Below are 72,089 nucleotides of genomic sequence, written 5' to 3' on the forward strand. Positions count from 1 at the left end.
ATGCTTTTCTTACCATAATACGTCTAGAAAGAACTAGGCAGATCATTAATTATATAAGTTATATCCATTCTTTCTGATATTGGTTTCATTATCGGTACTGGTTAAAGTGCGTAATATATTACATGTGTTAGGAACCGTGGTGTTTATCCGAGTGTTCGGGCTACGTTTCAAAACCGCACACAGACAAAGCTCAACATTGAATTTTGATATGACAAAAGAACAAGCATAAATAATTTTAATGCTAAATTTAATTTCACAAGCAAGATATTATATTCTAAACTGTTAGGACTTAATCACATTGTTATTCACATTTCAAATTGTGACTCAACTTAAAGAATCAAAATATAGATTTAACATATGTTATTGCGAGCCGCTCTTAGCATAATTGAAATGCTAAACAATTACTTTCGTGGTTGGCGGTATAAATAGTTCAGAGCTTTAACTCTAGGATTGTTGTTGTTATTGTTTTGAAGTAAGCACAAAGCTACAAAATGGGCTATCTGTGCTTTGCCCACTACGGATATCGAAACCCGGTTTTTAGCGTTGTAAGTCCGGAGACATACTGCTGAGCCACTGGAAGGCTTAATTACCTCTAGGAAAAACCAAGATTGTAACATAATTAACTCTTTAAAGTCCATGAAATAATTTAGATTGATAGATTAACTTAAACTTTCCCCACACTGGGAACTGGTACTTTTGCATGGCTGTAATATATTTAGCTTTATTATTTTTCATTTTTCATTATATATCTTTATTATAAGGATGTTTTCACTGTGAAACTAGTGTATTGGTTTAGGACTAAAAATTTCGTAGTCTCCAAAACTCTTAAAATACTAAAGGGATTACGTCCGAAAACACTGCCAACAAGCAGACGAATGAACGCATTCTAATCATTTAAGTAAAAACTGTATATTAAATTAGCTATATCAATTACTAGGTTAATTTTTACTTCTAATCAATACAATTAGCTTAATTTTATTAACACTTCATGCTGATTACCCAAACATTTTAAATGTTAAAGTACACAAACAAAAGGCTTATTGGTACATATTACCTTATTTAACGCAACAATATGACAATAAATGTGTTGTATAATTCATCCTGGATAATTCGATTTCGTGATACATCATTTATAAGATGAACGTACCCGATATCTGAACTTGTGTAACATCCCATAAACAGGATCAGAACACCTTTCCTGTATAAATTCCGACATTTTTTTCATTTGATCTCAAAACTGAAGAAAGTTATCAGGACAAAATCTATTCGATTAAGTACGAAGTTTAGGGAAGATATGACCACACTACTCACACAAAGATATGTGTGTGTATGTGAAATTTAACAAGCAGATTTGGCTACCTCATATTTTAATTACATTTTCCACGCACTGTCTTTTCTCGAAGTTTCAAAATTCGGTTTAATCTCCAAACATGTTTCAGTTTGTACGTTTTTGTTTTTGTTGTTGTTGCTGTCAATTCCAGATGTACTATTTTAGATTTACTTATAACGATAAAAATATTATCTTCCAGAAATTTTCAGGTATTAGAAATGTTTCTCAGAATAAACTAATAACCAAACACTATATATATTATATAAGATAAGTACAGAAATAAACTCGTATTCAAAGCCAAGCACTATCTATAGAAAATAAGTACATAAACATACTGATACTGAGAAGTGAATTTTAGATTTTTCAGGTGGTTAGGGTAGCTTGACTCGCAATTTAAAGGTCGCAAATTCGAATCTCCATCAACGAAAATGTTCGCCCTTCTAGGCGTGAAGTCGTTGTAATATAGTGGCCAATTCCACTATTCATTGTTAAAAGAGTATACCATAAGTTGGTGGTGGGTGCTGTTGACTAACTACCTTGTATCTAGTCTGTCACTGATAAATTAGGAACGGCTAGCGCAGATAACACTTTTTATAGCTTTAAATGAATTTCAAACCAAATGTTATTTTTGTTTAACAAAGACAATTAATGAAAGAAATAAGAAAGATATCTCTGTGGTATAAATTCCGGTACACGAATTTCTCGTTGAACCTTTATTTGTTTATTTTGTTTTTGAATTTCGCACAAAGCTACTCGAGGGCTATCTGTGCTAGCCGTCCCTAATTTAGCAATGTAAAAAAACTAGAGGGAAGGCAGTTAGTCATCACCACCCTCCGCCAACTCTTGGGCTACTCTTTTACTAATGAATAATAGAATTGACCGTCACATTATAACACACCCACGGCTGAAAGGGCGAGCATGTTTAGCGCGACCGGGATTCGAACCCGCGATCCTCAGATTACGAGTCAAACGCCTTAACCCACCTGGCCATGCCGGGCCGCGTTGAACCTATAACGGATATGATATGGATGTGTTAAACCATTGAGAGACGTGGAGATGTGTTTCTCTCAGTTGTCATATAAAATATAGAGAAATTAAATTTAATAAGATATAGCCTTTTAATTTTAATTAAAAGCTAAACATTTGCAGAAAAGCAATCTTGACAAGCTTTTACAAATTGCATGAGCGCTCACGCGAAAATCATTATATCCAAATCTCTACGAAAACGTCTTAACAAAATCTCTCTCTACGAAAAACCTGAATCTCAGTGAAAATCTTTTAAACTACGGTAATCGCTTTCTAAGTCCTCTAACATGGGAATGCTTAGCTATAAATGCAAAAATACAATAAAAATAACAAAGCCAGACTGTTCAGACCGCACTCCTCAAGCACGTGACTAAAAGAACTACAGGCGTTCGAGCATAGTAACATGAAAGTTGTCTATCTGAAGACGTCACAATGAAGTAGCTGCTATCTTACCTTTAAGATTGATTGACTAATTTGGAATCAAGCCCAAAGCTACACAATGGGCTATCTGTGTTCTGCCCACAAATGGTATCGAAACCTGATTTCTATGGGTGTGAGTCCACAGATATACTGCTGTGTCACTCACTTGGTGGCTATCTGTAAGAGCACATACTTAATGACCAATTAGTGGATCCAAGTCTCTTGTGCAGCTAAAACAAGGAAAATCCATCTTATTTACTTGAACGAGTTTCTGCTTCCAAACTTAACTGAAAGAAAATAGAAATAATAATGATTCCGAAATTAATATGAAACAATTACATTTTACAATACGCTTTCTCTGAAAAAATGTGCGTTGTTGTGTAAGCAAAGCCACATGGGACTATCTGCTGTGTCCACAGAAGGAAATCGAGCCCCTAATTTTAGCGTAGTAAATCCGTTAACTTACCGTTGTCCTAGCGAGAAACTTCTCTATAAAGATCTGGCTGCGTTGAAAATATCAGCCTCTGATTCTTTGTTTATGGTCGCTTGTCAACCATTGCTGAAATGTTTTCATGGTTGGTTGCAGTTGGAATAAATTTTTCATATTTTGATTACAGTATTTCCTGTATTAAAAGTAAACTTAGTGTTTATTTGTTTTGAATTTCGCGCAAAGCTTCAGGAAGGTTATCTGTGCTAGCTGTCACTAAATTAGCAGTGTAATATTAGAGGGAAGGCCGCTAGTCATCACCACCCCCTGCCACCACATAGGCTTCTGTTTTACCAACAAATAGTGCGATTGACCATGACATATAAACGACTCCATGGCTGAAAAGGGGTGCATGTTTGGTGTGAGGGGGACTCAAACCCAAGACCCTCAGACTACGAGACGAGTACCCTAACCGAACGGCCATGCTGGGCTATAAACTTGATGATTGATGAGTTTATATTAAAACTAACGTGTAAAGTCAAAGACAAGCGTATTAGTAAACAGACGCATTACAATTTTGAGTATGCTTCAGTGTTGTTAGAACTATTAGTAAATATGTGCAATCCAACGCATGAGATAACACCAATGTTGTTAAGCCTCTTATTACGCAGGTGTATTATTATGCTTGGATTAATATCGATGGACAAAGGTCAGATCATAATAGACATTTCAGCTCAAAACATTGTGAATGCAGAAAAAAACGAGTAACTTGTGCACTGCAATAAGACAATGTTTTAAAAACACCTGATTATAGTATGGTGAGGTTTACTTTCTTTTTATAATTAAAATGAAAAATTATACACTGTCTTTAAATTATTTTATTTTGTTTCCTTATTTCCTTGTTATTGACTATTGTCTAGTTAGACCATTACTTAAAAATATAAATCTAGTTGGGTAAATATGGAAACTAACAAAATACAGAATGAAAAAAAATCCATTAAGATGAAGCAATGGATTAGGGTTGCAAGAACATGATTTTCTGTTCTGTAGCTTAAGCCGTACTTTACGTAGTTCAGTCACCTTTTAGTTTTTGTCTACGACATCGTTCTATTCTTGGTAATGTAATGTCTTTTAGCATATCCACTCGCTGACATTACGCCATTCTTTTACCCAGGATTGCATCATGTTACAAAACTTTAAATTCAATAGTATATACTGAAGTGGTGAGCACAATGAATAGTAGTTCGAAAACTTTCATGCTTGGTGGGATAAAAAGTTTACTCTCCTAGAGAATACATAAAGAACATTAACTTAACCACCAAGAGGTTTGTGTTTATTTCAACCTGCTTTTAAGTGAGGTCTGGAGAACTAGATTACAAATACGTAGTAGTCTTGTAAAAATTACATTACGTCGATAAACACTGAAAAAAAAACTGGCTCCGATTACTTGATTTTACCAAACAGATTTCTTATCTTATAGATCCTAAAATAATATATTTTTTGCACTTTTTATTAAAAACAACCAAACCAGTTTTCACAAGTATGACACACAAAATACAAACATTACACTATAAAGTAATACCATTATACACTCATATAAGTAAATATCTCATACACACACGTATTTCATATAGCTGTCAGATTATGCTGTTTTTTGTTGTCGTTGGCTTTAGAAAATAAAGTCACGATTCCTTTCAGTCATAATCAACAGCCTCAAACCTATAATGAGAAAATAATGTATAAATAATTTTAAAAACTTATCTTGAAAAAGTCTTACGTTAAAAGTTTTATTCAGATCATCAGTTTATTCATTGGTTATATGGAACTTAAGAATCATTAATTCAGAAAACAGCCTAAATATTATAAGATAAATGTCACATGAAAACAATTCTAAATGCAGAACATTCACAATAGCTTGATCTTTAAGAATCTGTATGTGTTGTTGATTCCAGTTTTATTTTAAAATAGTTCTAATTCACCATTTCCATTTCATTTAGCCCATATGTGTTTTAATATAATTTGTGATTCTGGTCTATCAATGAAATTATATAACACTGTCTCTTAAACTGTTTTAAGCAGCGAATTATGTTGTTTTTCGTATTTTACACCAATATCTAGATAATCATTCGATTCACATACTCTTCCGACAATAGTTAAAGTAATTTGAAAATCATGTTTAAAAAGAGTTAATTTGCAACACAAGGAAAATAACATTCACTTTCAGTCACGTTTATTTGCCTTAAGCATAATGGAAAATGTACAGCATCGTGCAGCAGTCTCCCCACTACGTCTGTGTCACATTTTTCAACTATTCTTCTCTATATTGATTTCCATATGCTTTTTTGGTAACTTAAAGTGATAATTGCTCAAAAGATCGACTTACTTTTATTTCTATCCAACAGCTAGCTCTACATGGTTTATTTGTTTGTAATTAAGCTACACAATGAGCTAGCGGAGCACTAACCACCACAGTCACTTCCTCTCGCTTGACCACAGCAAATCATCTAAGCATGGCCAAAATTTCGCTGTAGAAATAGATTTTACTACACCAACCACTAGAATTATCAAGAGACAAAGAGAAATAACTTTAAATTCTGATCACCCTGCGTTTTATTAAACCTAAATACCTACTAAAATTGGATCGGATAGGATCACTAATTGAATTAAAAAGATTCTGTAAGCCTGGCAGCAAGATTAACCCTAGTACACACACTCAAAAAAATTACGTTGCACACACTGGGGGTCATTTTTGACCCCCACCAAAAATATTAACAAAAAATTTATTTTCATATAAGCAAAGTATAAATTTGGACAAAATATTTATTCTATACAATGTATGCATACACTCTGGGTAACTTTATGGTCATTGCAAGCCATTTTACTACATTTGATACACTTTGAAGAAGTTTTTTTCCTTGAATCATGTGCGCATATTTGACACCATTTCCTAACGTTCTCTTTAGCAACTTTTTGTCTTTTTGGAGGGATCACTTCATTTGTATCTTCTTCAGGCAGTAATTCATCAGTAAGCAACTTCAGAAATTCACGTCTTGCTCTTTTTTGGTACTTTGATGCGAATTCTGGATGGCGCTGGCGATAGAGAAGGTAAGCATTGTATGCGGCACCATCAAGAATGTTATAAAATTGTGCCATTGGCCACCTTCTGGTCTTTCTTTTTGTGGAAAAGAATCTAACTATTTGGTCTAGTGTATCGAGTCCTCCTTTGGTGGAGTTATAGTATGATATTATTTCAGGTTTTCCTGATTCATCATCGATTGAGGGCTCTCTATGCAACGTAGATAAGAATATTCTGGAATGCTTGAGAACATTTATAGAGTGTTCTAGAATGTTCTAGAACACAAAATTTCATATCAATATATTATTTGGTTGTTTACCAGACATGTAATTGAGTTTTTTTTAAACGGGGGTCAAAAATGACCCCCAATGTGGAAAACGTGAATTTCGACATTAGACAAGGGGTGTAATATCCCATTTGCATAAAATACATGTTAAACGTATTAGTATAGTATGTTATTAGTATAGATTAAATTAGGTACATTTTTAGGCCCGAAAGTCACACCTTTGATATTTCTATAACAACTTAAACACAAGTGGGCCCATTTTTGACCCCCACCGTGTGTATGAGGGTTAATTAATATTTTTCATTCGTTTACTTTTTGCTTGTCTACAATATCTGAAACTGTCACCACATCATTCATCAATCAAAAAAATACTAAAATGCATGTCCTTCTTTTTTTAGCTTATAAACAAAATTTGAAGAAAATTGGTTCGTTAAGAAGTGTTTCACGGAATAGTTTTCGATGTTTCTTCTTATACTGACATTAGATCACATTTTTACAGTAAAGTTATAAATAAATTCCTAACTTTTCTTTTTCTTCCATATAATCTATATATATTAAAAGAACATTAAGGAAATTAATGTGCTGATAGTTCGGTTAAAAAAAATAGTTTCATTTATAATTCGATTTCATAACTCCTAAAAAATGGTTAATTTAGCATTCAAAGATATCATATTTAATTTCCATTCTTTGGAAAGTAAAATAAACTTTTTTCCCAAACAAACTGAGTAAAACAATTTTGAAAAATATCTATCAAAATTTTGGAAAGCTGTCAGATATAAAATCTATGCTGATAACTTCATTGAGAATTATTATTTTTTCTTTATAATGGTAAAGATAGTTAAAAATATTTAACTTACAATATAATCTTACAATATTTCACTTTCAACTCATTTTCTTTGAATCCATATTAGAGAATTTACCAAACACTTTTATTTCGTGATTTATTTATTTTATGTTAATGGTTTTCCACAGATGTCTCTTCACTGAACTTTATGTTTTGTTTTTGTTTGTTTGTTTCTTAATTTCACGCAAAGCTACTCGAGGGCTATCTGCGCTAGCCGTCCCTAATTTAGCAGTGTAAGACTAGCGGGAAGGCAGCTAGTCATCACCACCCACCGCCAACTCTTGGGCTACTCTTTTACCAATAAATAGTGAGATTGGTGTGTTTTTATAAATAGTGGAATTGATCGTCACATTATAACGCCCCCACGGCTGAAAGGGCAAGCATATTTGGTGCGACTGAGATTCGAACCCGAGACCCTCGGATTACGAGTCGAACGCCTTAACTCACTTAGCCATGCCGGGCCTTTATGTTTTCAATAACATTAAATTTCCTCTTCAATCTAATGTGTATATATATCATAACCGTAAGAAACGAAAATTATATTGGTGTCAAATAACTTATTTTCTCTTTTTCCTAAATGACAAAAAAGGTGCTATAGTTGAATAAAATCAAATCATACTTATTAGATATTCTCGTCTTAAAAGAAAGAGTTAGAGCTGAAACTGGACCAATGAACAACATAAACGACGGTATTTTTAATACATTGTGTCAAACATCAAAACCACATTTTTGAGTACCTTTCTTAATTAATCATGGTTTCTTGAGATATGTATTTATAATGATTAATTACACATTCGTTATTTAGCTTTACGAGTTTCTTCATTATTCCACACATAACACGTATAGCCTTAGCCAAAATGTTTGCATGTTTTGTATCAAATCAGATCATTACTATTAACATGGAATACAAATACACTTAGGACTGTGAAGCTAAGAAATGTAAGTTATATTAAACAACTGCACGTGTAATTTGTATAACGAGACAAGTCTATACACAAAATGAACGATTTATTAGAACAGCAACTAATGTTATCAGACACCTGTAGAAAGATGTGTAATTCAGTATTTCACCTATCACAACAAAACCGTACCAAAACAGATATAATAACAAAATATAACATTAAATTATTATAAATAACACCTGTAGCTTTATATCTGTTCATCTTAAACATTCCGTACTCGGTTGGTCATTCTCGCACTCTAACAACCTCTGTAAGGCTAGGTGGCATGCTGGCAATGATGTTATTGATGTAATACACCGTAATTTCGTCCCAACTTATCGCTAGAAGTCGCTGCAACAATAACTGGTTTAGAATCGTGATTAGCTCTTTTAGGGGTCAGTTCTACCCAATAGTTCTTAGGGAAATTTCAAACTAAAATATCATATCTATGTGATGCCTCTTTGAGGCGCCATTGACGTTTTCCTGAAGGATATGAATAGCAACTTTTCCACCATGATGAATAGGTACCCAAACATGTACTGCAACACCTCATGTGGGAAAGACAGTCTTCCCTCATCTGCTCTCCAGACATACGACGAGCACAAATTCTGCCATCAGCTTTAACAAGTTAGAAACTGGACTCATCTGAAAACATGACAGGTTGCCAGTGCCCTAACTGTAAGTTGGCATGCTGTCTTGCCAAAATAACACAGTGACAGCAGTGAATTCCAGCTAAAATCGTTTGGAGACGACCCTTCTTGCAAAATAACCTTGTCTCGTCAGTCTCCTATACACTGTTCTTTTGTATATCTTGGAATTAATGTATTTATTCCATTCTTGTCGTAAAGCATTGCAAAACTTTTTTCAACCAGGTACATATAAATTATCTGAACAAACCATTGATCTGTTTTGAAAAACGTTATACCAAAAGCACAATATTTTATACAAAATAGGTGTGTACGTGTGTTTTAACGAATAAATGCTCAAAATATCCTGTACATAGCAGAATAACAGCTCGTACATGTTTGTTCGATCATACCTTCTCTGCTACTACTAGGGCATTTACTCAATAGCTAATCCATACATGTAAACAATATACATCAGTATAGAACAGCATACAAATATTTTGACCAAGACTGTATATTACAATAAAAGCATTGATCTGGAACAGAGTAAACTTGGCTCTAGTGAATTAATTGGTTCATATAATGTTTCATTCTGTTTGTAGCACCTTTAAAAATACTTTATAATCGAAATATAGAAGTCATACTGATCGTCAATTTTTAAGTCTGTCAAATCATCCGTTTTAGCTTTTAACTTTATTACTGTTTTTTTTTATATTTCTAAAACATTCACATATCTCCATGGATCAATTAAAACCTACAACAAGGAATTACCGATCTTATGCTAAAGTTTGACTAATCACTCAACCGTCACACCATCAGTTCTAAAGGACTTATTTTTTGCTGATGATTGGCAAGTACCAGTTATTCCTGTAAGAGTTAATGAAGCATCTAGAGACTCTGCACACTTTTTGGTACTATCAGTAACTCTTCAAACAAAATGTCGTTAATTTGACTTACTCCTAGTTCTGAATATCATCTGTTATAAACACCTACAGCTATTGAATTTATTTCATTTGAATCTGAGCTACTTTATTATTTTTATTCTTCAAAGCTGCTTATGCAGTTTTTTTGTGTGCTTCGTGCTTGTCCTAATTTAAAAACAATATGTAAGGTTCTTTCCTCGATTTCACATTGTTTAGCTCTATTTGTATAAATATTTTTCAGGACTTTCCTGTATATGTGATAGGTATTATCAATAACAAATAACTGAAATAACATTGTTTCTAAATTCACACTTTTTTCTAATTTCAGTTTTTCTTTGAAATAAGATATACAGGTAGATTTTAAACACTTTAGGACAATTTTAATTCATTGAACTATAACATAGTTTCGGTTTCTGGTACTGTGTTCTATTTTGGAACCCATAATAATCCTTTCACTAATACACACTATCAGTAAAATATCATTAATGTATCCTACCATTAATATGTTTTCTTCTTCATGTATCCTGTCATTTATATCCCCTTTCACTAGTATAGTCTATCATTAACACATCTTACTACAAATATATACTATCATTAATATGTCCTATCATAAATATATACCCTCAATAATATATTCTTTTACTAATATATACCTTATTAATAATGTATCTTATCGTAAGGTCCAAACCCCAAAGATTCATACTCATATTTGTTTCAATGTTTAACATCATACTAGAGTACGGTAATATGTTACAAACGTTTGATGGAGATTCTGTTTTTGTTTGAGTTTCGTTCAAAACTACACCATGGCTGTCTATGCTAGCCATCCCTAATTTAGCAGTGTAAGACTAAAGGAAAGGCAGCTAGTCATCACCACCCACAGCTAACTCTTGGGCTTCCCTTTTACCAACGAATAGTGGGATTGACCGTCACATTATATTGCCCCCACAGCTGAAAGGGCAAGCATGTTTGATGTGACGGGGATTCGAACCTACGACCCTCATATTACGAGTTGAGCTCCTTAACCATCCGACCATACATTTAATGAAGAACAAACTTTAATGTGTTTCTGAAGACATCTACTCAAGGAATATTATTATCAGCATTAAAAACTTTTGTTCAAAAAGTAGATATATTTTTCGAATATCAAGTCGTAATAAACTCTGTATTAGTTCCTCCTGTTAAATTACTTAATGCGCCCAAAAACACACCTTGATCTGAACTCATTTCAACAGTGAGTTTCCTAAGACTATTTGATAGAACGAAAAGATAAGTATTTTGAAATGTTTCGTTAATGGTAGTAAGGATCGGTCAAAGTGATGATATTAACATATCAGAAATACTGTACTAAACTGTAAAGTTTTACTGCATTTTTTTACTAAAGTATTTCTAAGTTTATTTACGCAATTTATTTTAGAGATTGTTTTGCATTGTTAGCTTATTACATGGATTTAAGACTAATCTTAATCTGTTAAACTAGCTGAACCTCCTGAGACATTATTGTGTTTACGGCTGAAATCATCGTGAACAGCGATTTTTAACATTATCTTTCATCCTTTGCTCTATAAGATAGTAAAAATGTATTTGAATTCATATTAAAGATCCCTATGATTTATACTTTTATATTTGTGTATTTAATAAAAACGCAAACAAGCAGTGTAATTTATATATGCGTCTTCCATCTTAATTACCATAAAACATCTTCCATCATGATTTTATTTTCAAAACTAGTTTATATAAAGCATAAGTCCTGTTCATAAATACATACTGTAATTAAGCATGTAATTATAAATTATAATGTAAATACCTACCTCTAAGCTTCGTTTTGTAAAACGGAAGTCGACTTATTACTTTACATAAAGATCAACACACGGGCTAAAATTATGTTAGGCCTACTAGTAAATGGGCACATCACAGGTCTTGGCTTAATACCTAGATTGTAAACACATACATCATAATCTTTGGGTTAATATCAATTTACTTTTAACTCATAAGAACTTTTTGACAGGCAAAACGCTAAAACACACAAGAACCCGAAATGAAACTTGTGAAATGATAAAGTGAACACACAAATATATTATAACCTGAATTATAACTTATGGAATAATTAAAAATACACATAAAAATGCTTGTCAACTTAGTTTTGTAATGTAAGCTTAAAACGTTTTATCTAGACTTTTGTAAGTATATTAGGTTTGGTTTGGTTTAAATTTTGCCCAAAGCTACACGAGGGCTATCTGTGCTAGCCGTACCTAATTTAGTAGCGTAAGACTAGAGGGAAGGCAGCTAGTCATCACGACCCACTGCCAACTTTTAGGCTACTGTTTTACCAATGAATAGTGGAATTTACTGTCACATTATAACGCCCCCACGGCTGAAAGAGCGAGCAGGTTTGATGTGACGGAGATTCGAACCCGTGACCTACAGATTATGAAGCGAGTGCCTTAGCCACCTGGCCATGCCGTGCCGTAATTACTTTAGACAAATTCTATACGAGCAATAATCTTATACACCATATAAAATTTGATAAAATACAAGTTACATTTATGTGTATGTTTCGTTTGGCATTTTTCAACAAATAAATTGTTTTCACCAACGAACATTTATTATTCCAATCGTAGAGATTTTATAAAAACCTGAAATGTTGGACAAGTTCTTTTAAATTATTTGATGAAAATAAATAAAAGTCCACGTCCTTAGCGTTTCCACACGATACCATCACTTGTACACTATTGTAACTTGTACTTTGTAGACCAAAGTTTGTTTACAAATGATGTTTAAACTTAAACATCATACCATTCACATTAACTGAACTACAACTAACCTAAAATATTTACTTCTACAGTTTTATAGCTGATCGATCAAGTAACTGAATACACTCAATAATTAACGCTGATCCAAATACTTCACTGAATTAAAATTAACTGACTGGCACTATACTATCTCAGTATTGATCTATTAATCCCTGCTCAATGAGTTTCGCATTCATAATTAATCCTTTTTTAGACATTTTAGATACTGTCTGAATAATTACATCATGATTATGAGCCCAGCTCCCAATAGCAAACAAAGATATTATAACATTAGAAGTATAGCTTACAACATTGCTCCCTTCCTGAATTGTGGAGTCCCTTGAACAATCTTAATATCAAAATGAAACAGCAAGTTAAGCTGTTTATTTACCTATCTTATTTGTATATTTTCTTCTAGGGTATGCAGATGCGATGGCTTCTTTTTTCCTTTGTCGTCACTAACTGTCCTGTTGTTGGTGTATGATCGAGTGAGTCCACTGGTGGTTCCATTCTTGAAAATCCTCTGAAAAAAGTCATGACAAAAACTTTAGGTTCTTTACCAGAATAATTTCCCTTTAGTAATTTCTTCACATGAGTTGTTCAGATGGATATTATCTCACTGAAATACTTCCACAGACGATCACAGTGAATGACCTGTGATTTGGATCATTTGTCCTTTTAGATTCCATAGTCCACATCGTTGTAAACACTCATGCCAAATATCTTTCTTTATCACATCAACAAGAGCTCATGCAATTACCAATTTCTTAGGAAATACTGGAGTGTTTTGTTCCACAATAACCCATTCACTAGATGAAGATTTATTGCTAATAATTCTTGGTATGTGTATTTTACTTCTTGTTCAGCCTCCAGCATAGTAATTATCATGCAGTACACAAGAATATTTTAGCCATATTCTGCAAAGATATCTGAAGCTAGTCTGAGTTTGTATCCATGTATCAACTTGAAGTCAATTTATAATGTGTAGTCTTTCTTAATGTCCATTACCTATGGATAACCAGGCATAGAAAAGTTCCTACAGTAAGCACGATTTCTAATTTCTCTGTTGTTGTAACCTTATGCCCACTTGTTGTTTGCATCACTACCTCTTCTTTATTCATCACTGGATGCAGGTTTCTACATTTTATTATCGGATTTTGTTGAACCATTGTTGATCAATATACTGCAAGGCTTTCCTTCAGTAAACCCGCGGATTCAAGGGGTTATCTATTTAAATAATATAAGATAAATGAGTCAGCTTAAATTACAATGTGACAGATACATCTCATGTTATAGACTAGACTAATGTTAAATTGCTAAATCATGTTGACTTACAATTTGAATTAAATGTTAGGGAAACAATACAGATCGACAAAACAAAAATATTGTGCTAAACAAAGAAGATGATCTCGGTTTAGAAAAAATAATGTAATGAACATGTGTGTTTTATAAACTCTGAGTTCTTTAAACTTAGATGGCATTAAAGGAATGCAAATGATTATATAGTATATAAGTCTTGGCCAAACTTCTTGCAGATGGTGACATAGAACATTGAAACACGTAGAGTCATTTTAGGGTTGGTTCCATAGAGGGGACAGGCATGGCTGTGAAAATAACAGAGAAGACAGGCTCAGCTGTAGTGTCAACAAGCTCATACCATAGAATTTCCAGGCATCCAAAAAACTCGATAGAAATAGTTGACAGAGGAAACGGAGACAGTCATTTATGAATATCTAAGAGAACACGTGAAGTGACTCCAGGCTCAGTATAAATGGTACAGTTGGTGTAATCCAAAGCAAATGCAATGGCTTACAATTCTGCAATGAACAGAGAAACTGTAGAGGGGATCCAGTGAGCAACCACTGAGCACAAAAAACCATGGCAAAACCCATATATTCACCTGATTTTGAACCATCCATAAAACCAGGAACAGAAAAATGGTTTCATAGATGTTTGGCAAAGAGAAGATCAGTAGTATCTGCATTTCTCAGACAACCCAAAGAAATGTCGGAGGTGGGGAGGGGTAGCAAGTCATAAATTAATGAGTTGGCCATCAGATACAGCAACGCCATCAACGACAGACCTAATTTAGCCAACTATGCCTCGATTTGAAGGCCAAATGGAGAATGGCTGACCACCAATTCTGAAAGAGCAAAGCCCACTGAGGAAGAAAATCACAACCTCAGGTGGAATTCCATGGTAATGATTATAGCTTGATAGCATATAACAAAGAAAGTTGCAAATATTAAAAGTGAAAAAGAGGTTCATGAGACTCAGCATACAGATTCTGGATGTGAAGTGCAGAAAATCCCTATGCAAAGCCAAAGTTACAGATAATATACAGAGTCCAGTATTGCAAGGAAAAGGTCCTAGAATAACCATGGAACATGTGAAAGCATAACAGATCTTCAGCATACAACATTAATCCACTGATCAAGATGTGAAAGAGAAGACATGGTGGATAGTCAGTGCCCATGTACATTTGATACGAACCTGCATAATATGAGGAATAAAAGTCACCTTGTGGTCAAACAGAACTCTCAAGAACTTTATTTCAGGAACCACAGAAATAACAACAACACCGATATGGAATGGATTCCTTCTGGCTTAGACCCCTGACCAGCCTGCTGAAAAGCAGTGTGATTGTAAAAAGTGGGATACCTGTGAAAGACATCCCAAGCCTCTTTCTGAACCTTTCAAGCCTAATGACAGGGAAAACACCATCATGGACGAGGATACCATGTCAAGTTCTTTGGAATATAACAAATAGTATTTGAATAATACAAACAGTACTGCTTCAACACAGTCGTTAAAAGGTGGAATACAACATGATCAAGTTCTGAGAAAATGTTGAAGGAGATTAAGTCAACCAGGTCAAACTTCCTCCATGGCACAAAAGTGAGAATACAGCATGATCAAGTTCTGAGAAAGTGGTGAAGAGATTAAGTCAACCAGGTCAAACTTCCTCCATTGCACATGAGTGAGGTCACATCGACGACAGCCGGTTTCCCTCAAAACGATGGAAAAATTATCACATTCCCGTGGAATACTGTCAACCGTCTAGGAAAAGTAAGGAAAAAGCGAGGGTACAGTTTGTTTTCATATACAAATCTTACAAATCTTGAGTTCTATGTCAATACATTAATATGTTACACACAGTTCCGTATAGACGTTTTATAAAGTTAGATACAACACGGAGATATTTTACACAAAGTTAGTTACCTATGAATATACAGATATTATATAAGAAGTTATCCCTGAAGATATAGAGCTACATGTGAATACTTAATATTTTATACAAACCTCAAAGTGAACACATAGTTCAATGTAAACACATACGTATTTTATACAGAGACCGATGTGAATACATAAGCTCATAAACACCGAATAGAACAAAGTACAACGAAAGAGTAAAACGAAAAACATTTAAAAGATGGATTAATTCAGAATGTTTTAGCAGCCAGCGATGCTTCTATGAAGCCTTTTATCATTATTTTAATCTTATTAGATACTTCGATCATTCATTAGGAGAGGAATTACTCATTCTCTTGTCTTTCACTTAACAATCTTCGAATGTAACCAAACATTAGTAGCTTTTAAAGATAAATCTTTACCCTAGCAATAATATGTACAGTGCGTTTAATTAGGAACGTATACGTCTTTCCACTTAAATGAGTTGAGTACATAAATCTACGTCAATTCAGTCTACCTTTGCAAGTATATATACTTATGTTCATTACGGAAAGCCTGACAAATAATTTTTGCTAATGGTAACTTACGAGGATTGTTACTATTACTTAATTAAAAGTTTGAAGATTTGCTCAGTTAATCTAATAAATAAATAAATACTCTAGTTTTTACTAGCTAAATATTTCTAATTATTTTGATTAAGAAGAGTAAAGAATGTAATTACCTTTCTTGTTAACGACTATTATAACATGTATCATACCTAATTGTTAAAAATAATAACATTGTTATAACAGAAAAGATAACATCCAAATGCAAACCAGATAAATCAGAAAACCCAAATTACAACATTCGGACGGCATAATAAGACAGATACCCGACAATACAAAACCTAGACAAAATCAAATAACACAGAAGAAAACATCCAAACTTAAACCAGTAATAAAGAAAATAGCATCGATATATAAGTCAGATAACACAAAAGACAATATTCAAAATTACACCAGATAACATCCAAAACGTAATAAAGATAGCACAAATATAACATTCATACATAAGCCAAAAAAAGCTAAAATATAAAGCCAAATATAAATCTCATTGCACGAAAGCACTTTCAGAAAAAACAATATAATAAAAATATAGCATCATGAGATAAACCATACAACACAAAATAAACATTGTTTTTTTTCAAAACTACACGAGATCTATCTGCTTTGGCCTCTCTAATTGACCAGTGGGAAAGCAGCTAGTCATCACCACCCACTTGGCTCCTCTTTTAGCAAGGAATACTTTCTAATTGAGCAGTGGGAAAGCAGCTAGTCATCACCACCCCCTTGGCTCCTCTTTTAGCAAGGAATATTGGGATTGACTGTAACATTGAGTTCCCTAACCATATATAACAAAAGATATACAAATATAAAAAATATAAAAGAAAATATCACATCCATACATAATTCAGATAATAAACAATAAAGCAGCTAGACATAAACAAAGTAACACAAAAGTCTGCAAAAAAACATAAATAAAACAAAATATAACATCCGAACAAGAAATGTATAATAAAAATAATAACATCCAGATATAAACCGTATACTACAAAAGTTAAACTTCAGAATTGAAGCAAATAATACAGAATTCGACATTCACATATAAATAAGATAATACAAAAGATAACATCCAAACAAAAATCGTATATTACAAAAGATGGCACATAGACATAAACCAGGAAACACAATGAGATAGCAACCATGCATAAACCAGATAACATAAAAAGTAAAATACACATAGTCTAGATTATACGAAAGACAACTTGCAAATATAAACTAAGGAACACATATATAAAAAAACAGACGTAATTCACATAAAATAAAACATCCAAACATAAATCACATAAAATAAATGACATTAAGACCTGAATCATGCAGCTCAAAACTTGCCTTTAGCGTTATAATGTTTACTATAATAATTAATTTATTTTGTCTAAAAATATCTGGTTAATCTTTCTTTTAAAATTATGTATGCTTAAGAGCATTTACAGGATTTTAATGTATATTATTTTTCGTATTTTTATGTATATGTTGCTTATTCATGGTCTGCTTCTGATATCTTTCGGCCTTGTATTTTTTCTTCGGGTGGAAAGTCATAACACTAAATATATTTTGGAAAGGATAACAATAAATTATATGGTGTCTTAAATTGAAGAAAACACTTTACTCACCTTAATTCACTTCAAATGTTGCAGAAAAGAGAAACACAAGCTAGTAATATAAATAAAAGACGTATAATTGTGCCTGGGTAATGAGAGTGACCAATTGTTACACGTGAAAAACACAATAGCTTTCCAATAACAACTCATAGTCTTAACAGCGGAGTATATTGATACGTATTCAGGCTTGGTTCAAGTTATTTAACAGATAAAGACTCGGTATGAAGTATCTTCTCAGTGTAACTACATTTCATTGTGTTAAAACTGTTGGTTGCCCTACTGGAGTGCCACATTCTACAGCACGTAGTTGGACAGATAATTTTGTTTACTTAGCTGTAGTTGCACGTTTTTCAATTCTTATTTCTAAAGTACTCAGATTGAGTGTGTGTTTTTACAGTTATTTCGTTTTCTCACACACTCAAGTATTGTCTATATGTATAACTAACTGTCTTGGAGGTGAACCAGATTTAAAGAATATGAAACTAAAGTAGAAGAAACAGTCATCTATCCAACTACATTTTGAGGCATGAGAAACGGCAGCAGACGATCATCACTTTAAGACAATGGGATATATTTGGAATTAGGATACATTTCGGGTTAAGAAATATTTATATGTTAAACTAATTCGACTACTCTCGAACACCAAATGTTGTTTTAGAAAAGCAATTAAATTAAAGCTAATTTGCCATAACATTGTTAGAGATAGATAGATAGATAGATAGATAGATCAAAATATTCATAAGTTTAATAAATAGGCTAATTTGAATAATTTTATTTTGTTCTTAACAAATCCAAACACCATTCCAATGGTAATTTTACAGTGTAATAAAACAACACTTTGTTTAAGAATATGTAAACACTCGTGACATAAGTTAATGCCAAAATTAATAACTAACTTTCCTTACTTTAGCTTATTGAAGAGCGGGAGTAGAAGAAAAAGGAAACTCTATTAGACTTTTTTTGTTGTTGTTGCTGCTTGGGACAGTAAACGCTGAAAGCGTGTCAGACTAATGAGCCAAGCCTATGTGTTTCTTTCTAGATAAGGTACGTTCACCAAAAATAGGTAAGGAGACTCTTATGGCCACGTGATTTTGTTTTCAGTAAAAGCGCGTGACATACTGGTCTTGTCACATCCAGTGAGGCGTTTAATTACCTCGCACACCCTTCCACTTTTATCGGAAAAGCAATTAACTTTGTGCCAAATAACCTTTAAAAGGAAGGCTGTGCCTTATTGTTCAAAAGACCTGTATTTCAGAATCGTATATCTGCCCTTTCCAGGTTTTCTCATAGCCACAACTAGCAGGGAGCACATTCGCTTTTGCTTTACCATTTTTTCTTATTATTTTATTTTTACTTTTTTAAATCTCGGGGTTGTCTTTGCCGTTTACGAAGCACTCTGACCTCAAGAAGAAGTTATTTTTAGATTTTTTCTTTTCTGTTTTTTGTAGACTGCTTATGATGCAACATATTAGAAAATTTTGTACAACATAAAATGACTAACACATACCTCTAGAACTTTTCAAACATAGCACATGTATCAATTCCAACCAATGTTATTTTCAGTTACTTTTTCACATGTTTTTGATAATTATTAGAATAATTTCTAATCTCGTAATATCCAGAAAAATATAAAACCACGATATGCACATGACTCAAATAGCTCGTCTCTTAAACTTTAAGATATAATCTTTGTTAAGAACTATGCTTAATAACAAATTGGAGCACCTTTCACCCAAAAGTTATGACGTGACTTACAATCCACAAGGTGCTGAAAATTGTTCTAAGAGATTTTCCTCATTCCGTCACGACTATTGTAAACAATCCATGGAATAACGTGAACACAAACAGTAGCGTATTTATGTAGGGGTTAAAGGGTGCTCAGCCTCAAGGGCCATGGTCTTAATGGGGATCCGTTGACAATTTTATTCTATGTAAAACTACACGGGAGGTAGGGCCTACAAAATTATTACCCCGTAGGCCCACACAACGTTAAATCCGCCATTGGGCACAAGATTGTGAAGGTGAATCTCTTCCAATTTGATCCTACAAATGTTCAAATGGACTGAAAACCGGGATTTTCTGTAGTCATTGGAGATGTTTAAAATCATCAATTTCTTATACCATACACGAACAATCTAGACAGGGTGAGAGGAAGTATTATCGTCTTGAAAGTAGTCGTCCTCATAAGGATACACGTGAATAATCGCTGGATGCACTTAACCAAAAATGATGCAGAGGTACCCTGTGGTATCCATTCTATCTATTACAATACCAATTATGACCTTATTATTTAATCGAAATTTATTTATACTGATTCAAAGCAAAGTGAAGTAATGTCTCATATTATTTTATGCACGTTTGCAATATACAAAAGAGTAACTAAAGAAATAATTAATGTGAAAAGTGTAATTCTTCTTATAACGGAGTTACTAATTTATTGTAACCTTCAAATCATGGAATGCATTAGTTGCTTAGAAAATAAATGTGTTTATTTCACAATATTGGAGTCTTTTGTAACTGAAATATTTTGCTATCTAAAATAATTGGATAAGGTTGTAAGTGTGTTATTAACATTTACTAGTGATTGTAATTGTAAAACTGAACCTTGTTTATGTACTGTCAAGCATATCTTTTTTATTAAACATAATTCAGCACATATATGAAATGTAATTTATCTATTTTTTGGTTTTCGGATAATTAATTTCCCGTAAACATATAAAGTACACCATATTTACTATCGTTATTTTTCTTTCGAACATTAATTTTTACCAAAGTACATGAGTAATATTATTATTAAACCCATTTAAAAACTTGTTCTTTACCGATCTACATGAAAAGAAATAAGGGTTAAAATTAAATTTGAAAAAGAAAATATTGGCAAAGGAAGATAACGCCATTAAATGTATCTGTGTCTGTGAGTACAGAGAGTTTAATACTTATATTAAAACTGTTTTCAAAATACACATCGGAGAATTGCATGATAACCACAGCTGTGGAATGGCGTGCATCAGAACTACATTTTGACATGGTTTCATGCTACTAAATTGTATGATGCTACCGAAAATTGATCGCTTTGGGGAAAGGTACGTAACAGTACTTTCTGACAAAAAAATATCTATATACTCAGATTGAGGTTTTTGAATATCCGCGACAGAGATATACCTTCATTGTACTTAATGGCACTGAAAAACATAAAAATATTAGCCAATTTGGGGCACAGGACGTCTTACGTCTTAGAAAACAAAACCTCCGATAATCAAGAGTTTGGAAAAGCAAGATAACTTACGCGACACTAACTGCTTTCACGACATATTTGTTGAACCTTCCTACACCTCTTGAAGGCGAAGAATGAAACAGGTGTCCATGGTATTCCATACAAAGACATATTGGGCAAGTTGTCGGTCGCTGCACCAATAGATTTCTCTGCGATCATACTGTTGAAACGGGCGGTGGAAAGTCGTCGTCCTTATACAACAAATTGCTTATCGAACGCAAACAGGGTGGAAAGGTATTCTTTAGACATAAAAAAAGCCTTCCTCAGCGTTTTGCACTGGAAACTACGCTGTAGGACTACTTCAAGATAAATCATCGTCAGAGTACATAAATGGACGTGTAACAAACAATACGATGAGACTCCAAAAATTTCTGTATTATTATTCCAAAAGTTAACAGGTCTCTCACACGCTGACAGATGTCAATACAATGAAGACAATTACTGTTGTTCATATTTTAAAATACTTAATCTCCGTAAAATTACCAAAAAGAAAAAAATAGATCAGTTGTTGTGTTAAAGTTCTTTGAACATATTATTGATGTGTGATTCTGTAAATATTGTGAAAAGATTACAGGAATGTTTTGAATAACATCAAATAATGTTTTTATCAAACTCAAGGAACGAACTTAAACATCATAATATTATGTTTTTGGATGTGTAAACTATCATATAACATTTTCAACATCTGCCTCTATTCGTCTCCATCTACCCGATAATTCAAAGTAATTGACCCGTCCTCATGTGCTTTAGTGCCAAAGGTCAGTGGGCCGGTCTGTATATGTTCATAACACGGAGTAACTGAGCCGTTTCCGTTTGCCTCGTGTTACATACAATAATTAATTTCGGATGAGTATCCGATTTATTACTTTACGTACGTTACGTATTACGATTTCAAATAGACGGAAATTTTACTTTGAATTTAAAAGTTAATTGAATGTCGATATGTATCAAATTTCTAATATTTCCCACAAGCCTAATACAAACAAGTTTCTCTCTTAACATAAATATATTATGATATACAAACAACAATACAATTTTATAACAACGGTTATTAAAAATAGTTATAACAAATAATAATTTATATACAAAAGTTTTAAAAAACTTACAAACAATACCGGGTCTTCTATCTGATGTGAAAATGAATATTTCATATTTAATTGGCTGTTCACGAGGAGCAAATTAATTATACGTTGATACAGAGAAACGTTTCGCTTAATGGCTAGCCCCACACTGTCTACAAACTGACTTTTTTCCAACGACTATATATATCTAAAGTCCTCCCTTAAACTACTAACATCCAAAGTTAATTCACTGAAGTTAAACGGTTTGTAATGTTCGAAATATATAAACGTTCCTGGTCTGTACTTTTCCGATTAATAAGTGTTTATCACAATCATGGCTTCCAAGGTTTCTAGTATACTGATTGTAGCAACTCAACAATATATACTGTCTCCCTGCGTGTTTCGATGGCTATATTTCATACTCATTAGGCGATATTCAGTTGGCAATAATACTATCAATTGCTATTATTTTACACTCACACATCATGCATTGTTAATTCTTACGATGGAGAATATTCTACAGACAGGACTTTCACAATACACATTTAACGCTACATGTTACACGCATTTCTAAATATATATTAAACTGGAACAAACATGAGCGTCAGTGGGATTATAGTGTACACAGCACAACCTTTTACGAAATCCCGTTTAACGTAGTATTATGTATGTGATGTCAGATTTATGAGCAATTCATTCAACCCTACTTTAGTGATTTAGCAACAGTTCGTGGCAGAAGAGAGTGAATACCAGATACATTATACAGGAATGCAGGTAAACACCATAGATGTGGATTTCGGAAGTTATAAAGGATATGAAAATTGAATATTCATCGCCAATTCACATGTATATCTTGAAAACAAATAAGTTTGTACCACTAAACGTTTGCCACATTTCGTGTAGATGCACTTATTATGTCCGTAAAGTCGAGATTCCTTCTGCAATAAGTAGGTGGCTCATTCGACCAACCCGGTGCACACTGGATAAACCAGTGCATTAGACCTTGTTAAATTAGATGATAGCTATTTCCAAACCGAGGAAAGAAATTAAGTCTCAACGAGTTAGTTTATTAAACTAGATGCATATATAACTATTGTGATAAAGAGATGTCTCAGAACTTAAAAATCAGCCTTATTTCAGCTAAAAATTTATGCAGCTGTTCGTAAGTTGTCATTCAACTTGAATATTTTTGTTAATGTACAATTAATGATTTGTCAGACAGTCTCTCAAGAAGAGCAGCTGTAACATTGGGATTCCTGAGTAATATCTGAGTTTTCAACTGTTATTATAATTTATACTTGATAACAAAATGTCAATAATTATCAGACAATAGTGTAACAGGTCCATTATCGAACATGGACCTGTACCATAAGAAACGGTAAAAAAACATAGAACTGAACGTTGCTGACACTAAATTGATATTCAAGTCTCTTGACCTAGCAAGCTTACGTTCTTACTCACAGAAATTTAAATATATTGTTTCGTTAGCTAGATACTACCACTCTTAATGATTTTTTACCAGACTCAGGACGTTTAGCTTTGTCCTAAATTGATATATATTAAGCTAACAATGTAAACAATCTCTACAATAAAAGTACAGAGGTGAACATTAAAAATATTGTAACAATAACTCTTGATAGAAGTAACAGTACACGTTACTTACAGAGCACATAAACATTATTGTCCCCCATTGCCAGATGGTCAAGGCACTCAAATCGTAATCCGAGGGTCGCAGGTTCGAATCCTCGTCACACCAAATATACTGGCCTTTTCAGTCGTGGGAGCGTTATAATGTGAGAGGCAAACTCACTATTCGTTGGTAAAAGAGTTGGCGGTTGGTGGTGATGACTAACTGCCTTTCCTCTAGTATTACACTGCTAAATTAGGGACGGCTAGCACAGATAGCCCTCAACTAGCTTTGTGCGAAATTCGAAAACAAACAAACAAAGCACATATTACCCTCGTGTAGTTTTGCGCGAAATTCAAAAAACAAACAAATAAACACTAGTTATTACTTTGAAATACTGAAATAGATTTATGAACTTTACACAGTTTTCCCTAACGATGTACTGTGACCAGTCAAACCGGAAAAACAACATAGTATTGAAATATACGACAGTCCTAATTTTATTGTCTTCCTTGACGATGTACTGTGATCAGTCAAACCGGAATAAACAACGTAATGTTAAAAGATATGGCAGTCCTAATATTATGGTTTTGTTCTTATGAGAAGTATAATAAATAACGTATTTTGTTTATATTTAACTGTTTATCATTAGTGTAAAATCTTGTTCACATTATATTTCATATGTTCTACGTTTATTTACATTGGCACAAGAAATCGTCAGAACAAATATGTTATCGACAGCAACAACGATGTTTTCTCTACTCTTTTAGCTGCATTTTTGTTGTTGTTGTCTTTTTCACTTGAAAGGAAACAGCATTAGTATTGATAATCAAAACCAAAACAATACGTTATTCAGATATTACAATAGAAGAACATTTCATTTGTAAAGGGATTACCCCAAGGAGCTTGTAAGGTGTTTGTGCATCTGAGTGGTTACCATTTTGTCGACACTTGTCACATGTCTGCAGTGTACCAGGCGACAAGTGCGCTGATACGTGGGTATATGTATATATATATACTGTTTTATGTGATACTTCCAGTAACCGTTAACCTGTATTAATAGCTTTTATTTAAAGACACAAAAGAAATTTTCAACGATAGAACTTTCTGGACAATAAGCGGAGTTGTAACATTGATAGCTTATCAATAGTTTCCTTTTACGTGCTCGTAGCTGATGGATAATATAATAAGTCAGTAAGTAACCTTATTCTATTTTTTCTTTACTTTTAATTTAAAAATTCAGAGACAAAAGAAGGCTGATTCCGACTTTACAAAATCACTGACGAGAGGCAGATGTTTCGATTTTTATAAGTTGTCAAGTGACGAGGAAAGAACATTTCGACTTTACCAAAGATAGAAAGAAGAATGTTTCAGCTTTACAAGTTTAAAAAGTAGTGAAGGACGAATTAGTTGACTTTAAAATTCCACCGATGCAGGAAAAATGTTTCGACTTTACATATCAGGAGAAGAGAAAACTAATTTTAATATACGAAATACATTATCATCAGTTTTTACTCCAAGCACTATCCATATAGCCCTCGAGTAACGTTTTCCAAAATTCATATTATCAAATCATGCACTATTACCGATTCACTGATACCCAAACTCTCTATCATCATAGAAAACATTGAAGCTTATAAAGAACTACAGTTGACAGTGAAAATAAAATGCTGTAAATCAAAACGTTGAGATCACTACGATCTAACACCAGTCTGCTTTTCATCCAAGAAACATATCGATACACTTCCTTGTAAATAAACCTAACGCAAAATCATTTTTAATTAAAGGTGTACAATACAGTATAGAAGTTGAACAAATAGAGGAATAACTTTCACAAAACATTATTCCCTACACAGAATTTGAACGTATCTCCAATAGGACACGTAAATAGACAAACATGATCAAAGTTTACACACACGAAACAAGGATATTTAGAATACAATATATAATGACACTATTCTCTTGTATCCAAGATTTATAGTAGAAGAGTTAAAAACACATAAGTTGTTACGCAATGTTTTAATTGTCAACAATGCAGACACATAGCGGAGAACTGCAAGTTTCTTCCACAATGCTTGGGCTGTGGCAGTGACCAAAATAAGTTTATGTGCCTAAAGAAACATGAAAGTCCATATTGATACAATTGTAAGCAACAGCACACAGGCAACTATAAAGAATGTCCAAAATACAGAGAGATAAAAACATGAATATACAATATATATAATAAAACCAAACTACAGAAACAAGTATCAAACAGACGGAATCAAATCACGTACAGAAATCAGTACCAAATACACCACTTTTACCGACACCAACAAGGAAGCCTAAATCCACTTACACATATGCAGCATAGGTTGATTACACCACGCACCAATGAAATAAATCACTCAAACAAACAAACAAACACAGCTACAAAATAATCAAATGCAACCACAAATGAAAGATAGAACACAACCCCAACGTAACGCAACACAACAAATGAATACTCAAACACAAAAGATTATTCACACATATATTTACTCAAAAACACAGGAAAGAACCCCGTAATAGAAGCTGTAAAAATAGGCGTTTTGATTTAATCTTCTGATATGAAGACTCTTATACGGAAGAAGGCCTTAACAATTTGCTTTTCACAATAGTTAAAAACATTTCTTACATATCATCCCGCACATACTACAGCAATTCATTATAAACATACTTATAGTACACGATACAAAATAACAATATCCAGCATCATCATACATGGAAAGGCCATCTATAACTTAATCTTACACATCATCTACATTACAATATCATAAGTGAATTTATAGGATATTCGTTTCAAATACGCGTCTGATAGCGTAACCTAGTGAAAAGTGGCATGTGCCATTGAACTGTTTGTGAAGTGTAGAACGTTTACGCCACCCAATAAAGCGAGATGGCAAAAAGCACTAAATGTTATAAGTTTAGCATTCATGGATCAGACTCTTAAAAGGGTAATAGGGTCATTCAACTTAGTGTTTGAGTTTTGATCTCGTGAAGTGATCATATAGCAACTGTTAGTAAAAATTAAAAAAAAGCCGTACAGAAAGGAAGTAAAGATACAGATAGCATTTGACTGGACTCTCCCAGGTTGGGAACATACGACTGAATACAGACCTAGACCACACCGATTCCCTGTCCCTTGAGTAGCATGACACTATTAAAACTATATATAGTCCTTAAAAATATTGGTTGGTGATCACGGAAAACCCATTAAATAAATCCGACAGTATAACTTTAGAGCACTATAACATGTGAGATAAATTACTAAAACACGTTTCCTGTTTGACTTTAGTTATATAGTAGGACATATATGGTATAGCAAAATCTAATGTGTATTTATATAACAAAAACATGCAATAGACTACAAATACATTGATCTTCTAATTAAGTATAACGAAAGCAAGTGAAATGAAAATGAAGAAAAGTTACAGAAATTATTATAAATAATGTATGTATCTAATTTGATATCATTTATCCATTCAGTATTGTGGGGAAGGGGGTGCTAGGTTGAACAATACACCTTCAAATTTTACTCTAGTTCACCCAAATTCACTCTTCATAATGACTTAAAGAATTATAATATCATTTTTTTTAATCGTATCATTGTATAATGGCTCTCACAAAAGTTCCACTGCCTCCAAAATGGAAAGAAACTGTAGCCAAGCCTGTATTCATTAACTCTAAGGTCAACATGGCGAGTAGCCTAAACAATAAAACTGATCAAACTCAACTCTATAAACCATAATAAAATGCAAGAAAGAAGGCATTAGATATTACTTAATGAAATAACAACAGAAACAAATGTATTTAAACTAATAATGTAATGTTATACTATATAGAGAATTCTGTGGGGCTTGGAGTCCCTAAATATTATATACACTTCACCAATATAAGAGGCCTAACTTTATTGTTTTGGTTTGCTGACCCAAGTTGTGATAATGAGCTCTGAATAGTCAAAACTGCAGGCCACAACAGAGGGTAATCTCTACGTCACAGATTCTCTTTTGAATTTCACTTTTGGCGAAAAAAATATTTAATATATATATATATATATTTATAAGGAACCTATGTGTAACTTGGAATAAATAGTAAGAGTTTGTTTCTTTGTTCCAGAATTTTGCGTACAATTACAGACTATAATTCACATAACCGTCACTAATTTTGAACTAATAGGGAAGAGAAATGAAACTTAAACACAACATCGAACTCCTACTCTTAGATACTTTTGTCTGATAAGATAGTAGAAAATGACAAGCATTCTTATAACACATGCATAACCCTAAAGTGTGTAACGGGTTTTCGCAGCAAAGGTTCACGAATTAGAACCTTGAGAGTATAGGTACGCCAATCAGCAGATTACGCCTAGGCTAAATCAATATGGAAGACAACATGACGTGATTTTTACATCATATTTATGAATATGCGAATACTGGCTCAATTTGGTCGTATAATATAAAGTCAAACTATTCACTTTTCACAACGAAATAACAAAGTATTAGGCAAATTCAGAATAAACTTATGCATCTGAGAAAAAATAATAATATGCCATTGTTTTCATTAAATGTGCTGTATTCTCAAATACGATGATGGTTTTCATGAACTGTGGCATGTATTGATATATATGAATACTTATTGGAGCAACCAGACATTTAAAAAACATTCGTGTCTGAGAATCCAACAGTTTCTCAACGTAGGATTTTTATTATCCAGTAAAATGGATAATACAATTCATATTTCGAAAAACTTTAATGAATTAGCACGTACAGAATGCACTCACTCAAAATTCAAAATATATTTTGGTAATATAATGTTATAAAAAGTAAAATATATCAGTCAGTATAATACGAATAACAATAAATATTGTGATGTTATACAATCAACAATTATAAATAGCAGTCTCTATAATCCGAATATAAGTAGATACTGTGAATTAAATATAACAAATACCAGCCATTATAATCAGAATACAAAATAATACTGTGATTTCTTGTAAATAAAGGTAACAAATACCAGCCGTATAATCCGAATGCAAGTGTAAATTGTAATGTCATCTAATCAAAGGTATAATCAAAGGTAACAAATACCAACCACTATGATCAGAATACAAAATAATATTGTAATTTCATTTTATCAAAGACAACCAATACTATCCAGTATAATCAGGACACATGCAGACAGTGTTGCATCTCAACAAGAGTTACAAATATCATCCATCATGAAATGTCTCTGCAAGTGTATTTTGTGTTGTTATCACTTACTCCGTAACGGGAGTGACATAAACATTAAATGGATAAACAAAATATTAATTAGTATCGATGGCTGAAATCTTCATCTACTGCAAGGAATAATAATTTATTTTCTGCATGATTATGCTTGTCGTAAAATATTAATATTACACCCATTACATATTTAACACTACATTTTTTACTCATTTCCATGGGAGGAGAAGGCTATAGTAATTCAGCCAAACTATATCTGGCAAAGCAGCTGCGGACATCTCGTTTAGCTGAGTACAGAAACAGTGTTTCACAGGGCTAGTTTGAACAGAAAAACACAGTACCGATCAGAACACTATGTATGAAAGATAGATGAGACACTTGTTACAACAACTGTTACGGTGTAAACACCTCTACTAAGCTGTCCAAGCATGATTGTAATTAATTATAATTATCACAGTACATTATAAATAGGTCTATTATACAATTTTAAATCTACATTCTTTATTCAGCTCCTTTGGGTTTTCCAAAAAGGAAAATGTATAAAAGAATATACGTCACCCTGTAATCGTCATATACGTTAAAAATGCCGTGTTTTGTTTCGTACATTGCTCAGCAGATTGACTGACACAGATCGTCTAAAATATTACAGTTTTTAGGGTTTTTTTGCGCAGTGTCCTTTGCTTCGTTTCTTATTCCAGGGGGATTAAAGCTTATAATTTCCTTGATTCGTTACGCACTCTTATCGCTTTCACTGAAACTTGGAGAACACAAAGAGATTGAAACTCACTTTGCCAGTAGATCTTATGCGAGGAATACGTTTCTCTCTCGTCCATCTGTCATGGGAGTAACCGTATGAACGTAAGCGTGCCCAAATTAGTGAACCATGTACGTTCAAGTTTGTATGTGATATTCGCCAGGGAACCCCAAAGAACATGAAGAGTTTCCAATGGCTAAACTATCAAGTCGCGGAGGCCGAACAAAGTTATGACCATTTTCGGATTGATAGAATAGGTGGAATTCTCTGCGGACTATAAACTCGATAGTGAGCCGATTCATTTAGTTGACGGAAAGTTGGCAGTGACTTTTATTTTCAAAGTTAGCTTGTTACGTGGCTTATATCTCACGACTCGAAAACTTTTTCAAGGTTTTTTTATTGTTCAACCATCATTTCTCCTCCAAACTCTGTCAGATAAGATCAAGTTGTTGTACTGGAAACAATAACTTTCTTTTGACGGAGTGCTTTGTCACTTTAGGTTTGAGCCACGAAATAACCTGTTTCAGTTTAACCACAACTCAACTGTTTTATGCATGTATAAAATGACATATTTCTTCAGTTTTTCTCACATGCAGGAATATGTTTTGCAAAGAAAAGTGGTTGAATTCTGACATACATTTCAAAACGTTTGCTACTGATTAATGTAGTTGAAGTGTATAAGCAAGATGAAGCAACGATAAGTTCGAACAAGTATCAGGCTGGCCGGACTAGCATTTTGGTCTGCGTGCCAAAGGGCCAAGGCTCGAGCTCTCGACTCCCCCGATAAGAAAGAGATAAATTTACGGAGTTAATGCTAAAATCTAGGGCTCATATCCCGTGATAGAAACAGTAGATAACCTATTGATCTAAAAAGAAACAAATCAATCGACTCCTCGATATATAGCCTGAGGCATTCTCTGCACTTTTAAATATGAGTATGTTATAGAGAGGTTTGAGTACTTTACATTAAAACTATTTTAATATGCAAATCAGCAAGTAACTTGGCAACAACAGTCGATATAACCTTTTAGTGGAACTGTACGTATTAGAGTTAAATTTTCACATGGTTTGGTATTTGTAAATAGTATGTACTGTCGAAAACATAATTCATTTGGGAAGAGTACGTAACAGCCTTTCCTAACACAAAATACCTAAACACTCATATTATAGAGATCTGTTCAGATTATAGGTTTAACATTTTCAAACCTTCGAGCCCTTTTGATTTAATGACATTTAGAAATAAATGAAAATGGTAGAACTTTCTTACCAGACTGATCAAGAAACACTTGTAACAAGTTGTGCTCGAGCAGTGGCAAACAAACTTTGTTGTTTTGTAACTGATCAGGATCTTCCAACACAAAAATCAGTGCCAAAAAACTCTTATCTCAGGTAACACAACGTCTGGAAAATCAACGCAAGTCACATGTGAACAATTCGCTTCTGTGACGTATTTATTCACCCACAACGTACATAAAGCAGCAGTAGAGTGGAACAAGTGTCCATTCTATTCCATACGAAGATATACCGGTCCAGTTGCAGGATACAACACCTATGGATTTCTGTGTAATCAAACTGTTCAAACATACGTTGGGAAACTGCCGTCTTCATACATAATATGGCTTATTGAATCTATGCAGAGAAAGAAGGAATGAATTAAACATGGCAGACTAACAATGAAACTTTTGTAAACAACGCTGCAGTTTACAGAGATGCCGGATATGGCGAAACAGGCTTTAATGACGTAGTGAGGCTTCAGTATCGTTTTAATATATCTTTCTCAAACTCTGTATAACGGAAAAGCTTCATTACGCTGTTTGGTTAAGAATAACTACATAAGCAGTGGGTAATGTTAACTGGTTGCCCTCCTTTTGGTCTAGCTGTTGATTATGTCTAAATCTTTGGATCTATGACTTGTGTGATGCGTCGCATAAAATATGTAAAATATCATTTAAGCAGCGATTTCAAAATCACTGCAACAATATTAGAGATTAGATCATCTCGTGTTTGATTCAAATTAAATATTTTATTAGTAACTGTTCAAGGTTTGTTCTAATGAAGCATGTGTGTGTGTGATATTTAGGGATGGGGTTCTCAACAGATGAACAGAAAAACATATAATAAGGATGCAGCTAGCGAATTTCTCTAATATTCCAAGATATCAAAAGCACTAATTCTCAACAGCTGGTTCACACCAGATTTCAGTCGATATACAAGACGTTTGAAAATATGTTTTAAAAATATGGTTACTAAAATATATGTTTCAAAATGTAATATTGAAATACTTTAAAACATTATTCAAAGAGATCCGTAAATTTTTGGATCGGAAGTAGCTGGCCTTAGAAAAAATTTAGAAACCACACACCTAAAGTTACTAAGGTGTCTGTAAGGGAATAATGATACGAACAAGCTGTCAATGACCTTCTTATTAGACTATATTTTGACGCCTTTGCGTTTATCTTCATCGTGACTGAAGTACACCGAAAAGTAGTTCAGAAGAAGGTCACAGGTTTATCTAAAGAATAACTATGACTTTTCTGTTGTTAAATATTGTATGGATTAATGAGTGAAAGTAAATAAGAATAGAACACCACATCATGGCTTATCAAGTCAGCTGAGAATCGTCAAACATGTTAATGGTATTGGCTAAAATAACATCACAACATGAAACAGAGTGACGAATGTATTATACAGTGCGAAACAACACGTTATCAAGTAAAACGCTACTACAAATATATTTTAGAAAGCAAACAACACATTACTAAATGAAACACTACGAGGAACATGGTGTAAAATTCGGAGGAACAAAGTACATGCTGAAACACATCTATAAATGTGGTATACAAAATATATCATAAGATGAAAAAGAGGGGAGAACTGTAGAAACGGTAATACACATCACATAATGAAACAAAAGTAGTGTAAAAAGTGGAAAACACATCACAAGATGAAAGAAACATTGTGTAAAGAGCAAAACAAGATATTATAATTTGGAATACAACTAGGAAAGTGATATATAAAGCTAAAAACACATTACAGGATGAAACACTTCTGGCAATTTAGTGTACAAAACGAAACACATTAAAAGGAAAACCAGAAATGTAACACTGAAGACGAAACGACATATTACAAGGGCTCGGCATGGCCAGGTGGTTTGGGCACTAGACTCGTAATCCGAGAGTCGTGGATTCAAATCCCCGTCACACCAAATTTTTCGCCATTTCAGTCGTGGGGGTGTTATAATGCGACGGTCAATTCCACTATTCTTTGGTAAAAGAGAGGCCCAAGAATTGGCAGTGGGTGGTGATGACTAACTACCTTCCCTCTAGTCTTACAATGCTAAATTAGGGACGACTAGCGCAGATAGCCCTCATGTAGCTTTGCGCGAAATTCAAAACAAACCAAACCATATTACAAGATGAAACACAGCTAGTAATGTGGTGTAAAAAGTGTCTTAACACATCAACAGTTATAAATATACAAAGAACGTGACGAAAAGCGTAAAACACAAAAAGTTGAAACTCAATTAGAAACGTGCTGTACAAAACTTAAGAACAAATTAAAGATAAAACATAATTAGAAACGTTATAAAATGCAGAAAAAGCACATTAGAAAATAAACTATAATGTTGAATGTAAAATTCGGAACAAAAATTAAGCAAAAACTGCACAATGGGCTATCTGTACTCTGTCCAATACGGGTGTCGAAATCCTGTTTCAATCGTTGTAAGTCCGAAGACAAACCGTTGTGCCACTGGGAAGCCATAACTATAAATATGATGTAAAGTGCAGAACAACAAATTAAAAATGAAACATAACTAGAAATTTGGTGTAAAATGCGGAACAAACTAATCATGAAATATAACTAGAAATGCAATGTGAAAAACGGAACATCACCTTAAAAGATTAAACTCAAGTAAAAACGAGGTTTAGAAAGCGGGACAACAAATTAAAGATGAAATACGACTAGAAACGTGATGTAAAAAGCAAAACAACAAATCAGGTACGTGTGATAAAATAAACTGTCATAACCCTGCATTTCTGACATAGATAGAGTCAAATTATCAGAGGACATAAACTTTGTGAAGTACAGAATATAAAAAAAATGTTTTAGAAAATGTGAACATTACTATAATCTGCAACAACTTAACTATTAAATATAAATGTTCTAATTTCAGTTAGATAAATAAAAATTTAGAAAATGCTAAGAAAGGCGTAAAAATATAAATAGGGTTAATTTAAACAAAAATGAAGAAGAAAATATAACTCAGAAATACCATACTATTGTGGTTATACTCGTTAATGCGAATAATTGTAGAGCTAATAAATAAAACAGACCATGAGGGGGAAACATTATATCGCCTATGAAACTTCTGACGAAGTACGATCAAGATATTTTATAAATATTAAGAATATATTTGAAAAAGAGATGAAAATAATTATTTATCTCATTGAATGAAGTATGACACAATAGAATCAACTGCAAGAAGATCACTCTTCTTTGTTCTCGACAATAAGAGATTCCTAAAATATTAAATGGCAAAGATCCCTTTTTGTCTTACAATGTATAGCTCAACATTGTACATTGCTCTACATTACAAACTGTCTCAAGCTAAGCCTCTTTTAATTTCAAAGCAAACTGAATAACGTGTAGCTTTCAAACATTCATCTCCCCGTGAGCTGTAATGCAATATTTTTATTTACAACAAAGTACACTGTACCATTGTTATGTACCACAAAAATATGTGGTGTGATTAAGGTCTACATTAATTGCATGTGAACAGCTACTGAGCACCTTCAAAGACACTGTGTAACAGCTCCTCGATTATAATTTTCTTGATGTAACTTACACCAGTACATATGTGTAATGCCAAAAAAATAATAATATTTCACACGACTAGAAGTAACAGCTAGGAGTAGGAAGATATTTGTAAGGTGGAAAGGTCTAGTGGCCCTTATGCTCTGCCCTATCAAGTGATACCATAATACAGCTCGGAGAACTGATCTAATTAAAAACTGTTGTTAATCATGGCACGTCATAGAAAGATACGGTGTAGCCGTTCTTAAGTCATACAAAAAAAAAACTTGGAACACTGTATCATGGTCAGTCACTACGTTTCAACAGCACTCAACTTTTTTAATAACAGCATCAATGGCAGTCCTGGTCTGATACACACTCTTGCCCTGATGCATCAATGCTGGGCCCAGGTAACTAATTAGATGGAAGTATGGACCTGGGTCAGCACAAAGAAAATAAGAAGGGCCAGGACAAATTCGACTGACCTAAGATAGTCAGGTTTATCAGCAGCTTCTGAAGGCCTAGAAGAACCTGGAAAAGCCAAATAAATTGTCAGGAAAATGTCTTAGGGAAAATAACTAGGGTAAGTAAAAAAAATTCGATCAGAGTAGATATGCACTTAGAGCAAAACAAAAATAAATATTGCCATCAGAATAGCTAAGTAAATTTGCTATTCTTACGTTTTTACTTATAAAGAAAAAATGTATTGTTTGATACTTTTGCTGTTAACAGTATTGTAGGTCATAAACCCAATAGTATCTCACGAGACTCGACCACCTGGGATACTTGAGCTAATCCTAAAATAAAAATTATAAGCTAATAATACAAAACATTCTTTACAATAAAAATGTAGTATAATCATAAAAAACGATAAATTAAAATAAAAAATAATAAAATTCAATATACTAACTTCTAAAACAGCATATTTAATAAAAGCAACAACAAATAAGTAAAGCAGCTGGTAGCATTATTTTATATGACAAATTAATATATTTAATACTTAAAATTAGAAACAGATACCCCTTTTTTTGTAGTTTTTCACAAGCACGTATATAAAGTTTATCTCGTTGTAAGATAGATTCTGGACAATGGCCAACTGGCTGTTATCCTACTTACTGTTGCTGAGCATCTTTCAAGAAATATATCACTGAAAGGCTATTATGTGGCTTACTACCAAGTATTCTCTAGTAAGATCAATTGTGTGTAGGTTTAGGCAAAACCGTAAGAATATGTCTTCCTTCTTGAAGGTTAAAGAAAATGGCCAAGTGACGCAAATGACCATTGCATGCTAAGAGAATAGATCCCACTGTGATATCTATACATTAAATAATCATTTCACTCTTTCCTAAATTATCTTCTGAAAGAGAGTTTTCTCTAGAGTGGCACAGATGTGGTCTAGTAATTAGCATGATGGAGAGTTCCCTCACTTTTTATTACCACACTTTGGAGCTTGGGGCACATTTTAACGCTAGTAGTCAAATCCTATTATTTGGTGAGATAAGAGTAGACCAAGTGTTGACGATGGATTCTGTTCACTAGCTGCCTTCTATCATTTCAATACCATGAACAGCTGGTGCACATAACCCTGGAATAGATTTGAAAGAATATTATAAACAACAGACATACAGCATTCCTCAATTCTTGTATAACATTGCTAGTCACTACATCGTCCACTCGCCACATCTCACTTGTTTTCTATGAAAATAAAAATAATTTTATGTTATATTCAATTTATTTTTTCAACTCAATAAAGCCAAAAATTCCGTTTGAATCCACATAACATTTTTTCCGTACTTCTCCAGTTATTGTGGTTTCTATTCTTGACTTTAAGAACTTCCCTAGTGTGGCACACGTAAAATATTTTCTATTAGCATGTCATCATCACTATTTTATCCACCACTCCTTGAAAAAGTACGAAATTAAATGTAAATTACTCTCTATAAAATAGTCACTGCTCAAGTAAACTTTGTTTATTGTAGTCTTCAACTTTAGTGTGCCTGAGAACACAACAGTAATGCAAGTAAACCATGTTTATTGTAGTCTTCAACTTTAGTGGGCCTGAGAACACCACAGTAATACAAGTAAACCATGTTTATTGTAGTCTTCAACTTAAGTGTGCCTGAGAACACCACAGTAATACATTTTTCCATACTTTCATTCTCGTTTCATCTCTAGTTTCTAAAGCAGAAAAACACTGGTTACACTCCACCTCTAGTAGCTAATACGAAATAAAACTGGTTACACTCCACCTCTAGTAGCTAATACAAAATAAAACTGGTTACACTCTACCTCTAGTAGCCAATACGAAATAAAACTGGTTGCATTCTACCTCTAGCAGTTAGTACGAAATATAATACTGGTTACATTTCACCTCTACCAGTTAGTACGAAATATAAAACTGGTTACACTCCACCTCAAGTAGCTAGTATGAAATATAAATATGAAACTGGTCACATTCCATCTCTAGCAGTTAGTACGAAATATAAAAGTGGTTATACTCCACCTCTAGTAGCTAGTGTAAAATATAAATATAAAACTGGTCACATTCCACCTCTAGCAGTTAGTACAAAATTTAAAACTGGTTACACTCCACCTCTAGTAGCTAGTATGAAATATCAGTATAAAACTGGTCACACTCCACCTCTAGTAGCTAGTACGAAATACAAATATAAAACTGATCACATTCCACCTCTAGCACTTAGTACGAAATATAAAACTGGTTACACTCCACTTCTAATAGCTAGTATGAAATAAAACTGGTTACATTCCACCTCTGGTAGTTAGTATGAAATATAAATATAAAACTGATCACATTCCACATCTAGCAGCTAGTATGAAATAAAACTGGTTACCCTTCACCTCCAGTAGCAAGAATGAAATATAAATAGAAATCTGGTCACATTCCACCTCTAGCACTTAGTACGAAATATAAAACTGGTTACACTCCACCTCTAGCAGCTAGTATGAAATAAAACTGGTTACACTCCACCTCTAGTAGCTAGTATGAAATATAAATATAAAACTGATCATTCCACATCTAGCAGCTAGTATGAAATATAAATATAAAACTGATCATTCCACCTCTAGCAGTTAGTACGAAATATAAAACTGTCACACTCCACCTCTATTAGCTAGTATGAAATACAAATATAAAACTTGTTATACTTTACCTCTAGTAGCTAGTATGAAATATAAATATAAAACATGTCACACCCCGCCTCTAGTAGCTGGTATGAAATATAAATATAAAACTGGTCACACTCCGCCTTTTAGAAGCTAATATGAAATATAAATATAAAACTGGTTTGCTCTCTTAGCAAGCTAAATTATCATTTGTATTGACACTATTGTTTCTCTAGATTAAAATTTCTGTGCATGTACATTTTGGACTTTGTTTAGTCCATATTAAAGTCAGACTTTTCCTTCAATATTTTGGTTGTGCATGACCAAGTGACGAGAATGTTCTGACTCTGAGTCATAAAGTCAATAGTTCTCCATTGGTTGCTGTAAAACCTTGCACCGCATTTTAGGGTAAGCGATACGTTATAGCAATGACAGTGAAATACAACTGTTCGTTCAAACAAAAGTAATCCAATACTTTTCAGAAGATACTATTGATAGATGTTGTCCCTCCGGTCTATTAATTCCAAACTTGAAATTACGATGTATAGGTTGTTCTTTTCGTAACACTGAGGGAAAGTTTTGGAACAAACAAGCCTTCAACAAGTAAGTTCAGTAAGGACAGCACACTATTTTAGTAACAGCTAAAAAGAAGTAAAGAAAATAATTAATTTGAGTTCCTTTTCCTTAAATCACAGCAGATCAACTAGTCTTTATAAATTATTTACTTTATCTAGCCTGATTACTATCCTAACTTATTTCTAGATTTATATATATATATATATACTAGTTCTCTGAACTGCGTAACGTTTCAATTAGATTTTAACAAAATTTTATATTGATTTTCATGCACACGCTGATATTAAAAGAGCGCTCTCTACAAATTTAAAATCCCTAGCGGACGACGGGAAAAGGTCACGTTTTATACGCGTTCAAGCTTTTGTGCGAGGAAGCAGCTTATTTAAAGGAAAGCAATAAAATCTAACATACTAGAGTAATTGATAATTAGACTTTATCTTCTTTAATGAAATAAACTTAATAACGTCTGAGACTGGACTGCAACAGATGCCTGAAGATTACGTAGAAACAAAATAAATTCACTGATTTTGCTTCTTCTTCTTCATCCCAATTAATATGTTAGTGAAGATATCGACATCAGGATTAATAGTCTGAATGATCACTTAAGTCTAAATTATTAGTTATTTACTCTTATTTATTCCTAGATAATAATTACTATATGATTTATATTCTAAGTTTCGCTTCCTGGGCTGCGATTAGATTCTGAGACTTGTTAAACTTAAGACGTTTGCACTATATCCATTCATCTATAGTGTAGCCTTGCTATTTAAGCTTGAACCAAACAATTATTTGAGAGGTGCACTCGTTTTACTGATTGAAGTTTAACCGAGTATGTTATCAGTTAAACAGGTTTAAAGCGCTTCTTTAGTATAATTCTCATGTGTGGTTCATATCTCATTATTTTAGTGGTATTTCCTTTTATTGTATAGTTTTCTTTTCTGTCATAATAGATTGTTGCACATATAGTTAATAATACAAAGCAACATATGTCTATTATATTCCTGACGTTTGTTGGGTTTTATGTCTTTCTGTTGTTATATTAGAATCCAAATTCAAAAGGGACGCTACAAACGTTCTTATTATCCATACGGTCTTTATTTAATTTGGTGTGTACTAATTTAACGTTATGGCTTATGAATACTTTTCTGAGTTTATGTTGTTCACATGTCCTTTGTGTGTTTGGATTGGCATCTTTGATACGAGTGAATAGCAATCTGTCTAATATTTTCTTACAATTTCTTCTAAGTGTTCGCGCCCCGCTGGTACAGCTGGAAGTCTAAGGATTTACAACGCTAAAACCAGTAGATCGATTCCCCTCGGTGGGTTCAACAGATAGCCTTTTGTGGCTTTGTTATAAGAAAACATACACACACTCTAAGTGTTTATCTTATTTATTTTCTTCTTTATCAAGTGTGTAGTGAATCCACTGCCGAAACAGTTGCAGTAATATGTTTACTTCCTTCTTAGTATCACCTCCAAATGTTACAAAGAACTGTCCAAAAGGCTAGTTGATTCAAGCAACGTACACGTATGTAAACCAGTATTTTTTGTTGTTATTTTCATAAAGTTATTTTTTACTAAACAAAATTTATTATATAAATTATTTTACCAGAAATTATTGCATGAGCACCGACGGACGACTTATATATAGTATCAAATGTTATCTTTCCTTTTTTGTACACCTACGTAATGAACGAAAATTTTAATTTTTATCTTTGTAAAAACATTTAAAAACTATGTGAGAGGGTGCTAAAACCTGGCATCCCAGCAACATGCCGTATTTGATTAATTTATGTTAGTAACACGAAATTAATAAATTAAACTGATTCATAAAAAATAGATTATTGGAAATTCAACGAAGATCAACTAATTAAGATTTTTTTGTTTTTTATTCATGTATTTGAATGTTTTTTGTATTATAAACGTCAGGCGTACGTGTATAAATATCTTCCAAGGCTTCTTCTTAGTGAAAAAGAAAGTTTAAAACTGCTGAAACTCAAGTTGTCAAAAAATATATTCAGTAAATTCAACTGTATGACTTCCCTTGATTATCAGACAAACGGAATAAATTTAAAATTGCAGCGAAGCAGAACGTAATTTCAACATGTGGAGTTTTAATGCACAAAGCACGAGTATTGTGTTATTTACAAAGGATAAAACGGCTCTGTAATGTTATCTAATGTATAATTCAGCAGTTTCCTTAACATGCTGTAAGGTTTGTCAAGAAGTTTGTTTTCGTAGGAAACAAAAACCGGAAAGTTTAATATGGTTTTCAATTCCAAGCATTACTCCACAGTTTTGAAAATACTACAACTCTTGTAAAACATTTGTGTCTGCGTTTTCAGATTAGGGTAACACCTAATGCAACTGAATCCACATGTATCATCGTAGGTCACCGTTAAGTGTTTTAAAATGAAAATAAATGTCTATGATAAGTTCTAGAAGATATCATACACATTACTTAGATAACTTTGAAAAACGTTTTATTGTAAACCTTATCTTGATGACCCAGCTTGCTCTTGTTAAAAGGGTGTATGAAACTGAATGTTTCATTTTTTCAACCAAACAAATTCTAAAAATTTCAAATGACTATATGTATATAAATCTGATGCTAATAAAATGTCCATAGACGATAAAAATCGGCAGTATTAAACAAACATGAACTTAATACAAAACAAGAACAGCATTTTAATGAGACCAAAATTCAGAATTATTTTTTTCATTGCCAGTCCTCATTGTCATCCTTAAATCATAATTATAATGTCTGTGGTCGTGACACCCAAACACATTGGGATACTCCATCTCTCAGACAAAACATAGACGCCGACACAACGTTTCAACTCCAACCGCCTTTCGCATCTGCAATCAGTTATGGGAACGTAGGTACTTTTAATATTTAGATGTAACTTTCAAGTAGAATTTTAGGGCGGTTTTATTTCACCCTTTTTGTTTAACATCATAAGATATAAAAAACATAAAATATTCTTATAATATAAATAAACCACCCTATACTTCCACAAAATTCCCAACCTCCACCTTTTTGTTTCATAACTAGTGATGTTAAAGTTGAAAGAAAACTATTTAAATAACTTAGTAGAAAAAAAGATTAAAATTTTTAAATTTATCTATAGAAAATAAATATTTCTTTCAATATGTTTATAAATAAAGAAAACTGAAGAGAAATTCATTATTACACCTATGATAAAGCTGGTTGTAATTTTGGTTATATATGTAAAGAAATATCTGCACAAATTCTAACTAATGAAATCAACACAACACACACACACACTTAGAAAAAGAGCTTTAAATAAATATACAATTTACAGTAATCTAAAGTCTCAATAGAGAGCACACCTACACCAAGGTTGACTACAGTGGGTTGACTGTATTCGGCTCTCAGAAAGTAAGAAAATGTATCCGTATGTCCGTCGTTAGCAACAAACATGAACAATATTTTGGAAAAATATAATAATTGTAAAGAATAATATTTTTTCATAAGTCTAATAGGTCTTATGAAAATTAGATTATGTTTAACAGAGCTATAGAGCGAAAAATAGTGTGAAATTGGTCCTTATGTTATGAAATTGGGATTTTTTTATATCTTATTTTTCGAGAAATCTTGCTATTAAATACACAAACAAATACAGCTTGCCTGAAAACAAGCTGGTCATGGCAAAACGTCGATGTTGTTCGCTTGAATAAGCTGTTGTTCCACCCTTGCCATGTACAGTCTGACGTTGTCGTGCCAGAACAAACTACTGTGAGACTATTGACGGGTAAAGAGCAAAACAACAGGTATGGTAAAATTTCACTTCTATAACGCTGACCAGTAGAGTTATCGATTACAAAAAGAGGACTCTGGTCATCAAAATTTCTCTCAACATTACGATGCTACATCTACCCCACCCAAATGGCTCTGTCTGTTAGTTACTGTCATCAGCTGTATATAAGGAGAATCTGAGAAAAGTGGTGTATACCACCAGTTATTAAATGGGTGTATCGGCTGTTAGCTTAACCTAGAGAATGTGCCACCAATGACGTCACAATCAGGAACAAGTTTCTGAGATATTGTGAGTATCAACATCGATCTTCTTAGCATATGGTCACACAGGCCTGTCTGTCCTAGTCCTGTCTGATTTCTGACCAGCCTATCCGAATTGCTCCAATAATCTTGTAATGATCGCACTTGTACATCAGTAGTTACTTGAAACCTTTCCTCTCATTAGCAGAACTACATGTGTCCTCTCTCGTGGTGAAGCCAAATAGCCCAATATGCAGCTTTGCGCTTAAATTCAAATAAACAAACAACTCTTTTCAGTTGTTGTACCGTAAGTCGTGGCATATATTGGAAGAGTTTTCTTTTCATTGATTGCTGTAGAGAAGCATTAACGCATTTTACGCGATCTGTAAACAATTATACAATTATTCTATTCATTTGCAAACTATTAAAATGTAGTTTCACATATTTGTCAGAGTTTCGTTTGCACAACCTACAACTAAGCTTACGTCATTAAACATTACATGTATGTTTCAGGTTCATTCATGTTAGAGACAACAATATGTTTTATTCCTATAGTTTATTTTGCATCAGCCTCAGTGTATAGTCGATTTTTATAAGATTGTTTGTGTTTGTTTGTTTGTTTTTTGAATTTCGTACAAAGCTACTCAAGGGCTATCTGCGCTAGCCGTCCCTCTTTTAGCAGTGTAAGACTAGTGGGAAAGCAGCTAGTCATCATTATCCACCGCCAACTCTTGGGCTACTCTTTTACCAATGAAAAGTGAGATTGACCGTCACGTTATAACGCCCCCACGGCTGAAAGGGCAAGCATGTTTGGTGTGACCGGAATTCGAACCCGCGACCCTCGGATTACGAGTCCAACGCCTTAACACACTTCGCCATGCCGTGCCTTCTGTAAGATAGATAAAAACAAATTATATTTGTTCTTGTCAAATAACGACATCTATAATCACGTAAGTTTCAAAATATTGTCTCCTTCATTAAAAAAACAACACAAGATTACTAGCTTATAATTTATTTTCAAATGTACTTTTGTTTTTCCTTAAACGCTATCTTTCTCTTTCAAGATATTTTACAGTTTTCTATCACTAGCCTTAGAACGTTCACAACAGTTATAATATTATTCGAAACATTTATCTCCTGATAACCAAAAACTGAAGTTTTTTGGATATCTGCGCTACCATCACTAATTTAGCAGTGTAAGGGTAGATGAAAGACAAGTGGTCATCACCACCCACCTCCAAGTCTTGAGCTACTATTTTACCAACGAATAGTGGGATTGATCGTCACATTATAACTCCCCCACGACTGAAAGGGCGAGCATGTTTGGTGTGACGGAGATTCGAATCCGCGACTCTCGGATTACGAGTTGAGTGACTGAACCACCTGGCCATGCTGGACCCAAATTTCAGTTCCCAAGAACACAAGTTTTGTAGTCCAGCGCAACTACATTTTAGTCTTGGGACAAACGTTCATGATATAAGTCACTCCATGTACATCTTGATCTAAGGCAAAATGTCTAAGGTATGGCTTTTACACATTAGATATGTTTCGACAAATTGAATTCTGTACAGGAATTTGTTTGATTGTTTGTTTGGAATTAAACACAAAGCTACACAATTGGCCATCTGTGCTTTAATCACCACGGGTATCGAAATCCGGTTTTTAGAGGTGTGAGTCCGCAGACATACCGTTGTACCACTAGGGGGCTGCACAGGAAATGAAACGCCTTTAAATTTTTTATGAAATTTAACTAAATATTACTTGTTTTTCGTAACAGTCGGCTGTGCTTAGGAAAAGTTGAACATTGTTGATGGCCAAGTAATTGGTGCTTCTTAATAAGTCTGAATATCTACTATTAAAGATGGCATCTAACGACTCAGTGTTAAAAACAAGATTTATCCGAACCGACAAGAACAAATACTTAGCTTTATTAATTGTTCTCTTTTACTTGTTTACTATTCTTGTTTCCTCTTTACAAGTAGTCTCAGAAACTATTTTTAACTTCAGTGTTTGTTTTAATGCCCTTCGATAATCTGTACCTGATGTTAATACTAATCGAAAGTGGTTGTTATTGTTGAACAAAAGCAAGAAAGAGGGGATTTCAGAAATAACCTAAATATAAAAATGTGACTTGGTAGTCAAATGGAGAATTCAATGTGTTATTTAACTACTGGATGTAGCGTATATTATTTTCAGTTCATTATCGTAATGAGACGATAATAACAGTGATTATTGTCCCGAAATGAGAAAATGCACTAACTATATTATTTTCTTTTTACCTTCGTGTCAAAAACATTGTAATTTATCAGAAAGTTACAAATTTTTTCAAGATAATTATAACATTAGACTTAATATTTACCTTATTTTGTGTGTTTTTTGTATTAGAAATCATTGACTGGTTTTATAAACCTAAAGTCACTGATGATAATATATTATCATCTTATTTCATCCTTTCATAACTAGTATAGAATACTTCAATAAGTAGACATTTTAAGACTTTTTTTCCTAAATTCCTTTGCAGTTTCTATGTGCTGTTAATGGCATCCTGTTGATTTCACAATGATAACTTGCACCCAGATGTTTCCTAGTCTCTATTCTCTCGACCCATTTTTATATGAGAAATCAATAATAAATTTGACCAGTTGATGGAGAAAGCCAAGATGAACGGTTCCTAAAAACTGGTCAACTGGTTTGACTCTAACATTTCTCAGTATACGTGCCTGAATTTAAAATACTACATAATGATGACGTCATTAACAACTAAGTTCTTTATCTCACTATAAAGTTTCTCATTAAGTTCTTCAGTTCTTTCTGGAGGTCTGTAACAAGTTCCAACTAAAAGTCTTCTCCCCTTGTACCTGTGAACAGAAAACTTCAACTTCATTGCTGTTAGCTTTAATATACAACTTGAACAAGCTGTAGTTCATATTTTACAAACAAATACACTCCTCCCTATATTGTTAGTAATCTATCAGTATTAAACAACCTATAGCCCTGTATGTCAAAGAAACTTCTGTCAGCAAAATTATCAACATTTAACCTAGTTTCAGTTATTCCCATTACACCAAAATTCTCTGGTCAGTTCAGTACTCTAACACCTTCACTTCCCAGTGACACAGCAATATGTCTGCAGACATATTGCTTGACACCGAAACGACTTTTGATACCCCTAGTTGGCAGAGTACTGTTAGCCCTTGGTGTAGTTTTATGTTTAACTACATACAAGTCTAAAGCCTTTTTTCAAGTTTTTAAACTTTACAATAATAACAGTTTCGCTTACCATTAAAACGACTTCTTTGCTTTATTCCAACACTGCATTTGTTCTCACTTAGATCAGATGTTCTCAAAGTTCAACAACCCGAAGACATATTTTATTTTTTTTTCCTGGAGCTCCAAACCTATCAATTGTTTTCTTCTGATTAAAAATAATATTCCGTGTACATGAAAAGCTGTATTACAAAATAAAATGTTTAATTTCATACAGATATAATTTTACAAAACTATTTTGATTCATAAATCATATATTTTTAAAATTTTTAGAAAATGTTAGACCCCAGCTTAAAAAACGTTGACTTAGATTATCTTAGCCATCACTACTGTCCAGTATTAATTTAAAGCTGCCCTCATAGTTAATAGCCATGGCAAAACTTTTTTCCCATTGAACTGATCCCAACTAACCATCTTGTCCTTCCATACTAACATAAGTTTAGTACTCAACTTAAGTGATCTACTTACAATTTATTTCACAAAATTATGTTTCGGCAGCATTCCTGACAAAAATTAGATTAATATGGTCATTCCTACATTGAGCTTTGATTCAGTTGTAAACTTAAATTGAATTTTATCAGTGACTAGTTTTTCTAAATACTCGACAAATTTTAAAATTTTAAAAATCAGCGGTTTCATACTATTCTGTTGACTGACTCATTACCAATCAGTTAGCTATGACGTTTCCCATAAGCAAAGTATGACTATTGGAGTTACCTGTCTCACTTCCGACATCAAACACCCTTCTTATGATGTCATGCATGTCGCTAGACTCAAGTAATGTGATTACATACACGTATCTGTACTAAGTTTATAACAGAAATATTTAGCTATATACACTCGTCATTTGCTTTGAATAATTGTCAAGATACAAAAAACACACAAAGTAGGAAAGGGCGACATGATGGCTACACCCACTTTGAGGTTGGTTGCATCATGTTAAAAACCACCAAGTATTGTAAAGTTATCCCTCTCATTCCTACCTTGTTTCTTTACTTTTTGCTGCTCCCATTCCTACTTCTTAATTTTTATGTCATTTTTTACAGTTGTTTAAAATAGCCAGACTGCCAATTGTGCAAACAAATTGCACGTCTTCATCACTAGCTTCCTTAAAACATCAAGCAGGCCTAAAGTTTAAGAATTAAATTATTTCTATATTTTATCACTACCTTATCTTCACACTAAAGTAAGTTTACCTTTAAAACAAAAAATTAAAAATAACTAGCCTTTACTGAACTTTCAGCTTGCAAATTTTTATTCCAAATTCGTTTCGTTACTAGATTCATTTGAACAGTTTTAACAAAGAAGTGCACAATATTTATAGCGCATACGTGTTCTATAATTACTTTCACATAGTTGGAAGTATTACTCATTTCAATGGCGAATAACAGTTAATCGAAACAATACAAATTTCAATGACTTTCAGACATTCTTGATGACAAGAAACCCACTTGAAATAAAAATGTACAGGGTGTTCGGAAAGTCACTGTGCAGTTTTGTCTGTTAATAAATATATAAGCCGGTAGGGGTTTTAACACTTTTACTAATAAAGCAGTGTTAGCAGTTCTGGTCAACATTTTTATGACACAGATTGAATTTCAAACGATCAGTTCAGCAATTATGTTGACAATACAATTGTTTTATTCACATCTTCAGAACACACACTTGATTTCTTTAACCACGTTAGCTCTATACACCTCAACATAAAGTTCACCTGTAAACAGCAACAAAATAACCAAATAGCATTTCTTAACCTCAAGATCACAAGAACCGATACACAATTAAAAACAGAATTCCACAGGAAAACACCCATAATGGGCTCTACATTCCCTGGGACTCAGCACATGAAACAAAACCAAAACTCAACATATTAAGAAACCAAATAAACACAGTCACAAAACTATGTTCACCCCATAAAATTAGCCATGAAATCAACAAAATAAAACAACACTTCATCAACAAATTTTCTCAAAAACCGTTGAAAAATTATACGCACACACCTAGACCAACAACAAACAAACCATAGTAAATCCCAAGACACAACAAACTACAAAACCTTATACTGCTGCATACCATATATTCTTGACATTTGAAATAAACTTATAACAAAACACAACATTTCAGTAAACACCAAATGTATTCAAAAACCAGGTACAAAACTAAAGTCCATACTGTGTAAAGACAACCTTGACAAACACATCAACATTATTTATAAAATACAATGCAACAACTGCCACGACTTCTATATTGGAGAAACAAGTGGAAAAATGGAAACTAAATTCAAAAAATAAAAAAAAACATCTACACACGTTGTTGAACACTGCAAATCAAATAAACACAATATAACCTTAGAAAACGCCTAGATACTAAGTAAGGAAACAAACACAAACAAACGCAAAATAAGAAGTAAGCTCTACTTATACAATAACTAAACCAAAATTAAACCAATATAAAGGAACATCTTTATACCTATACTAATTTAATAACCTAACATTTAACTGCAACGACTTCTACGGTCCCGTACCCGTTTGTACTCTTGTTCCTAAGACATGTGCCTGGCAACCTTCAGTTGCAAACTGTCTCTTTGTTAACCTGAAGATGACTTAGGAAGGTCGAAACATTGTTTGCTGCTTTATTAGTAAAAGTGTTAATACCCATGCCAGCCGTTCTGAGACACATTTTCAGACATTCTCTGTTAAACAGATAAATCAGTTCTGAAAAAACTATATAAATATATATTACAGAATATCAACAACTGTCTGAGAAAAATAATAATAAACAGTACGTATTAATAGGAGGTGCATACTTCAAATTCTTCTTTATTAACAGTTGTCAGACAAAACGTGCTAACCTTTGACTTATGACGTATGTCATGTAGGTGATAAACCAACTAGTAACAGTTGTCTCTACAGTTAGTCTAACTCCCAGTGGCACGACGGTATGTCTGCGGACTTGTTTTGCTACAAACCGAGTTTCGATAGCCGTAGTGGACAGAGCACATTTATCCTGCTGTGTAGCTTAGTGCTTAATAACACTACTAACACTAGAAATATAGTAAAATATTATACTATCTACACCATTAAGTCGCAACTTAATAATTTAATCCATATTTCAAATCTTATTAAATTAGCATTTATCATTAAAGTAAATTGCCAGACATAAGAATATTAATCAGATTTTTAAAAATATTTAAATAGTATATTCCAAAAACTTCAAGAGCTTGCCTTTCATATGTCTTCTCTCTCTCTCGTATCACCTGCTCGAAAATCCTCAGACGCACTAATGAGCCACCGGGAATCCTTAAATAAAAACATTTCTAATTGCAATATTTCCGCGCTAGAACTATTTGATCGGAGCCAGTACTCCGTTCACGTTGTAGAAACTGCGCTCTAAAACACGTTGTAAGGCTTAGACAGTATGTTTTATTAAAAAGGTAATTACTTGCCCTCGTCAGTCATTATAAAAAATACAAAATTAAGCTCATTGGCCAAACTACTTCCTTAAAAATTACTTAAAATCTGCATGCTAAGTATTTACTGTTGTCGAACATGCATTATTACGTTATTATCGTAATGCTAAAATAATATATAAAAATCAAGTATGTCTTGCATTAGTCTTGAATTTCCATGTTGTTGTTTTTAAATAAGGTGAGCGATATGCCTGAAAATTTACTTTATCCCTATATCCTGAGGTATTTTTCAGTTTTACGTCTGAAATCGTTAAAACATTTGGAATGTGGTAAAACTACCACTGAAGACCGAGAAAAGATCAGGTTATTTCCTATTGAAAAATTTGCACAATCGGGCTTTCCCTATTGACACGTTTAGACATTTATACATTATTTTCTAAGGTAGTGTTCTAACGGCTTCTGTAATTGGACAGGTTTGTATTTTAAGTAAACAGAAAAGTCAAAATCCAGTCATTACACACATACACACACACACGCACACAAACATTTTCTCTTTTCGCCTTAAAGTTCTATAGGATAGATTAACGAATGTTTTCTAGTAGGCGTAACCCCCCACACCTTTCCTAGTGGTTCAGCAGAATGTCCGAGACTTGTGATGTCAAACATCATGTTTCGATACACACGGAGAGGGTACAGCATAGACAACCCATGATGCAGCTTTGTTTTCAACAAGCAAACTTATAAAGTTGAATTCACAGCGTAGTTTAATATAATACATTCAGTATGGAACTTTTTTCGTATGTACGTCACTCTTTCGCGTATGTTTCTGTGTTGAATTACAAATTTAATATTCACAACAGAAAATCAGTTAAAAATGACTAACAGACTCGCTAACTCTTAAACAACCAACGCTGACTTCACTGACTAACTCAATGATTAATCATAAGCTGTAGCAAACACATAAACAGTCATCTTCTCTTAGCCTAACTCTATTTTCATATAGCTCAAACTGTTTACTAAAACCTTAAAGAAGGTTTTAATCAGTACACCGTGCCTATCAACTGACATTAAAACTCTCTCTCTGGCTAAATAACAATATAAACATATAAATAAAAAAACATAACCTACGAATATTTTGAATAACCTTATCTTATAGAAACAATATTCTGTTATTAATACTATTGTCGGTATAAGTACTGTTAAGCCCTCAAGGTTTCGTGGTATTCATATTAATTAAATTATAAAATACCTTTATTTTACTTTATGTTCACAGTGAGAAATCATCTGTACTATTCTACCATAAAGACGTGGTTCTACTTTCTTAGAAAAAGACGAAACATAAAATAAATGGACTCACATCGACTTCCTTCCTCAGCAGAACTTTTTTACCAACGTTAATAAAACGAGATAGCACAACTCTGGAAAATATGTTTTCCAGACCAGTTAGACACGACTGCACATTTCATAATGAGACCTCCACTTGTCTGTCTTTCTTCTTTATTTTTAACATTAATTCATCATTGAGTTGATGCTGAAAATGGGCAGCACTTGTTTTACTTCGTAAAGTTGGAGATTTTTTTCAATAAACACTAAGAAGTGGATTCAGTACACGTTTTTTTTATATATTTTAGCTCGAAAAAAATCAATCATTATCCAAAAATTTGCTTATCCGTATAACATGCCAGTTTTTGAGACCTCTGCAAAATATGACGATGAAGTAGATCATGTGAAAGCAATATTTATGACTTTGATTCACAAATTAAAGAATTCTAACCAATAATATATTCACTATGCATCATTTGCTATTTAGTGGTTGACCTAATATTAACATGTCCTACAAGTAATCTATATTTTGTTTTAAGTGAAAATGACAGTAATGGTAAACCTATGGCACGCCTGCCCAAGGTGAGACGCGAAAAATTTTGGCTGGCACGCGGCATGCAGTGCCACTTCTTCATTCTTTACACCCTAACGCTAACCCATAGTAAGTAAATATTTATATGATGATTATCATTATTGTTAATTGCAGCAGCGAATGATTTTTCCAACCCGGAAGCAGTGAGAAATGTTTACAGGAGGCGTCTCACGCCCTCTTGGCGCTGACTTTGCGGTTGCGGGAACATGTGACATTAGATGACACGTTTAGAACTCCTCGCAGACCCAATGTACACATCAGTATTTGAGTAAAAATAGAAGTAAACTGTTGGTATTGGCTTCGCTCTGTTTATATTTTTCTTCTATTGTTTGTGAATGAATACTGGATACTTAGTAACAATAACGGTAAATATGCATTTATTTTCTCGCAATAAATATATGAATTATATTGTTAAAAATATGTTATTTGGGGTGGCATGCGTATATGTTTGATCAATCAGTTGATTATAGCTTTAGTTTTACATCAATGTCATAAATTTTCATCTGCTGTTATGTTATGGTAAGTTTAATTATCTTATTTATGTTAATTGGTGAGATGTTCTTAAATTGTATTTACCCTTTTCAGCTTGTCAGAATGTCAGCTCAATCAGCAAAGAAACAAAAACAATCAAATGGAAGAAGCAGCAGCAGAAATTTTGAAGAATCGTGAACTGAAAGATCTGGCATGATCAAAGAGGGTGATAAAGTGTTATGCATTTTATGTTATGAAGCAGTGATGTGCAGGACTTCCTCTGTAAAGCGGCATTATTAAACTGTTCGTAAATGATAAGAGTGAACAAGAACAAAAATAACACATTTTTTGAGAAGTCAGCAACAACAACATGTTAAGCAATAATGTTTGAAATCTCAAAAATAACCAATAATCATGGTTAGAATGTGCTCCTTTCATTTTTGTCGGTTTTCCAAAAAAAGTAAGAATTATTCAGCACATTAAGGAATTGCCAGTGAGTAGAAACATAGTAAAAGATAAAATATTAAAAATGGAAAGAAACATAGCAGAACAGCTAACAAAAGATATTGGTTCACGTAAATTCTTTCCTGTTTGTCTTGATGAGAACACTGATGTTATATCATCAGCTAGACTAGCCATCATTGCTCGATTTTGTAGGGGTGATGAAATATGTGAATAACTGGCTAACTTGGTAACGTCACCTGAACATACGTAAGGCAGTAGTAAACGAATTATCCAATCGTTAGGTTGACCTTTCAAAAACAGTTTCGGTGACAACTTATCGTGCACTCAGCATAATTGGTAAAGAAGCAGGTTTGTAAATCTGTTTGCAAAATACGTTGGACACTCACTGATAGACTTTCATTGTATTATACATGAGGAGGCTTTGTATCCAAAGCTGGTCTTAAGAAGCTTAAAAAAAGTGATGAAAATTGTAACGAAGGTTATTAATTTTATTTCTGCGTATGCTTTGAAAAAAAAAACAATTTCAGAATTTACTGAGAGAGACGAATTCGGCGTACACAAGGCTACTTATGTACAACAATGTTCGTTTGTCAAATAGAGGTTTTGTCCTTAAAATATTTTTGAATGTTTGGATTAAATTCGTCTGTTTTTGACAAATGGAAAATTTTATTGTCAAGAATTATCTGATGTTGTGTAGATTTTTAGATTGGTGTTTTCTTACAGATTTCTTCCCACATTTAAATGACTTGAACACCAACTTGCAGAGATTGGCAAAACACTTGATGTAATGTTTGATAACATAAAAGCTTTTGAAATCAAACTGAAAATTTTTAAACGTGATGTTTACAATGGCACTTCTAAATATTTTCCAAAGCTAAAAAAACACATGACAGATCTTGAAATTCATGAGAAAATATGCATGCATTTTTCAAGCATCATTAATTAAGCTTTTGAACAATTTTCTTTAAGATTTAAAAAGTACAGGTCACTTGATGAAACTGCAAAATTTATAAACTTTACAGACAGTGTAACGTTAGACAAACTGAATTTGTAAATGATGAAGTTGATTGACTTGGATAATTTTGAGATGCAACTAATTGATTTACAAAGTAGCTCAATTTTGGGGCAAAAAATTGTCAAATTAAGAGCTGAACGAGAAGATACTGAAAGAGTTCGGTTAGTGACTGGAATAACACAGAAAATGAGGTTCCAAAACTCTGGAATTCTATTCCTAAAACCTTTGACTGTCTGAAATATGAAGTAATGGTAGCATTAACGTTATTTTCATGAACATATTTATATGAGTCGTTATTTTCAGTGATGAACCTTGTAAAGTGTAATTATAGGAATAGACTTGTTGATGAAACTAGTGTTGCATGCACAGCTTTCAACTATTCGTTGGTCAAGGAGTAGCCCAAGAGAGTTGGCGGTGGGTAGTGATAGCTCTAGTCTTACACTCCTAAATTAGGGACGACTAGCGCAAATAGCCCTGGAATAGCTTTGTGCGAAATTCAAAACAAACAAACAAACCAAACATTGTCTTTAAAAAAAAAGTCAATTATTATTGTTACTATTTATTAATTTTATTTATTGTGAATTATTATAGTTATTAATAACATGTAACTCATAAAGCTGTTTCATTTAAAATAATTCAGAATAATAATAAATGATAATCTGCTCCTAAATATTACCATGGGCACGCGAGAGAATTTTCTAGAAGATTATCCCCAGTTTGGGCACACACTCTCTAAAAGGTTCGCCATCCCTGGAATATGGGAAAACAAGAAATATAGGGCAATAATGTATACATTATACGGCTGGTATTCTAACGATGTGACCTCGACGACGAGGCAGGATATATTTGATAATTATCGTACATTATTTTTGGAATTTTGTATTTCGTCTCCAGTATCCATGAATTATTTATTACTAAATATATCCAACAACAATATAGGAACAAACCTTGTAGAGGGCGGTTGAAATTCCGGTATATACTTTTATAAAACCTCATCTAAGCCTGATGAATTACTACTCTTGCATGGAACGACCGTGTGTTTTAGAATAATTTTTGTTCCATTACTGTGCTATACGTTGTCAGGAAAGCATGTATCCTTGTGACACAACTTTTATTAAATTTTACGACGTGATTCTACGAGATTTGTCACAAAAGATCTGTTACATATCGCACTATATTTCTCTGCTAATAGCTTGATATAATCTTTATGTTTACAGTAAATTTCTGTTTCTCTGTCTATACAGAGTTTTGCTGTTAGTAAGTAGAATGTTTCCAGTTTGCTTCAGAGGTACGAACTGCGGTCACGTTTATAGTTAGTATTAGCCGGTAATTTCAGATTTTTTTATATACGGTTCTGTGGAATACAAAGCAAAAATTCGGGTAGCAGTTGTTCTTCATCAAATGTATTTAAACAGTAGAGAACACATAAAGATATCGAAGCGTATTACTTAAAGGCAGATACACGAATATGTGACTAAAAGACAAACAATGAGCGATGGTGTATAAAAAAAAAAGATTGAGATGTGATTTAGAAAAAGATATGTGTAACAAAATATTATATAAGGATTCAAAAGAGATATATATACAACAATATATTCTGTTAATATTTAAAAGAAATATATATACAATATTAGTATAAACGCCGGTCAAAAATGACGGGAAACCATTGTTGAAGAATTAACAACAAATTATAAAACGAAACCAAATCACTCTGTCAGTACCTTTAAAATGCACCTACTCTTCATTTATTTCAGCCTCGAGGTATTTCTTCAACCACCACATTTTTAGTAAAACTGACACAGAAATGAAATATTATCGTGAACAAAAGTACGTGTGCACTCTGAACGAGAGACAGCACTCGTGAGCCTTTTCACTGTATTTTAGGTCAGGAAGTAGAAAACATAGTGCGGACATTCCGACGTAAAGGTTCAACTTTTTCGACTATACAAAAGATAAAAGATATTTGGTAGTAATAAAGGTTTATTTTTATTTATGGTTTGAAGTCAAATAGATAATAGATGTGTTAAAATACCAAAAAATATTAATTAATTAATATTTATTCAACACTTAAAACTTCTTAAATACACTCTCTAACGTTATAAAATGTAGGCCTATTTGTCGTATAATTTAAACATTAACCCAAATATATGAACAAAACATTAGGATTAGCTGAAACACTAGTTGGTAAATTTTATCTTGCTTTTGGCTACAACTTGATAACATGAAACTTCTGAATCAAACTATTTTTACTGTTATATCACTGAATTCGATGTGGTTGGCCTAAGAACAATCAGGTTATAGTTTTATTGCTAAGTGACAGGATATACTTTTGAGTATTACTAAAACAAAAAGAGAGCGTGAAAGCCTTTTATAGATAGCGATGTTATAAAGATTCATAAAAGCTCTATGGTGCTATATTATATAAAAATTTACAATAGATATACAGCGCTTATTTAGTAACTAGTGAAAGCACCCGGTTTCACACGGGTTGATATACTTTACAAGGGTATAAAATTTATCATGAAAGCAAAGATATCGATCCAATTTAAAATTGAAATCGTTTCAAAATTTGATATTTTCTGTTATATCACCGACGTTTTTAATTTAGGAAAAAACCGCTTTAATCACTCTAAGTTAAGAAATCGACAAAGATCATTCCAGTTTTGTTGTTTATACAGGGTGGCCGGTAAGTCCCTACCCATCCATATATCTTATTGTATCCAGGGTGTCACCAGTATTCTTGCGTTCATGTACACACGTACTTGTCACAATACGCTCTTCAAATGTAAATGGGCTTACATCGGCCATATTTCTCTGAAAAAAAATCAAATTTATAATACATGTGTAATTGAATATAACATAATAACATATGGATGGTTAGGGACTTACGGGCCACCCTCTACATTTCATTTTATACTTTCAGTATACAGACTAACAATAATAGTAGGTTATTCTTTTGTTGCTAAGCAGCGTGACATAAAAGCCATTGCTGGAATGCATTGTTACCGAAACGCATTAGCTTTTCTACATATTAGAAGTTGTTAATTTAGTGATATACTACAGGGTATATATATTGCTGGGTACACATATGCGCATGTGCGGGGATAACATAAACACGCACAATCTCAGGGTCCATTTAGTATAGGTGCAAATTTATGGTTTCTAGGTTCTTTCCTAGACACACACACTTCAGCAACTTGTATTCATTATTTTAACCAAGCTAAATACTGATTTGAAAAGTGAGTGAAGTGAATATATTATCATTTAAATTATTCTAGAAAATATAAAGAAAATCTACTAATGTTAAATTCAACTTAATATATGTGTTGGATGAATCTATAAGAAATAAATGAAATACAGTTGAGATTTAACAATGCATAATAGACACTTTTCACATTCTAGTAGTGGTATTTTTGTTTTCTTAGTGCACAGTTACACAATAGGTTATCTGCACTGTATCAACTGCAGATCAAGCCCTGAATTTTAGCGAGCGTAAACTTAACTCTGATCCACAAAGGGACCTCTGCCATGCAACCAAATTACATCGCTTGTTCTTCCTTAATTTAAAAATAACAGAAATTATCAATTTGGCCAATCCATTTAAACTTACTTTCTTAGTACTTTTTAGGCTTGTGTTGATTTGTTTTTCCGAATAGTGAACGTTTAAAATAGCTTATATGGCACTCATGCCCATTAAGAATAAAGTGGTATGACTTGCGAAAAATGTAATTTGGCAATATTCCTCCCATCCTTTAAACTAATTTTGTTTGAGCGATAAGTAGCCTTGGTTACATCATCTATACTTGTTTTAGTAATATCTGTATATATATGTGCTAGGAAATTGTATCACTCTTTCAGAAGCGAGTCTAGGTTATATATACATGTTTAAATACTACCTGTGGTCCAGCTTTGCCGAGCAAAATTTTGTCAAAGAATAGTGGGATTGGCTGTATCATTATAACGTCCTCTATGGCTGAAGGTAGCGAGGGACTTCAAACCCGCAACTATGTCAGTACTGTACTTGTCGAGCTTTAAATTTGGTTTAAACGTAAATATTCATTTCTTAATGTGTATATTCATATCTATATACGATTATTGAATAAATATCCATTTAAATAAAAATATTCAAATGCTTATTTATATGAGAATTAATACGAAGCTATCAGTACCACACAAATATTTCGTGACAATCCTATTTATTCATTTCTCTTTTCGATTGGACGAAGCAGAGGAAAAATGTGTTTAATGTTCTTCAACTTTTCCCAAACAGAACACGTTTTACAGATGTTTTTGCTTTTGTGTGCATGTTTGAATATACAAAGTATGTTTATGCAAACATAAAAAAGCAGAGAATTACATACAAGCAATTTACTTTTTTCGTAGCAATACTCAGGATTTCCCATAGGGTTCTATTTCGTATAGAAACATGTAGCCTTCTTTTTGCAAGCTGTTTTCTCTTACAAGTTATTTGTTGTTTTAGAGAATTTTGGGGAAGTTCTAATGTCGCATTAATGAAGTGTAACACGAAAACTAAGCTCCCATTACCTGGGCGAGTTCGTGACAAGGTTCTTAAATTGCAGTTCATTATGGAATGTTCCAGCTATGTTGGACTGTAAAGACTGTTTAAAAATAGTCACGTTTCGTTTAATTCTGACACATAACCTTCGTAAAAAATTCCAGTTGATTTATGTAGCTTACTCACCAAACTAGGAAGTGTATTTTTTTATCTTCAGCGTATTTTACTATGTTTAAGTAGGCGTCACTAAATCCCTTATTAAGTTTGTGTCCAGAAATACTGCTGACATTTGGCTTATTTTAAATTTTGTAAATAAACCATGTAGATAATGTTACATTTAACTAATGATGTTTAAGCGTGCATTCAAATTTTATTTCATAGACTTAATATAATTCTTACTGGAAGACAGACAAATAAATAGTTTTACCCTTGTCTGCTTAATATAGTTCTTTTGAGTAAAAATCTACCTCTTTTTACAAATTCATTACTTCATTTGTACTGATGAATGAGAGTTGAATATTTAGCTTAAATGTAATATCAGGCTAATAATGTAAATCCTGTATTCTGTTTCATCACATTTGGTTCTACACGAAGACATTGTCAACAAAGTGGATATGATTTAACTGAAACACCTAGTTCAGATACGACCGTTATTTACTTTTATCACTATGACATTTAAAATTTGTTATACAACTAATCCCGTCTATGTTCCAAGGTATGTTGTTCAACTAAATGTTGTCTTTTCTTTATCGTTTAATACTCCTATATTTGGAATAGTTTGTCTTTTATCTATCTTTGGAAAATTCTTTTCTCGTACATTTTTACGTTTCTGTTCCTATTGATACGCCTTCTGTTCTAATATACTCTTGTGTTTTCTGTACCTCTTGCTTAGTGGTACTGTTTTTGATCTACTATGCTTTAGTTTCTGTACTTATTGGTACAGCTTCTGTTTTATTACACTTTGTCTTTTCTCAACCTACTGTTACTCTTTTTTGTTTCAGTACACTGTATTTTCTGTATCTGTTGCCTATTAGCACTCTTTCACTGTCTCAATAGTAAAACTTCTCTTGTCAATAGTTTTGAATCTGTGTCATTAGATCAGATGAATCTCTGAATATGGGATCACAGACCGACGAAACTTATAGATACAAGCTTCACCAGATAACGCTCCACATACTAAATAAAGTAACAAATCGTAAAAGCAGAGAGGACATCTCACCACACTCTATTAACAGAGAGTGGACACGAAACGAAAATGACTAATAACTGGCTTTAAACAGGAATGATCGAGTAAAGTCCTGTGCCAAGTGCACCACTTCAAAAAAGGTAGGGCCATTCTAAAACCTTTCTGACTTGTCAACACTTGCCTTTCTTCTTAGGACAGTCAAGGCGAGGAATAGAAGTTCTGAACAATAAGTGATTACCGTATTGCCCACAAACAATGACATATTAATAAATAGCACCCAGACGGGTGTGTGCTGGATTATCAGCAATCATTCACTGAAGAGTATCTCTAGTGTTAAACAGAAGAAGGATAAAAATGGAAATCGTAGTAATAGAAACTCTTCTATACTCTGTGCTTTTGTTAACCCAACTTTAAGTGCTACTTTTAGCTAGCACAGAAAACAGAATGCTTCTAATGAACTTCTCCTGTGTGATGTGGAGGTAAAGACTGAAAGACAAAGTGGTATAAATTAATGTAGAAGCCCAAACAAGGATATTAAGCATTTTGATAGAGTGTTTACTTCACCCATTGAGCAAAGTCAAATCGACAAATTCTGCAAAACAACCATTCCGTAACGGTGAATTAATGATACTAATAAAGAACGGTAGGCAGAAAATCAAGCCCAGGCTTTGTTCACGTGGGTAAGATTTGACCCATCATATTCAAAATAGGCAAGGATTGTACGGAATAGAGTGTATGCTCTTTATAGTGAATCAGCTTCCAGAATATATACTATGAACAAGAATAAACAATAAGAGCAATCTCATAAGCACTTCATTATGGGTTGTTTTTTTTCACAAAGCTATGGCTAGAAAATAATCCAAAAATATGATAAGCTAGTCATTTATAATAACGGAACAACATACTGTACATATGAAGACCAACGCAATGTTTTCATGAAACAGAATATGATGAGATGCAAGAGAAGATCAATCTACAACAATTTATATCTAAGTTATAACTACTTACAGGCATGGAAACCACCTTTAGCTTGGACGAGATGCACAAACCCCGAAATACATCTGAAAATGGAACTTCAAGTTTGGGTGGCGCACGGATCTACACCTTTAAGAAGCAGCTTAAAGAAGTCAACCTGTTAAAATTTCAGTTGAATCGTAGACATAGTATCCCTGAAAATGGACTAATGCCTTTTTTTAAATTCTTGCTCAAACACATGAAGGATTACTCTGAAGTACTTTTGACAGACAACTCAATTTCACCAGTCACATTAATGCCATAATAATCAAAGCTACCAATAGAATCAATGTGCTGAAAGCTACTATGGGAAATAGAGCTGAAGAAAGTCGCCTGCTTGTGCTTTATCAAACTCTTATCTGCTTCCTCCTGGATTATGTATGCACTAGTGATGATCATTATGAATGCTACATAGTTAAAGAAGATTTAAATAATACAGAACACTTGCTTAAAACTAGTCATTGGATGCTCTTCAGCCACTCCTTCTACAAAGCCTTATTACACTTCTCAATTCTCATTAATTTAGCAGAACACCAATATTAGATTTACAGGCGAAACTTTCTACTAAGACCTTACAGTGTAAAGATCATGCTATCCATCAATAAACCATTGTCCTTTTCGACTGATAACTTCCAAAACTACAACGCCCTACAAACACCAACCAAGCAGGAAATTGCCTGATAGGTGCCTCAGGAGTTATTCATGACTGAACCAACGATACACAATTACCACCAAGATAATTTGTCATTGTTAGATTTAGAATTTCTCCATGCAAAATAAACATTTTATAGAACTGGGACCTAGAAAAAACTTTGGCAGAAGTGTAATCACTAAACAATCATCTAAGCACATTCTTAAAGATCATGGTGGACAATTATACTATATAACAAAATTTTTACTTTTTCTTGTTCTTGGACACAAAGTGTTATTTCCCAATTGCTTATGCCTAAAGTAAATGGAAAAGACCTATTTTTCTCTTCAAACTTTGCTTTTGTGACCTGGGTAATGAAAATTTCAGATTTACTCATTTTCCAGACCATTTCAGGTAAATTCAGTGCTGAGTAGCTAATAGAGAATTTTCTCGAACTTTGTTTGTTTGTTTGTTTTGGAATTTCGCACAAAGCTACTCGAGGGCTATCTGTGCTAGCCGTCCCTAATTTAGCAGTGTAAGACTAGAGGGAAGGCAGCTAGTCATCACCACCCACCGCCAACTCTTGGGCTACTCTTTTAACAACGAATAGTGGGATTGACCGTCACATTATACGCCCCCATGGCTGGTAGGGCGAGCATGTTTAGCGCGACGCGGGCGCAAACCCGCGACCCTCGGATTACGAGTCGCACGCCTTACGCGCTTGGCCATGCCAGGCCTATTTCTCGAACTTACAAGAATTTTCAAGAACTTTCTAGAATGTTGTAGAAGCCTCAATGCTGTGCCGCTTCAAAACGGAGCTCTTCCCCTGGCTCATTAGGTGCACCTCAAAGAGGAATACAAGAGCCTCAAGACCTTGCAAGAAGCCTTGAAGTATGGTGAGTATGGCTGGGAAGTTATCGGATACTTCAAAATGGTGATATTCCTGATGGGTCTCCAAGGAAGCTTTATCAAGTTTCCCTGTTATCTTTGCCTTTGGGGTAGCAGGGACACCGCAGCACACTACAACAAGAAGCACTGGCCACAATGGACCGAGTTCTCTGTGGGGAGACACAAGTGGACCTCCAGAAGGTGTTGTTCCCACCATTGCACATAAAATTGGGTCTTATGAAACAATTTGTCATAACTCTTGATAAGGAGTCTGCAGCATTCAAGTACCTTAGAGACTTCTTCCCCAAGAAACTCAATAGGAAGGAAAAAAGCTTGGAGCAGCTTTGTCGCAGTGGTTCGGGAATTCTTGAGCAATCACAAGGCCGAAAATTATGTGGAACTGGTTAAGGCTCTGGTGAAGAACTATGGCGAAATGATCTGCAGGATGTCTCTGAAAGTCCATATCTTTGATTCTCATCTTGATAAATTCAAAAAGAACATAGGATCATACTCAGAGGAGCAAGGCGAGCGCTTCCACCGAGATATACTGGACTTTGAACACCGCTATCAAGGAGCGTATAACAAAAACATGATGGGAGACTATATTTGGGGGCTGATACGTGAAAGTAATTTACATTACAATCGCAAATCTCGAAAAACTACTCACTTCTAAACATTTTTGTATAACTTTAGTATAAATACATGTAAATCTTGTTTCATATGTTGTTTTATTCCAACCTTATGTAAATGAAAATGTGCAAATTTGCCCGTTTTTGCATAGAAAATAGGTTAATTTCATTATCCATGTCACAAAAGCAAAGTTTGAAGGGAATAATGGCCATTTTCTGTACTTTTACAACATAAGCAATTAAGAAATAACGCATATTATCCAGGAACAAAATTTGTGTTACATAGTGTTATTTGTCATGATAGTCACAAATGTTACCTAAGCCAAAGACAGCAAGAAATATAATTTGGCATTGATCATCTCACACAGCAATAACATTCTGTATGAGGATGTTGGAACATTCAACCTTCCCATAAGAAGCACAAGGATGAAAGTACTTCCTATAAAACGTCTCTTCTCTAATGCTTTCAGCAATTCAATCGATACACACACTACCACCAACATAATGTTCTGCAACTGACTGATTGCCAGTACTACATAACATTCTATTGCTAGTTCTCGAGTAGATGGCAGCATACAAAACACGTGCATAGTATAACTATAATCTAGATGTATGCGTCAGGCCATGCAGGGGTAAAGTGAAAGAAGGAAGCTAAAACGCCTGCAGAGGAAGCTAAAAAGCCTGCAGAGGAAGCTCTTTATCAAGGCCAGCATAGCTCTGCTATCAATATCGTCTACTCTAGTAAGATAAAATCGGCAACAGAGAAGGCTTTCATCGACATTTAGAGGTGATGGAACCAATGGAAAACAAAGTACTATATGATGTAGATAGGAAAGGGAAAAAACTGAGAATCATTAGAACTGTATACAGCCAGAAGGCCATTGGTTACATTGAAAAAGGAACTCTCTTCTAACTCTTGCAAAGCATCTGTTACCCACATGAGAGGTCAACACCTGTCAGTACAATCTCTTGGATTGTTACACAATATTAAGCTCAACAAGGAAAATGCTTCACAAGTTGCACGTGTATGTCATACATTTAGCTAACGTTATCTTGTGCTTCTCAGTTTTCCCTGGATGACAAAATATTTCTTTCTACAGTACCTGGATTATAGAGTATCCTATTCTTGTTTTATGTATATAGTATTAATTATATTATTAGACGAGTACCTGAGACTAATATGTGTATGTCTTGTCTAAAAATGTACATACAGGACAGACAGAAAATCTTTGTCTTCATTTAGTTTACACGACAATTTTCCTGTGGTTTTTGTAACTGGGATTTATGAATACTTAACAAAAACGAGATCTCATTTTCCTTTACTCGAGTGAATTTCTCTTAGCTCTAGTAGTTTCCACCCGTTCTGCAACAAATTGTGATATTAAAAAAACGCCAGCCAGATTGCTGTAACAAGATACTATAAATAACTCATTAAAACACTTTGTTGTTATAGTTAAACAATAATGACATTTTTGTTTAAAACAAATGTATTCAGTCTTGTTTTACTGTGGTGTTGTATTTACTTACTCCATTCCTACTGTGGTACTATTGTGGTACTTCTACCTTATCTACTGGTCCTCAGATTTACCTGATAAAGGGATGTATTATTCACTACGTTCGTTTTAATCAGCATGTTTATAAATAGTCAGCTTTACTCAATCAAGTTTTGTAAAATCGTGACAGCCATTATTGTTACATTACTTTTGTAATTAGCGTGTTAATATTTTAATATTATCAACTAAACTCCTATCAGTTTCTGTGTGCACACACTTCCTTCAACTTTTTTATTCTCATTTACCGCTAATTACAAAATCTAAAAACACTGCTAACGTTCCAATGTATTTACACTTAATTACTGAAGTTTAATTAATCTAATGTTTTTACTGTTTATCTCTAGTTTTGTTTCTTATTACTTATTAAATGCTAAGAAAGTGATCTACAAAATTCTTCCCTTTATGATACACGTTATTTTAAACTTTAAAAATTACTCTTAATTTACCAAAACTCATTCTCTCTTAAGGCTCATGATTTTAAGTTTGTAAAAAGTCCTGATTTAGTCTTAACTCTGTTTGCTTAGTAATATTACAAATCCTTAATCATTTAAATTCTCCAATATCAGATATTTGTATCTATCGCATATTTATAAGTGAATGTTCTACCTTCCAGGAAAGGCAGCTGAACATGGAACAAGAGCTTTAGTTCTGTAGAATAGCATAAAATGTTTTCATAACAATCGTAGTTATTCTGTATAATTTAGAAATAACTGTCATCTTTGAAATATAAATAAGAGAGAATATTCAATAGCCGCAGCACTTGAAATTATTTTAGGCAGGAATAGAGTAAATTAATCTATGAGACTTTTTTTTTCCTCTTTATTAGCTATATTTTTGGACGTCAGCAATATCAAGCTTGGGGTTCGTGTTTAACACATTGGAGTTTATTATTAACCAGGATCTGTACCAGCCTCCCCTCAAACCGAAACTACTTAGGCAGAATTAGACTAAATTAATTTATGAGACCTTGGACATAATCAAACACATCAATCGAAAGGGTTTAACCCCCTGAATTTAAAATTGTCATTGGATCTCAAATAGGACAATAGATGTCGGAGCTATGAGATGAAAGTTTATATTTGAAAAAAAAAAAACGAAAACAAAACTTCGGAGATACTCTCTGAGCTTCTACGCCGCAACTAAAAATATGTTAAAATGTTTCGGATCAGTGAGGTATTATGTCAAACCTGCTACGTGGCCATAGTTATTGCACAGTACATTATAACGCACACCAAGCTTTTCACGTGGTCATTTTTTGAAGTCCATGTGACAATGGAAAAGTATATTATGATGTGCAACAAATCATCCACATATACGTGGTCATTATAGGTATATTATCCAGTGACATGATTAATTTCTTTTCTACTTCGGAGCTAAAAAAATGTCACATTAAGTATCAAACAGGCAGCTTTAATATGTAACTATTATATATTTACGTAGTGCTGTAACTACAAAAGAAACTTAGCCCCTAATTGTACTTTCCTATTATTTTGTTTAACATTTTTGTTGGTTGGTTTCATTAGCTTAACAGAATAGGGCAACCGCCCTTTAGTTCAAACAAATTAAATTGTATGTCTCCCCCCTTGTCGGCAATTCTTAAGTTAGTCAAACCCTTCAAGTCCCCATAATTCCAGGGACTGCGATGGCAAAATTAACCCACAAAATTTAAGTTCATGTTCAGAATATTTCGTTTTCTTATTCGACGACAAAATGCGTTTGCTAAGTTTCGCGTCAGTTTTAATCAATCGGTCAATATTAAAGCACGAACACCATATGATTGGAAAGTCGCATTATTTATCTTTCAATTTTCCAAAATAAAGCGTACTAAATCTCAATTCCCTCGAAGCACATACCTTAAACAGTGATGCGTGGCTCTGTACATGGTATAATAAATAAAAGATTAGATGAACCGTGAATTAAATACTTAACTTAGATTCATGGGAAAGGCTGTTATAATCTCGTTCTCGTTCAACGAAGACCTACAACCCACATCCCATGACCATAATATAACCCATCTTATTTGAAGATAAAGATGGACGTTCTTCGTAATGTTCGGGCATTTAGTTGAAATATTACAAGTATTAAAAACTTAGACTGAGAATAAAATATAGGTCTTAGCTCTTAACGTATAAAAAAAGATCTCCAGTTATCCTTCTTCACAATCAAGCGATTGTCTTATATTTCTTTTCTAAGAAGAGACAGACCTCCTCTTTTTTGATCGGCATCACATGAGAAAAAGTCTTGGAATATCCTTCTATTTAAACATTTAAGTAAACTGCACATATGTAATTTTGTTTGCTTGTTTGTTTCTAAATTTCGTGCAAAGCTACACAATGGTTATCTGCGCTAGCCGTCCCCACTTTAGCAGTGTAAGGCTAGAGGGAAGGTACCACCCACCGCCAACTCTTATGCTACTCTTTCATTAACGAATAATGCGATCGGCCGTTAATATTTAGCGCCCCAACAACTGAAAGGTTAAGCATGTTTAGTACGACAGGAATTCGAACCCGCGACCGTTAGATTACGATTGGAGTGCCCTAACCTTCTAGCCTATACAATTTTGTTAGATGGTAAATGGAGAACAAATTCATGGCAAAGTATGTTTCTGTTTTAATATGTATCAATTTGTTTTGTTAGAAAGTCTTGTGTGCAGATTGAATTTTATAAAATTAAATTGAAATTCGTATTTGATGTTCTGGGTTAACCTTTTAAAGAAAGGCTAAAATATTTTATTACTGATCATAAGCTTGAGTAATGCAATGTGTATTACAAGATAATAATTTTTATAATTTATAACAGATCGTAAATAAACACGTTGTATTTGATTTCATATTTTAACTAAAATATAAATAAATTATATTAAAAGAAATAATTACAATATAATCGCCTTCAACAGTATTTTGATATCATTTATGTTTTATTAAATTCCAGTGTTTTGTGTTTGCAAAACGTAAAGTTATTATTGTAATTTTTAATAGAATACTACCAAAACATCTGTAACAGAAGATTCTGTTTTATGACTTTGCATATTACTTGTAAGAAAGGTAGTTTAAATTAACTATATTTATTACTATGTTAATTTTAAGCTGTAATCTATATAAGTAGACACTACTTTTGTCAGAAATTATTGATAATTTTATTTGGTTGGAAAAAACTGTTTTTAAATATTGTAAAAAAGTGAATTATTTTGTAGAACTCAATTCATACTTTATCATGAAATCAACATAATTAAACTGATTGTTTTTGGCATCATTTTGTGTGGAAAGTAATTTAAAAAACGATAATTCTTCGACATTTCATTTCCTATCGTTCCCCACTGGAACAGTGGTAATTTTATGAACTTACAACGCTAAATTTCGGATTTGGATTCCCACGGTGGACACAGCAGCTAAGCTACTGTTGCTTTGCTCTAGAATAAACAGAACAGTTCCTACCAAAATTATAACTACTGTTTAAAATTGACAAACATAAATCAAACACAAATGGAGTGAAAAAGGTTTTAATGGTCTGCATACGATATTATAGGGTCTGAAAATAAACACGAAAGCTAGTCAAATCGGAATATAAAGGTGAGTTTCTGAAAAAAGAAAATTCTTACAAAAGTTTCATTTTAAGTGTATACCAGTGTCTGGTTTTTGTTTCCTGTTAAGCACGAAGTTATCATCCAATAGAATGGCTATCGGTGCTACTAGGCCCACTACGTCAATCGAAGCCACTACATGTCAGTCAGACAATAATGTTGTTTTTAGGCTTTAATGGAAGACAATCAGAACTGTGTTAGGGATGTCTTCTTTTCTCTTTTTTTTTTAATTGTCAAATTCCTGATGATTTCATGAAATAAGTTGTTCTGGAATATTCTGCGCATATGGTCAGGTGGTTAGGGCGCTCTGCTGTCTGAGGGTCGTGGATTCGAATTCCGGCACGCCAAAACATTCTAGTCCTTTCGGACGTGGGGGCATTATAACGTGACGTTCACTCTACTATTCGTTGGTGATAAAGTACCCCAAGAATCGTGGGTGGGTGGTGATAACTAGTTGCCTTTCCTCTAGTTCTACATTGCTACATTAGGGAAGGCTATCGCAGATAGGCCTCGTGTAATTTTGCGCGAAATTCAAAAACAAAAAAACAGTTCTACACATATAGGGAACGCTTCACCATTTTGCGTGTCATCCTTGCGCAGAGCCATGTTAATCTTCCCTGTATCGTTCCAATTTTAGTAGCTAAGCTAACTAAACACAAAAAAGCACAACCACAGATCTACATGAATGGAGAACTTCTCCAGACTGCTACATCTGCAAAATTTGTAGAATTTACGTTCGACTCAAAACTAACGTGGTTAAACCACATAAATAACATTAGAAAAAAATCTGGCGAACAACAAACTATGCTAGAAGTCTAACTGGCGAAATCAGTGGAGCTACGGCAGACAACATCATAAAAATATATAAAACATACATAAGACCCGTCATTAACTATGCAGCCCCTGCATGGATAAACGTAAGCAAAAAAACTACTTCAAACAAAATTACAAACAATACAAAATACATTACTCACAACAGCTTATAAAGTACCCAGAACAACATCATCTAAATTTATGCACAAATACGCACACATGGAAACAATAACAGATAGACTCCTACATAGTACAATAAACTATTTTGAAAAAAATTGGAGAAAGAATGAACTAGTAAGCGAACTTGACAGGTATTGTTTATATGATGAGGATAGACCAAAGCACCTTTCTCCAGTGAATATATATTTTCTAAATAAATAAAAGGCCACCTTTGAACTAGACTCCACATTAGATTAGGGATTAATTACTAAACATTGAAAATGTTTTTATGTAAACGTTTTATAGTTAATACATAACTAATGAAAGTGCAAATAATCTATGGAACTGTAAGAGAAATGTTTTATTTGCACCAAGTGTATGTGTAGATTGTGCATGAACATTGCCCTGAAAGGGGCCTGAGTAAGTGAGGGTTACTCTGGTCCTCGTGTACCATATATAAATACATTTGACAGTTGTAAAACCAAAATTTGAAGGAAGGAGGAAGAGGTTAACGAAACATGACCCTCCTGGGTAGATAAACATCAATACCCAAATACCCATACAAGAGAGAGAGAACATACAAGGAGTTTCGATCAAACCATTACATTTTAATAATCATATATTATTTGTGGAATAAGAAATTAAACATGATATCTTTCCAATGAAAAAAAAAACATTCTCAGCCGTTTCTCAAATAAAATGAAGAAGTTTATTTTGGATGATAGAGCGCGATTTAATTTCGTTTGCAGTAATTTTTTTATATTAGAGATTATCTTAGATGTAAAAACAATCGTGTGTGTTTTTTTATAGCAAAGGCACATCAGACTATCTGCTGAGTCCACCGAGGGAAATCGAACCCCTGATTTTACGTTATAAATTCATAGACTTACCGCTGTACTAGCGGTGGACGAAAGAGTTGTGTATTATAATAATATTAAAAAATAAAATTGTACTCTGTGCACGCAAGAGAAAGTCTGGCTTATCTAGGAGGAACTAGAGCTAGCCTTTCTTTCTATTCCAACATTATATAAAACCTACTGAGTAGCATTAGATAACTTATACTCTAGGCAACTAAGAAATGCAAAGTTATGTACTTTCAGCTCTCCTATATTAGTTTCCTGAAGGTTGTTTGTTTGTTTTTGAGAGCATCTGTGCTAGCCGTCCCTAATTTAGCAGTGTAAGACTAGAGGGAAGGCAGCTAGTCATCACCACCCACCGCCAACTCTTGGGCTACTCTTTTACCAACAAATAGTGGTATTGATCGTCACATTATAACGCCCCCACGGCTGAAAGAACGAGTATGTTTGGTGTGAGGGGGATTTGAACCCGCAACACTCGAATTACAAGTCGAGTGCCTTAATCACCTGGCCATGTCAGGCCCACTCAGCTGGACATTTTTGAAGTTTCAACGTACTGTAATCATGGCCAATCCGAGTAAAATGACAAGAAGTGTTTTTATTAAAAGTTGCACTTGTGAAAAGTTAACTTCAACCATACTACAATTTTCACTCCAAAACTTCCAGTAGAATGATTAATTTTCTCCAGGATTTCTTTAGTACAATCTATAAATTATTTTATTAAAGTTTAGTGTTGTAGAGAGAATGGTTTTATTTCACTGTTTTGCTTTACCTAGTAGATTTCTTTTTGTTTTTATTTTTACCTCTATTAAACTGATTTTACAACCATTAAAATTCTGCTCCTTCATTCAAGGGTGAAATTGAACAAGTTTTAGCGCTGCGGTCTTTTTGCAGTCAAACAGATTGGTAAAGAAATTGAATACTTCAGGGTTTATTCCCAATAGGACTGACTACAACTGAGATAGCATTGTCCAGATCGTGTTCGTCATGTGAAACGATTGTCTTTTTTTAACGTCGTCTTTATAGGAAAAGACACCTAACTAAGGCAGTCGATTTGAATTTTGATGGAATGATCGTTGAATTAACCCAATTTGTTGAAATTACTATCATTTATATGTAAGCGGGTAGACATCCATGAAAACAATGTTCTCATTGGTGCTTTTCTTGTTATGCATCTCAAAAGCTAAATAGGCAATTACTTCTATATCAACTATTTCAAATAGTTCACGACCAATTATAGTTCCATCAAACAGGGTTCGCTGTCATTGAAATGCGATTTGTCGTGTGTAGAAGCAAGCCAATATATTGAAACTGAACTCGACCTTCATTTCTTTGTATTTATTCGTAGTTCTTAAGCATTTGAAGAACATCTAACAAGGCGTAATGCAATCAACAACAAGTTGCTATAACTGAAGTTCATGTTAGCATTGTTCGTACATTGAATGATTCAGGAAATTCTAAGTAAACCAAGTAATGAACAGTCATCCACAGTCAATAAGAAATCGATGCAAAGCTTATTGTAATCAGATCGAACAATGAGCTTTATTCAAGATTATTGTGAATACAATACGAGTTTAACCTGAAAATACGAAAACTACAACTCTTCCTTACTTCTCTTTTTGTAAACTAATATGGTGTTTCATGCGTGTTAAACTTTTTTCAGCGACGATTTGCAATATATATATTTATATATATATAATATTATATATAATTAGCTCTTTCTAGCCACTTTTATTATTCAGATTAATCAAACATTACTTATTTCTAAGGCATTTTTTCTAATTAGCCCCACAGTGGCACAACGATGTGTCTACGAACTCAGAACACTGGAGCTGTGTTAGCTGACCCTAAGTCGTTTAACAATCTCGCTATACATATACCTCTTTCCTCAAAAAGGGCTGTAACGTATCGATTTATTCAATGGCGGAATTTCGTTAGACAATGGTCAAGAATTATCTGCGAACCAAGTATACAGGTACAAAAACGTCATCCACAGAGCCAGGCATTTTCAAGTGCTGTAGCAGGTTGTAACATAGTCATTAACATCTCCAGTTGCGAATCATAACGTCCAGGTCTTCAACCTGTAATAAACCACTAAGTAGCACTTGCAACTAAACATTTTAAATGTGGCAATCAATTCAAATATTCAATTGACAGTAACCATGTAGGCTTCGGGTACTGTTACTTGTTACTTTTTATTTGATCAGCAACTGTAAATTGGGGTTAATCAAACCTAAATTTGGAGATTCTAAAGTAATAGCTTATAGTAAAAAGTGTCGAAAACGAAATAAAGATACCAAACAGTAAGAACTGATGAGAAATATGAAAAAAGAAGTGTGTGTGTAGTTTTTTACACTTTAGCCGCAACCATCTTTATCACTACAACGAGAAAATGTTTATGTTCTTTCTTTTCTCGATGAAGACAAAATATTTGGCATACATTTGGCTAAAAAAAGGATATAAAACCTAATATCTGTAAGATGGAAGAGATGCATTAAACAATGTGTTATTATTTGTACCAGATTTTCATACAGGAAGTTAAACTGTGGAGTCCAGGGTAATAATATTCTAATAAATTGCGTGTAAATGTGCAGTTCCCTGTGATATCTTTCTTACTGGAAGTTAGACTACAGATTTCATGTTAATATTGTTTTAATGAAATATGTGTAAGTGTTCAGTTACTTTTGAGACTATGTTTATTACTCTCTTATCTTTTTCAGTATATTCGCTTATATATTTCCAAATTGATAAAGTTTTTAGAAATAATCGTATTATCTAAAATAACAACTGGACGAAGTGAATAATGAGAGGAAACAGTGTATTATGATGAGATCAATCCATAAAACTTTTTTCAAGGTTTTCTTGAGTCTTGCCAAAAATACGCAAAGATTATATGCAATAACTGTCCCTAATTTAGCAGTGATATACTAAAAGGAAAGTATCTTGAACTACCCTTTTACTAACAAATAGTGAGATTGACCGTTACATTATAACAACCCAAATACTGAAGAAGCGAACATGTTCAGTAGCAGGGATTCAAACTCATAATTCTTTGAAGGCATAAGCTGTAAATATTGTGATGTATTTACTATTATATATATATTTTTAATATCGATGTTTGTTTCATTTAATTATATATTTTTAGAAATGCATGTAACTTACATG

General features: G+C 33.4%; 1 long non-coding RNA gene and 1 other non-coding gene across 2 annotated transcripts; both read right to left on the reverse strand.

Moving 5' to 3' along the window:
- Window positions 1–7,969: 7,969 nt before the first annotated feature.
- Window positions 7,970–31,770, reverse strand: LOC143225828 (uncharacterized). Its single transcript, XR_013014100.1, has 2 exons — window positions 31,310–31,770; window positions 7,970–13,918 (listed from the first exon to the last, which is right to left on the reverse strand). It is a non-coding gene; the product is annotated as an uncharacterized LOC143225828 (long non-coding RNA).
- Window positions 31,771–67,650: 35,880 nt separating this feature from the next.
- LOC143227587 (U6 spliceosomal RNA) lies at window positions 67,651–67,752 on the reverse strand. Its single transcript, XR_013015017.1, has one exon. It is a non-coding gene; the product is annotated as a U6 spliceosomal RNA (small nuclear RNA).
- Window positions 67,753–72,089: the final 4,337 nt, after the last annotated feature.

Source organism: Tachypleus tridentatus, chromosome 9 (genome assembly GCF_004210375.1).
Source record: "Tachypleus tridentatus isolate NWPU-2018 chromosome 9, ASM421037v1, whole genome shotgun sequence".
NCBI classification, from domain to species: domain Eukaryota; kingdom Metazoa; phylum Arthropoda; class Merostomata; order Xiphosura; family Limulidae; genus Tachypleus; species Tachypleus tridentatus.